Source organism: Balaenoptera acutorostrata, chromosome 1, assembly GCF_949987535.1.
Source record: "Balaenoptera acutorostrata chromosome 1, mBalAcu1.1, whole genome shotgun sequence".
Classification (NCBI taxonomy): Eukaryota; Metazoa; Chordata; class Mammalia; order Artiodactyla; family Balaenopteridae; genus Balaenoptera; species Balaenoptera acutorostrata.
The window spans coordinates 77,803,213-77,875,301 of record NC_080064.1 but is presented as its reverse complement, the minus strand read 5'-3'; positions in this window follow the sequence as shown (position 1 = coordinate 77,875,301).

Below are 72,089 nucleotides of genomic sequence, written 5' to 3'. Positions count from 1 at the left end.
AATTTCAAGAGAGCTCTAAATGCAGGCACCAGACTATAAAATTTGGACCAAACAGTATTCATCTAAGCATGGCTGTCTTTCACCTTCTAAGATGTTTCCAAAAATCGGTGACTGTGTGTTTTAAAACTCCAGTGGAAGATAAAGAAAACAGTAGGCACAAAGTAGTACAAAAGATTAAAAGCTCAAGTATTTAGTTAAATACTCTTCAATTTTAATATTGGCATTGCTAAACAACCCATCAAAGATCACTTTAGGTCTCTGAAGATAAGAGGAACTGACTAGAGAGGGAGAGACTCTTCCTTTAATTTTGAGGGCCCAGGTCAATCAGGAATGTTATTTGGCCAAAGCTGCAGAACCCACATTAGAACTGGCTCAGAGTTTCAATTAAAATGGAATCTAAATGGAAAATTTCAAGGGCCAATTTCAATAGAAAAAGAAATATTTCCAGGGCTGGTTTTATTTTTGGCTTAGGATATCTAAGGCTGTAGCCTTTAAGGACACTGTAAAAGAAAGAGAAAGAGAAAGGGGGGGGTGGTGGGGGAGGCAGGAGAAGGGAGAGAAGAGGAGAGAAGGAAGGAGGGAAGGAAAGAAGGGAGGAAGGGAGAGGAGGAAGGAGGGAGGGATCTTTGATATTGACAATTTGAAGAATGTTAGAAATTTGCAAAAAAACTGAATTGAAATGTCTGGAATTCTTACGTGGCTCCTTTATTATGCCAGTTAGAAAATTATCTTCATGTTAAGCTACCTCTGTATTTTGTTTCTTTTTTATGTACAGTGCAAAATGATGCAGTATTCTAAGCAGTGTGCCCCACATGTAGTAGTCCTTCAATAAATGCACCTGATGACATTGATTTTTACTAAATCTATTTCCCACTTCCTTTTTAATGACTCCTAATAATCCTCATAATTAAGTTAAATCAATAGTAACACAAGTGTGGAATGTGGCATTAAAAAAACTTCATTTAACCAATCATTCCCTCCATCAATAAATATTAATTGCACTTCAGTCAGTGTGCTGGGGTTTTAGCTATAAATAAGGCATATGTGGTCCTTGGTCTAGGGATTACAAAATCTAACCAGAATGATATTTAACAACAATCATTATTATTGCCTTGGTCATCATCGTCTTCTTCTTTTTCTTCATCATCATGTTGCTAACACATTTGAGAATTTCTTCAGTGGCAGGTAGTCTTTTAGCATTTTACATATATTACCTCATTTAACCTTCACAGAGACATTTTGAGTAGACAATATTAGCCTCATTTTTCTGATGAAGAAACTCAGGCTCTAAAATATTAAGAAATATGAAGAGTGAATTTCAATGCACTGCTAAAGTTGTTATGAACCATAATGTGATGGTTAAAATGGTACTAAAAGCAGCTATCAGCATTGAGAGAGAAAGAAGACCAAGATTCCTTTTCCTCCGTATATCCTCCCTCTGCTTAAAGAAAAACATATCTGAAAGTCTTTAAGTACTTTTATTTTAACGTTTATCTTTTCCCTTCCTAAATTTTCAAGGAGAGAAACACTGGTGATAATGGTTAAAGTGTTTTATATACTCGATGCTTTGGAAGTTATGTGTTAAGATAGGGAAGGTAATACAGATTATGTGATGTGATCGAGAGCCTTCCAAAATGAGGGAAAGGGCATGCCAATTGAGATGTAAGCCAAGGCGCTCTCCTTGGGAATTTAGAGCCCTGTGTTTCATTTTCTGACCTCACTACATAGACTTCCACACCAACCAGGCCTGCCATCGGACAACAACCGTGTCCAACAACCCCTGGGACCCAAATAATTTATCATTTACTCCACTAGAGAGATTCTTGGTTGCTTGCATCCTGTCTTGTGCTGTGAGGTCTAGCGAAGCCAAAGGGTTGCTAATTGCCATGTTAAATTCTCCTGGCCTCAGCTTTCTCTCCCTTGTGTCTCTCAATCTCCCAGTCCAATTGGGGACATTCATAGGAATTTATCTGCACGCCAGGAGCTGAAAAAGCATTTACTGCTAGTTTGTCTGTATCAGCAGAGGAGAAAGGTGGTTTTAGTCAGGGTGGCTATGCTCTGCATTTTATGATGCTATTTCATAATAGGAGTTTGCAATCTTCTGCCTACTATAAGATAAAAGGGAAAGGAATTTACAACAAGTTGTGTTTGGGGAAACATTTTCTTGAATTTAAGGTTATCTATCAAGATAACAGTTATTACTAATGCCCTTATCTGATGTTGTCTAAATAAAGTCCATTAACTGACTTTACATTCCCAGGTCCAGTTGCAATAACTTTATTATAGTTGTCAATGCCCTGTTGAAAATAATAATTCTAGCATTGATTTCTACTTCTGATTTGCTTAAAGACCCTTTGGCATCTCCACCGAATTTAAAAAATCTGTGACATTGGGTAAAGGATTTTAAAAGTTATTGTGTGAACAAAGTCCCTGGGTGATCTTCCTTATGCAATATTTTAGACAATTTAATTCTGTTCCGCAAAATATAGAATCTGTGACTCAGGGTGATTCTTTTTTCTCCCTCCACTTTTAAGTTTAAAAATATTTTAGACAGCATGAAATGCATTTGCATCATTTTCACAAACATCATATAAACGTGGACATGCCTACTGCATCACGGTTAACCAGGCCACCATCCCTGATCTGACCCATACATTTTTAAGTTGACCTAAGAACACAAAAAATTCTTCCTGCAGCTGACTCAGTGTGAAGTACTAACATTTCTTTTAGTGAGACATATATTTGAATGGAAATAGGCTTTTTTTCAAAAATTGGAAAGAAGAACAGTGTTATATACACCACCAACCAAAGGCAAATGAACCACTCTTTCCTCTCTGGGCAAAAGTAGGAGAGGTGGTATGCAGGTGTCAGATATATTTGAATATCATATTACTGACACGTGGCGGAAGACGTGATTGATGCAGGTACCACAGTACAAACCATAGTGAAGTTCTCTTCCAAAGGAACATGAATCTGAAGGACGGTTTTGCTCTTGGCAAGTCCTTTTTGCCTCATTTCTGCTTTGTATGCTTCATTTTCTTTCCAAACCAGATGGTGGAGACTAATGTCCACAGTCCCTGAGCAAGAAGATTGAAAGATTTGGACTTTATTCCTGGCCCAACCATCCTTGTTCTCCTCCCTAGATATGTTTTTTTTTTCCTCTCTCTCTCTTTCAGTTAGGACTTAAACCCAGAGTCTTTTTAGAGGTCACCTAACATGGTGGAAAGAACATCAGCTTTAGAGCGAGTGAAACCTGAGTTGTGGTCCTGACTCTGCCACAAATAAGGTGTGAGACCTTAGGCAAATTATTTATTCTTTTGGAGATTCAGAGTCCTTATCTGAAAAATGGAAATAAGATTGCCCACCTTGCGGAACTGTTTGTGAGAATTTAATTAAACATCATAAATATAGTGACCAGCACAGTCTAAGTTACATTGTAGGGACCCAATTATAATAATAATGGAACACAAACAGATAAGTGAAAACATAGTGTATTGTGATCTGGTATCTTTTTTTTCTTTTTTTCAGTGGATGCAATGTCACTTCTGGAGAAATATTATTTGTCTAGTAAAAGAGGAATTTGTTTTCAGATACTTTCCCCCTTTACTAAATTACAATGAAGTTTATATTATTTCTCTGCTTCTTTGATGCAAGCAATGAGTGGAATAGTGAGGAAATTAAACTGTTAGGTGAGTTCAATTGGAAAGCCTAAAAAATAATTGCTTTATAGCCTGTTTAGGAAATGTAGTGATTTGATTTTAATTTTCTTGTTTAAAGGATAGTTTGAACACCAATCCACTGTTTGGGCAGTTTGGTCACATTTTCAGCTTCTGTAATATGTGGGGTTAAGTCAGGGTGAGGTCCAAGGTCCCTTCCGTCCCTGAAGGCATTTTGATTCTGTGATACACATATTGGGGGGGATATGATCCTGAGCTCCCTGAACTCAGGAAAGGACCCTTCTTTTTATATGACTAAGTTATTTCCGGATCGCAGAAATCACCTGTGACATGGAGGCTCACATACGCTGCCCCCATCAGCCTCCAAGAAAAGGGCAACCCTCAATTTACCTCCAATAAATTTATTTTGAGGCTTGATGTGAGACAAGGCATGAATCCTAAATTTTCTGCTTAAAAAAAATTATAATATTATTTTACAATTTAACCACCAGTGTTCAATATTAAAACAGATGGCAATATGATGTGCTGAATTTACTCAGAAGTTTTAGTCTTCGGTTTTTTACTGGCTGTAACGTTTCTCAGTGTCTTAACTTCTCCATCCTCTGATCTTTCATCTATAAAAGAAAGGGTTTCAAGTAGGTGGATTTTTCTTCAATAGTAAGTTATCACAGTAAGTATAAAAAGGAAAGGAAGAGCAACTCCCTGGATTAATCAGTCTTATGATTACAGGTGAGACCTTGAAGTTTGCCTGAATTCAAAGAACTGGCTATGTGACCTTGGGCACTTTAATTTCCTCACCTGTGAAATGGGAACACGAATAACATGAACCTCGGAGAGCAGTTGTGAAAGTTAGCTGAATAATATACGTAAGGTGTTTGCCACAGCTCAACCGTAAATGTCAGCCACTGGCAGCAGTGACGATAGTGGTGGGGACCAGGAATTAGCTCCTTAATTTAATTTTCACATCCTGCAACTTTATAAGTATTAATATCCATACTTTATAGAAGAAGTAACTGAAGGTCAGGGAGGTTAAGTAATTTTTAAAATGTCATATGGCTAGGAAGGGACAGTCAGATTTTGAAACTAGGTCTGTTTAATTTTAACCAGTAGGAAGGATATTTTCTAGCTCTATAATTCTGTGAAAATTCTATTTTGATTAGAATTACAAAACGGCACTTTTGAGTTAGTTGTTCTATATTTTTGCTCCCAAAGCACTTATATATATATATATATATATATATATAACTAGCAAAGCATTCATCACGTCCTGTAACTTTGTTCCTTTACTTGTCTGACCAACAGCAGACAGTGAGATTTGAGGACAAAGATCTTGGTTTATGAAGCCAAGAGATGTGGATCCTGGCACACAGTAGGCATATAAGAATTGTCTTTTGAATGAAATATATTTTAAGAAAATAAAGCGTCTAGGGTGAAACAAAACAGAAACAATTTCACTGGGTTAATTTGGCTTCATGGAAAAAACAGAAAAATAGAGACTACGGAAATAGGATTTTATCAGGGCAGAAGGGTAACAGACGTTGAAGGTAAGATACTATTTAGCCTTGAGGCAGGAAACGGGATTCATTTTCAGGAACTTTTTCCTGAAACAATTGCTGAACTAAGATTTGACTGGTTCCTGCAATGAACACCATTAAAATTAATCAAAATTTTTATATCCAGAGTAGTTTTAAACTTAGAGACCTGACTATTAAATTTGGACCAAACAGAGGCACTTCAGTTTCAAAGACATTCTAGGAGAAATTCACTACGGTTGATGTTTCATATTAAAATTTATACCATCCATCATCCTAATAGATTATCCATATGATTTGTCCATCACATTATAAGAACAAAATGCTATCTTACTTCCTTGATACAGTGTCTTAAAAAAAGAAAAAAGAAAAAAAAGAAACATCACACTGTTCCTTTTCGAGTTTTTTTTTTTTTTTTTTTCCTTTGAAGTTGTTCATAGCACACAAGGTCTGGCATGAGGAGTAATTACAGTAAACCATGCAGAAATCCCAAAGGAAGCAGGCAGGTAGGATAATGTTTGCTGCATTAAAAACTTAAGAGACACTCGGTGTTTTAGAGGACGAGAAGGTGAACAAACCCTAGGACGATTAAATGAGTGAATCAGTCTTACCTGTCTAAATGAGTCTCCTCTTGCCATATTCTGAGATGTAATCATAATTATGGGAAAAGCTTAAGAGGAAATTTTTAATAATTAACAATGCTGTACTACACAATAGGCAGACAAAAGTTTTTGAAGATTATGACCAACAGTAGCTGTACACTAGGATCACCTGAGAAACCGGTTGCCACCCCAGGTCTAAGAAGGCTGAATCTACAATCCCTACAAGATGCATTCCAGCCTCTCCCCAAACAGGTCCCTCGGGAGACTGTAAGGGTCAATCGACAACATGAAGACCCCTGACAGATAGGATCCTTCTAGAGAAAGTCTTTATTTCCTCAAACAGTATTTTAATTTTTTCAGTTAATTTGGTTTGTGTCAAATGCATCCCATGCATAATGCTTCTATATCCCCTTTCCTTATGAAGGCAGAATGAGGCAAAGTATTTAAAAGCAAAAATAGTGTGAAAATAAGGTTTCTGGATTTAACAAGTAAAAATATTGTAAACATTACATGCAACATACTTATCCTAAACAATTCTTCATTATTTACCAGAAATTCCAATGTAAGTGAATGTCCTATATTTTATCTGGCTACTCTATGCAAAAAGGCATACGTCACAGCCTGGAGACAGCACACTATTTGCAAATGACCTCGCTTGTGAACTGATGCAGAGAAAATTACATTTGTCACCTAAAATAATATAATTAATCTAAATCTTAAAATGTTTCCTTTACTCAGAAAACAAGAATTCAAAACGTAGCCTTAATAATGTAACAGTCTCTGTTACAGACTGGCTTTACTAGGTTCCTTAATTTACCTTAATTCATGCTTTATTGTTGTGGTGATTGTTTTTAAAGAACAAGGTTTTTAGTCAGTGAAAATAGTCTGAAGGAAAGTTATCTGTCCTCCAGACTCAAGTTGTACTTAATTTTCCACCTAGACAAGTGAAGTGGCTCTTTAAAAAAATTACCAACACTAAAATGGACATAGCTACCAAGACCTTCAGGAAGTCTGCATAAAGTGGGTGATGATAAGCATCTCTCCTGCTTTGAGATCTGCTTCTGCGTCCTGAACAGGGCAACAGGTGTGGCCACAATTTGAACAGATGTTTCCACATGTGGGAGTTGGGGTTTGAGTCTCTATCTGCTGTCTCTGCCTTTTCCTTTGGGCCATTCATTGCGGCGATGTGTGTTTTCAAGCTGTCGAACTCCTTTGCCTCACTTTCTGCCTCTATTTGGTAGAGCTGTGGGCTGTGGTGTGCTATTTCTTTCTTGCATATTTTTATAGGATTGTTAAGAACTTTTTTTTTTTTTTTAATTTTAGTCTTGCTGTTTTGAGACTCCTGAATCAGACTTTCTGGTCACTGTTTTAGGGTATGATTTTAGAGCAGAGAGAGAGAAACAGTAGAGGCATTATTCTTAAGGGGGAAAAAAGCCTCAGCCAAAGGCAGAGATGACCTTGCCCTTGTTCTGCTTTGACACGGGGAAGTTGAACTGCCCCAGGAAGTCATTAACAGACCAATAGTGACTGTTTTGTCAGGTCTTATTGTTTAATTAGATCACAACTTAGATTCCAATTCTAAAATCCTTTTGGCACATGCCATAATTCTCAGTACTTACTATCAAATACTTCCTAGCAGCTGCTTATGTAAGGCAAAAAGCAAGTAAATTCAGCATTTGAACTAATTTAATTAAAAAAATAACAGACTCTTAGAGTAAGAAGTTTCTAGTGGTCAATCACTCAAGCTTTTTATGGGAGTGATTGCTCCCTGTGGCTCCAAAATGCTCAGTTTGGCTACAAGGCTTCCTTTGAATCACATTGTTTTGCACCATGTCTGGAGAATGACGAGTCTTCATCCACCCAAGCATATCCCGGTTTGAAGATGCTTCCTCTGTTTTCATGGACTGGGACCTGAATGTCTCCAGACACAAAGCTGAATCCAAGTTCTAGACCTGGAGAATGAGATTTGTGGCAGACTTTAAGTATTTGACTCTGATAGCTCTGTCCCATTAGAGCTGGGCTTTCTGGGGGTGCATCACTGAAATAAATTGCATCCAAAAATTAGAAAGAGGAAAGATCTGTAAAAATCCCAGAAATCTCAGTTTATAAAACATTTTTCCTGCTCACCCAGTTTAAGTTTCAAGTGCTAGATATTTTCAGTATAAAATGCTTAAATGTCGGGACTTATTACCCTTTTCCAAGGAGAACAAGCCAGAGGCTGATAAATCTGATTCTTGAGATATTTCCCCTAGAGAAGCAGCCTGCATTCCATTTGCTTTTCATTCTTCTGCCACTGGTGATGCTTCTATAAACATCTTCCCTTTTCTTTTTTTCTTTCTTTCTTTTTTAAAATGTGTTAAAGTCCATCAATTATTTCTGTTGCTTGTAACTTCCTCCATAATCTCCATTTTACCAGGCTCATCATGTTGGGTTATGTAAATATTTCCCTTTACACTTCTCTCTGCATTTACTATATCTGTAGAGCTGTGCCTTTGCTTTTCCAATTTTTATTATTTGTTTTCAATATTCTTCCAAAGTGTACTATGTTTTATACAAGTTGTATTAAGAGGATGGTATAGGAAAACTTAGGAGACGCATTCCCTCAAATTGCTGAGGTTCAACGAGGGGTCAGGAGGAAAGTTTCTTGGCTGAGAAAGCATCTCATGTGTAGGACTCAAGAGGAGTGTGAGCACGGGGGATAAACTAATGAAACTGCAAGTGTGATTTCATATGAAAAGAAAATAAATTGTGAAAGTTGAGCAATAGGTGATATGGCTAAAGAGAAAAGCAAGAATCAAATTGTAAAAGACATTGCACACCCCAATAAGGTTTGGTTTTTATCCTGATGGAAAAGGGAGTAGTAAAGGGTCTTAAGGAGAATGATCAAATTTCTGTTTTTGAAAGATCACTCTGGAAACACGTGGGGAATGGATTAGAGTAGGGAAAAAAATGGAGTTAAGAGAGAGTGGTAGGAGGCTATTTTAGTAAATTAAGCAACAAAATAGTGTCAAAAACTCAGGTAGTAATAATGCAAAAAGCTAAGCAGGTGGAATCCATGGTGACTAGCTAAATGATGAAAGTGTGAGTGAGTGACAAGGCAGTGAAGGATGACTCTCAGTTTCCAGGCTTGGAAAAATAAGGGAATTATGGAGATGATTCATTCATTTATTGAGAAAGTAAATACGAAGATGAAAGTTCTAGTCTGGACAGGAATCAATTCCATTTTGGACATGTTGAGTTTGTAGGGTCTACTGTACACTCAGGTGCAGATATCCAGTTGGCTGATTGAGTCATAAATAGAGGATACATCAGTCTGTCTGTAGAGGTAGTGAAGTTGTGAGAATAAATGAGATCACCCAGAGAGCACTTTTGGAGTAAAAGTAGAGTCCAGGACAAGAGGTCAGAATAAATCAAAGAGGGCATTATGTCACCAAAATGGGGAAGAAAGAATTTCAAGAAGTGCTCTATATTATCAAATAGAGAAGTGGGTCCTGAAAGGTTCATTGCATTCAGTAGCAGGACAGTCACTGGTGACTTTGTCAGAAATGGTTTCATAGGAGTGATTGTTGTAGATCCAATTGCAATGAGATTTATTGATTTATTTTGGTAATTTGTGACTTTCAAACAATTTGAAATTTTAAATTTGTCCATTTAATCTAAGTTGTCATATTTATTGGTACAAAATGTTTCATAATATTTTCTAATTACCATTTTAATCTCTATAGGATTCATAATGATGTCCTCTCTTTCAGGATGTTGGTAGTTTGTCTCTTCTCTCATTTTTTCTTGATTAGTCTAGCTAGAAGTTTATAAATTTTGTTGATTTTGTTTCAAATAAACAAGATGTGGTTTCACTGGTTCACCCAATTCTTTTTTCTACTTCATTAATTTCTTCTCTTCTTTATTATTGCTTCTCTTTTGCTTATTCTTGCTCTTCTTTTCTTAGTTTCTTAATGTGGGAGCTTAGATCATTGAATTTCAAATTTTATCTTTTCCAATATAAGCAATTAAAGCTATAAAATTTGCTCCAAGTTTTAGCTACATCCATGATTTTGATGTCATGTTTTTAATTTTCTTTCATTTCAAATCCTTTTATAATTTTTTGCATGATTTCTTCCATGGGTTATTTAGAAGCATGTTGTTTTATGTCCAAATATTTGAGGATTTTCCAGATTACTTTCCATTACTAGTTTCTAATTTAATTCCTTTAGGGTTAGATAATATATACTATATCATTTCAACTTTCATTTTAAAATTTATTAAAATTTCTTTTTGACAGTCTAGGTGAATGTTTGCATGCACTAGGAAGAACATGTATTCTGCTGATGTTGGCTGAAGTAGTCTATATATATATGAATTATGTCAAGTTGTTTAGCATAGTTCAACTCTTCTATATTCTTACTGATTTTCTGTCAATTTACTCTATCAATTTTTGTCCTTTGTTCATTCAGATTTTGCTTCATGTATTTTGAAGCCCTATTATCAAGTGCATGCATATTTAAGATTGTCTTGCTTCCTTGATGTATTGATCCCTTTAACATCATGAAATTCCAGGTAATACACCTTGTTCTAATATTAATTAAAGTCACTCCAGATGTTTTATGCTAAGAGTTTGCATGATGTAGATTTACCTCCTTTTTGTTTTTAACCATGATGCGTTATTACATTAAAATGGGTTTCTTATTAACAGCATAGAATTGGGTCTTTAATTATAAATTTGACAATTTCTTTTAATTAGAAGTTCAGGCCATTTACATTTAATATGATAATTGATATAGTAAATTTTAAATTATCAGCTTGTTATTTTTTTCTATTTGTGACATCTATTTTTTGTTCCTTCTTTACTCTTTTCCTACCTTCTCATGGATTGAGATTTTTAGTATTTTATTTTACCTCTGCATATTGGCTTATTAGCCATATATATATATATATATATATATATATATATATATATATATATTAGCAGTTGCTCTAGAGCTTATAAAATGCAGTTTACTTTTAAAAATTGCTTTTCCTTTTTGTATAACTAACCTTTTAACTTAAAGGAAGCACTTTGAGGTTTCTCTTTGGCACATTGGAATTGCCAACATCACTACTCTTGTTCTTTGGGGTTATTATTAAGTAAAATAAAGGTCACTTAAATACAAGCACTGCAATACCAGGAGAGTCGATCTGATAACTGAGAGGCTACTAAGTGACCAATAGGTGGGATACATTGGGCAAAGGGATGGTATACTTCCCCAGGATGGATGGACAGCATGAGATTTCACCATGCTACTCAGGACAGGGAGCGATTTAAAACTTATTGTTTATTTCTGGAATTTTCCATTCAATATTTTCAAATTGCAGTTGAGCACAGATAACTAAAACCAAACTGTGGAAAGTGAAACTGCAAATAAGGGGGGAAAATATTGTATCTTTTTTCCTCTATTTTTAAGATTTTGTCATCATTATTTCTCTCATTATGATTCCACCATGCTGTGTGTGTGTTTGTGTGTGTATCCTGCTTTGGGTTTACATTAAGCTTCTTAGAATCTAGCTTTATAATGTCCATCAAATTTGGAAAAGTTTTGGCCACTATTTCTTCAAACTTTTTTCTGCTCCCCCTCTAAGATACAATTACACATATTTTAAACCACCCTATAATGTTCCATAGATTACTGAGACTGTTTCTTTTTTTTTTTTTTTTTTATTTATTTATTTATTTATTTATTTATTTTTATTTTATGACTGTGTTGAGTCTTCATTTCTGTGCGAGGGCTTTCTCTAGTTGTGGCAAGTGGGGACCACTCTTCATCGCGGTGCGCGGGCCTCTCACCGTTGCGGCCTCTCTTCGTGCGGAGCACAGGCTCCAGACGCGCAGGCTCAGTAATTGTGGCTCACGGGCCCAGTTGCTCCGTGGCATGTGGGATCTTCCCAGACCAGGGCTCGAACCCGTGTCCCCTGCATTGGCAGGCAGATTCTCAACCACTGCGCCACCAGGGAAGCCCTGAGAGACTGTTTCTTTTATCAGTCTTTTTTTTCTCTTTTTGCTTTATTCGATTAGTATAACATGAATCATTGATCATTTCATTTCATCTGCAGTGTCTAATTTGTTATTAACCTCATCAGGTAAAATTTTCACTTTTGGTTTGTATTTTTTTTACTTCTAGAAGTTGTAATTGTTTCTCTCTTATATTTCCCACTTCTCTTTTTCTGTTTCCATAGCTAACATAGTATAATAGTTGCTTCAACATCTTTGTTTGCTAGAGGTATCATCTCTGTCATCTCTTAGTCTGTTTCCATTGACTGACTTTCTGGGCTTTGTTTAGCTTCCTTCTCTGTACCCAAGGTCCAGAAATTGACTCCAGGTTAAAATCCAGGGGAATTGCATGTTCATCTCTTTTGTGTCCCCCTTTTCATAATTCACAGTTCTACACTGCCTGTTGTTAAATGTCTGAAAACTAGTTACTTCATGTATGTTGTCAAACCTTCTAATTATTATGATGGGAAGTTAAGTCTGGCTCATCATAGCAAGAAGCAGATGTCCAGCCACTAAAATTGGGGTTGTTTGTAACCGGAATTATCATGGCAATAATTGAATAATACAAATAAAATTTCTATATGCCAGGTTTGTTACTAAGGATATAAAAATGGACAAGAGGTGGTACCTGCCCTCAGGGAGTCAGACATAGATGCTAAGACAATGTGTTCAATGCAAAGATAATAGCATATACAGGATTTTATAGGACCTCTTAACTTGACCTTCAGGAACCATTGTATACTTCTAGGTTGAAATTCAGAGCTGAGTCCTAAAGGTTTAATAAGGGTGATTTTGGATCAAGGGTGATATAGGGAAATGATATTCTATGCAGAAGAGACAACATGGGCAAAGGCAAAAAAATAAATAGCTGGACATAGTTAGGAAACTCTAAGAAGTTTGGCATTCCTAGAACATAAAGTGGAAAGTAGCAAGTGAGAATCTAATAGGCTAGAGAAGAAGGCAGAGATCGGATCATGAAGGGACTTGTCAGCCACAAGAGATAGGCATTATTCTAAGGTTATGGGAAGCCCCTGAAGCATTTTAGGAAAAGGACCAAGGTGTAGACAATAGATAGAGTGGATCAGGGAAGAAATTATAAGACTAAGGCCAGGACTATTTCAATGATCTAGGAAAGAGTCACTGAGTGGCTGAACTAGAATTCTGATGCCTAGAATGAGGAGGAAAAGACAGATTTGACAAACAATAATAAAATCTCCCACTTTTGGGGTGTTTACTATATTCCAGGCTCAAAGTACTTTGCATAACACTAACACATTTATAACCCTCACAACAACCTTGTAAAGTAAATACTGTTTTTAATCCCAACTTAATGATTAGGAACTGAGCACAGAGGTATTAACTAACCTATGTTACATAGCCAGTAAGTGGAGAAACTGATACTAATCCCAGGCAGCCTGGCTGCAGAGTCTATATTCTTAATTTTATTGTACTGCTTCAGTATGATTGCTTGGTATTATAATTATCAGCTTGTCTGATTTCTCGTTTTGACTGGAAATCCCAAAATGCAAAGACTATTTCTTGATCTTTGTAATATCCCCAGGAGATACAGCAACAAACTGGGCAAACAACCCACTGTCCTGGAGAGACCACAAATAGAGAAATAAATAAAATGACCATTTTAGAGAGTGCTATGAACAAATGAGATGAAGTAAAGTAGGGTAAGGAATTTCTTGAAACAGGATGTCAGAGAAGTCTTCTCTGAGGAGGCAACAATGAACTTAGGTAACCCGGGTATGAGAGGTTGTCTTGTTCTAGGAAGAGAAGGAAGGCTGTGCTGCAGAAACAAGTGTGGAAGGGAAAGATGGTGTGAGACAGGATCAAAGAGAGGTATGAAGTGAGATCCATTCCTAGAACACGTCTAGTAAGAAATTTGCATTGTATTTCAAGTGCAAAGAAAAGTCAATGAAGGGTTTTAGTAGGGGTAGGGGGAGGATGATAAGGTCTGATTTGCATTTGAAAGGAGACTTTGGAAAGCAGAAAGGAGGGAGGTGAAAATTAGAGAAGGGAAGCTTAGCATTTGAGGTATGGAAATGGGCAATTCAGTAAAAATGCAATCTTAGGAATGGCTGTGTTTCAAGATCATTGGACTTAAACAGCAGAAGAAATTTGAGCAGGGTACCATCTGTTTAGATGTTTAACTCTTTGAAAATGATAAATATTGATGATGAAGAGATGTACAATGTCATCCAGAAAAGGGAAAGTGTATCTAGACTGAAAAACATGTAATAATGACAAAAAGTTTGCATACACCTATGATGTATCTATATGCTAAAAAAAAAAAAAAAAAAGAGGAGGCTGATGAGTGATGATGATGGGAAAATAGTTGGGCAAATCAGTCAGGTGCTGGTGTGCAGTGAGTAGCATGATGGGCTCTAATGGGTATCCGTAGGATAAAGTTTGGTTTCAGTTAAAGTCAGGAAATGGATTGAGGAAAATGGTGAATCTAGGAGAGCTGTTAATAAGAGAACAGGCATTCCACAGCCCACAATACGAGTATCACAGAGAGGGTGGACAACCCACATAAGAAAGGCTCTCTACCTGCTCCCACTCCTAGGCTGGCCAGGTTCTCGTGTATAACTTCCAGAGTCACCTTGATTTGGAGTGAGCCCATCTGGCAGCTTTGGACAGAGTAAATATTCCCATCCCATTTATAAAAATATAATAGAGGCTGGGATAAGTGGCCCAAAATGGAGGGGAGGAGGAGAAGACAAAGCATATAAATTAGCTCAGAATAAATGACATTAATGTAGTGCACAGAGTGAGTGGTGGGGAGTGAGACACAGAGATAAATGCACAAGGAAACAAAAAAGAATGAAATTAGAGAAGGATGATAAAACTTACAAAAAAGGAATAGACCAGGCAGAGAAGCAAGCATAGGATGATGGTTTTTTGTGTGCTGAGATATCTAAATATAACTGGATTTAAATAAAATAACTGAATATATTTCCTTGTCTATTAATTTGGTAATCTGATCAAAAAGCATTTGGGTTTGTGAAAAGATAATAGATAACAGAGCCAAAAGAATTAGGGCAATATTCTTTTTTTTTTTTTTTTTTTTAATATCTTTTAACTTCTATACATATGAAAAGCAAATGTTTCCACTAGGGAATAAAACACTCAGCAAACCCTGTTTAGCATCTATGAGTGGGTTTGTCATACGGTTACTAAAAGGAGTTATATTCAATCTTCAGTTTGTATGTTCATTCTGTATATCCCTAGGCCTTGACCTTAGGGATGGCACACATCTGCTGGAAGTCACATATACTCTATGAGAATCAGGATTAAAAATTATAGCTGCTTCATCTAATAAGGCAATAGGGAATCTCAGCTATTACAGCCCTGCAGAAAAATTTTTCCCAATAATGTTTCAATCACATTCTGTGGGAAGATATCAGGTGCTATGGTTTAACAAGTGTGTTGGATCATTGCTTCATAAATGGTGGGCATACTACAGTACCTTGAGGGTGGCATGTTCCCTTAACCCCCTTGGAGGACTATTAACCCTGAACTCCCAGCCAGACATCCATCAACCAACCATCCTACAGCTGTCATTATTCCCTAACAAACCTCTTTGCTCCAACCAAGCCACCCTGCTTACTATTCTCCATCTATGACTTGCTAATTTTAGTACATATTGCTCTGAATCATAGCATGTCAGAGCTGAAAAGGCTCTTAGAGATTTAGATCAGCCCTCTTCAATTTACACCTGAGGAAACATATTTCAGTAGTCCTTCAAACCCTAGTTCAAAACTGAACTTCCCACAGATTGCTTTCCCTGTGAAATTGTAGCCAGCTCTGGGAAACACTCCTTTTCTTTGTACTTCTTTTACTATTATAATTTCTGTTTGTTCAAGAAGGAAGCCTTGGATAAGTCAGTGTACTTCCCCTGGACTTCATTTCTTTTGCTGTAATAGGAAAGGGCTGGATTTGATGACCTCTAAGGTCCTTTTTTTACTATAGCATAGTTTGATTCTACAAATCTATCTTTGGAGTCTTGGATTCTTTATAATTGTTCTTGGTCATCCATGCAGGCAGTTGTTGTTTGCATGATACCTTGTTAACCGAAATTTGTACCTACTAGTACCTCTTCCTCACTGCAACATTCCATGGTGTCAGAAGTCAAATGTCAGTTACCACAGAACTGTGCAAAGTGAAGAATCAGTGCCAGTGTGCATGGGTTTCAGCTAGTATTGCACAGTGCAAAGTAAGAACTGCCTGTGTTTTTCTATTCCTTAGTAGTGCTTTGCTTTTTGGAACTCAGATTTTCTTTGAAGAACTAACCTCTCCTTAGTAGGTAAACTGTAATTCAAGGACCTTGTCCTTCCCTTGCCAAGTGTGATAACATGACCAGAACTAGGCCAGTTAAATGGTCTCCCTAGAATTTATATCTTGAATCATAGCAATCCAAGGTTTGAAAAGGGCTAGAGTGGAGTCACCTGATGGCATTATTCTGAAGGGACTGTTCACCAGTTCTTCTTTACTACTTCTTGTTAGAACTGATCTGGTTCCTGTACTTTCCAAGGTCTAATTCTTTAGCTTTTCTTTTGATTCTGAGAATTACCCTATCTCATTGTACTAATCCTTATTTTGCTTAGGTTATGCAGAATCAATTTGTGTTGTAAACAACAGAAGCACCTCAGCTGATGCAGTGTTTCTGGTTTTACTTGACCCAGCATATTAACTTCTTCCTACAAACTTCACAAACCACCAGCATTCACTGATTGCCTCTCCAATTTCTGAGCACTTTGTTGTTTCTTACCTTTATTCACTGACTCTCACCTCATTTAAACTCCACCTTTGAAAGTTACTTCTTGCTAAATATAAAGCTTTTTTTATTTTTATTTTAATTTCTCAACCTTTTGGATATTTCCTTTGCAGCATCTGACAGTATGGAAATTCCCATCCACCTTTTTGGCTGCCAATTTGGCCCTCACTTCTCTAAATTTCCCATCACACTTTTAAGTCCTCCTTCTTCCTTTCATTTCATAAATATTGACATATATAGTACCCCCTAGCCCTCTGTGTTCTACTGGGGTCTATGTTGCTCAGCCTGGATCCTTCCTCCCCAATCCCAGAGCATATGGTAGTCTGCTGAGAGTAAAGGCAACGGTTACATAGGGCACATCTCCTTAGATTATAAATTTTACTTGACACTGGGGAGCAGAAAACATGATTTCTATATTAATTCAATATTAGGATGGATTTTTAAGATAAGACCGTTCTTCTTCCAGTGTGTTCCTTGACAGATACCTATCCACTCCCTAACATCCAACCCTTTTCACTCAGGCACAAAGAGATAGACTAGCATTCTTCTTGGCCACAAGGTACATTCTGGAAACAACCTTTGAGAAGCAATGCGCAGGATGATTATATTTTCTCTCACAACAGTTTAACAAAGTGATTAAGAGTATGGACTCTGAAATGCAAAGGGCATGGCTCCACACTCCACCACTTACTAGATATGGGACCTTGAGCAAGTTATTTAACCTTTCTGAGCCTAACTTCTCATCTATGAAATGGGAAAAGAATATCTACTTTATAGGGTTGGTGTAAGAATTAAATGAGTTAAGTCCTGTAAAATAAAACGTGTCCAGTGAAAGCTAATTGCTGCAGAGAATTGGTCTTCATCTGTATAAATAATAGTCAAATCTTTATCTCTAACCTTAGGCATCCTCTCAAGCTCTAGTCCATAAATTACAATGATCATTTAGTTGTCTTGCTTGTTCCTTAAATTCCATTTGTCTAAACTGAGGTTATCTCTCTCTTAAAACAAAGTATTACCTTTGGACTTCACTATTTTTACCAATGGCACCACCATTCTGTCTAGCATTAAGGCATAAAGCTCTGACTCTTTCATCTAAATCACCACCACATGTCCAATCTCTTGGACGAGAATAAAACTCAGCATCTTGTTTCTGCAATGTCACACTTAAATCCCTTTCTCCTCCTCCCCCCTTTTTTTTTTTTTTGGTTACAATTGATGAACCTACACTGATACATCGCTATCACCTGAAGTCTATAGTTTACATTAGGGTTCACTCTTGGGGTTGTATATTCTATGGATTTTGACAAATGTTTGATGACATGTATTCACCATAGTATCATACAACAGAGTTTTACCGCTCTACCTATTCAGACCTTCCTCCCTGCAAACACCTTGAGAGGTGTCTTTTGGGTCTCTTGTTCATTTTTTATTGGTTTGCTTGTTTTCATATTGTTGAATTTTAAGAGTTCTTTGTACATTTTGGCTAACAGTCTTTTATTGATTATGTCTTTGCAAATATTTTCTCCCTGTCTTTGGACTGTCTTCTCATTCTCTTGACTGTCTTTCACAAAGCAGAAATTTTAAATTTTAAGTCCAGCTTATCAATTATTTCTTTCATGGACCATGCCTTTGGTGTTCTATCTAAAAAGTCATTTCCATGCCCTCGGTCATCTAGAGTTTCCCCTATGTTATCTTACAGGAATTTTATAGTTTTGTGTTTTACATTTAGGTCTATGATGCATTTTGAATTAATTTTTGTGAAAGGTATAAGATTTGGGTCTAGATTCATTTTTTTTTTTTTTTTTTGCATGTAGATGTCCAGTTGTTATGGCTCCATTTGTTGAAAAGGCAATCTTTTCTCTATTGTATTGCCTGTGCTCCTTTGTCAAAGACCAGTTGACTAGAATTAGAATCCTTTCTTCTTTAGTCCCACAGCCACTGCTTTAAGTTCTGTATTAACTCTTACCTGGACTATTAAAATAATTTCTTACCTGGTTTCTCCCCAAACCACTCTCTCCTCTTTTGCTTCTGTGATGACCTAGACCTGGATTAATCTTCCTAAATCATAGCTATCATTGAACTACCACTGACTGACTTCACGTTAATATTAAGCTTTTGAAGTTGTAAAACCTTAAAGTCATCACTTATGAAGTTGGAACAAACTGAAATATTAGTCTAACTTGCTTCCAATTCATAGTCACCAAGTTCAATATCTCAGAGAGGCAATCATGAAATCTTTACTTTTGGCATTCCCAGTGATGGGAATTTCTGTGTCTCAAGAGGAAGTCCATGTCATTTTTGAAGAGTTCCAAGCGTTAATGGTTATTCTAATATTGAACTAAAAATTTGTCATCATCTGCAAAGGCAAGATGATTGAAGTTCTTCCTGCCAGAACTTGTGGGATGAGATCAGTCTGTCTAGAGGAGACTTAGGACTACAGGCTCTAAAGCCAGATATCAAGTGTTCAAACACCAACTCCATAACTTAGGTACTGTGTAATTTTTAACAATTAACTGAACCACAGACAATAATGAAAATTGCCTCATAGGGCTGTAAAGATTAAATGAGTTAATATTTGTAAAGGAACTTAAAACACCTCTTGGCATGTACAAGCTCTAAATATATGTTAGCTATCATGATTAGCTATTTTCTAAAGTGATGACTCTTTCAAGTATTTGGAGATAATTATAATCTCTCTCTTTACCTGTTTTCTATTTTTCTCCTTCAAGCTTACCATATCCAGTTTCTTCATTATACATGAACATGAATTCCTGCGTCAGAAAGATTTGGGTTTGAATATCAGGTTTGCTACTTCCTGGATATATAAATGTGGGCACATTACTTAACCCACTGAAGCTTTTTTGTCATATATGAAAAGAGAGAACTGTACTAGGCTGGATAGTTGTCCCCGCTGAAAACGGGATCCTAATTCCTGAAACCTGTGAACATTATTTTATATTGCAAAAGACACATTTACATTGTCTTGGATGGAGAGATTGTTCTGGATTATTCAGGCAGATCCTAAACTGTAATCACATGTGTCCTTATAAGAGAGAGGCAAAAGGAGAGATTTGACTACAAAAGAGGAGAAGGCAACGTGACAATGAAGCAGAGGATAGACACAGGCACCCACAAACCAAGAACCTCTGATAGCCAAGAGCAGTGTTTTCATAGCTGGAAGAGGTAAGGAATGGATTATTCCCTGTAGCCTCCAGAAGGAAACAGCCCCATCAACTGACACCTTGATTTTAGCCCCATAGACTCATTTCAGACTTTGGGCCTCTAGAGCTGAAAAAGAATAAATTTCTGTTTGTTGAGCAGGAAAATCCAGTCCCACGTGAGGATTTCCACCTCATGGAAGGTGGCAAAGAGTGTAATGCTACCAACCATCAGAAGTAGGAGTTCACAGATACCAGCTCAAGGAGAACTCCACTCATGAGGTGCTTATAAGAACACTTTAATTACAAAAAGAAGAAAGGGTCCAGCAAGATTAGTGTCTGTAGTTTGTTCCTGTCTCCCATGGCCAACAGGATAGCCTCCTCAGGGTGATGGACTGCACAGACACCTCTTGTCCTGTGGGTGAAAACACTGTTCCCTTCCCTCAGAGGAGAAATACTAATGGACTAGCCAGATGCTATGTGATACACCACTGAAGCAGTACAAGGAAGTTCACTATGTACTCAGAACAGGGAAAGATTTCCCCTAATAAGGAAGGAGAATCTGAGCTATTGCTCAGCACTGGCCGTAAGGTGACTGGCCGTAAGGTGACTTTCCAGGCTCAGGGTACCTATTGGGCAATCTCAGGGACTGGTGATAAGTTGCTATTGTGTTTTTGTTGTTGTTGTTGTTGTTTTTAATTTTTATTGGAGTATGGTTGATTTACAATGTTGTGTTACTTTCTGCTGTACAGCAAAGTGAATCAGTTATACATATGCATATATCCACTCTTTTTTAGATTCTTTTCTCATATAGATCATTACAGAGTATTGAGTACAGTTCCCTGTGCTATACAGTAAGTCCTTATTAGTTATCCATTTTATATATGGTTGTGAGTATATGTCAATCCCAATCTCCCAATGTATCCCTCCCCCCCTTTCTCCCCTGGTAACCATAGGATTTTTTTCTACATCTATAACTCTATTTCTGTTTTGTAAATAAGTTCATTTGTACCATTTTTTAAGATTCTACATATAAGCTATATCATACAATGTTTGTCCTTCTTTGTCTGACTTACTTCACTCAGTATGACAATCTCTAGATCTACCCATGTTGCTGCAGATGGCATTATTTCATTCTTTTCTATAGGTTGCTATTGTTTTAAGTCACTAAATTCATCATGTTTTTACAGAAACGAGAAAATGAATACAATTATATTTATGAAATTGGGTTTTTAAGATGATCAAATGAAAAAAATGTATATATATATATATATATATAGAGAGAGAGAGAGAGAGAGAGAGAGAGAGAACCTACCACAGTGCCTGGCATAGCGCCTTATACAAATTAAGTATACCATGTCCAGAACCTTTAAAAAATGACCCAGACCACAGAGAGGCAAATGGATTGTAAATAAGATGTGTAGGCAGCAATTACATGTTTATTGCACATTCCATATAAGAAATGAAGGTGACAGCAGGCTAGAAAGAAATAGAAAGATTTCAAGTATTTTTAGAGGGTAGAGAAAACTTGGCCATAGATTACATGGAGAGGAGGAGAGGTGAAGAAAACTTAAGAGTCAAGATTGACTTCCAGCTTCCTGGCCTGAACAATCTAACCATCTACTCTTTCCTTTTCTCTTTGGGGACCTAAGGTTCACATTTGCTAAAGGTGAAGTTGTTAGGTTGTGGCAATGGAACAAAATACTGGCCCACTTTTCCACTGGCCTAATATTAACTTGTCCCAGGCAATATCACAACCTGCAAATAATCAGAGCCATGGTTCACATATGATTTTTTTTTAATTCAGCCTTTATTTCCTTAACATAAACACTATGGCACTTGCAACCTTGTTCTCTAACCTCAGAATGGCCTAAAGTCTGGCACAATGACAGTAATCTCAGGACCTTCCAAAATACTGTGCTCCATAGAACTATTCCCTGGAAGAAAACAGTCAGAAATCAAGGACCTGATTCAGGAAACAAGGTACACCTTCCAGAAACATTTGGCAACAGTTTAGCTGTTCTACCTTGCTCCTGGATAATTTAATCAAGTGACAGATGTGTCCAATGGGTCTCCATTTAGTATGTGGGGTGGCCAGGAAAAAAAGAGATGAGAAGAAAAAAGCCATACAGCAATTTTGTTTGTCTTGGTCCACAGTTTATACGATGGTATTAGATACAGAATTCTTTCTCTTCTGATACAATCAATTACACTGACAAATTTTTTTCTAATCTCAGACCTGTACATACCTGCACATTGCAATGTTTCCAGAAGACTCATTATAATCATCACTGAATATTTATTGAGAACCTACTGGGCAGAGAGAACTGTACTAGGCATGTGATCAAGAGAAAGCCTATTTCCAGCCAAGTTCTTTTGTTTCCATCCTGTTCTGGGAGTAATAACATACCTAAGGAAAGTGGAATTCTACACATAATCAAACTTATTTTCTGATTTGATCATTATTTTGATTGCTACTTATGATTTATGATAGAGGTTGTTATTTTATTGCATACTTTCTGTATATAATTAAGTTACTTTAAATGAAGACTTTCATTCAGCTCTAGTTAGTAAGAATAATGTATTTCTGATTTTCTCATCATCAACTGAAGAAAAATTGAGCCACAAAAAGAAGGTATTATACTATTGAACAGTTATATTTTTCAAAAATTTAGAATTCATTGTATATATAAATAGGAAGATTGATGGCATTTAGTATGAGATAAATGTCATTGTTTAAAAAAATTATCAGAAGTATGTCAAGGAAACTAAGTTTCTAGTGTTCCATGTGGGGCTTGAATTCTCTGATCAAATTACAAGTTTCAAGTTTTAACAGCAAAAAAGATCACATTGTTACAGTTGCACATATATTTTGTAAAAGACAAAGGGCCAAACTGATAAAGGAAAAAAGAAAAATGAGTGCATTTCAAAACAGAATTTCATGGTTTTCATTGTTAGTGAGTTGGTTTATGTGTCAGGTAAACTTCGATCTTAAAATATCTTTCACAGGCATGATTTCCTCCAGAGACCATTTTCTGTCTTGATATCCTCATAAGAGAAACAAGAATAAATATTTTGTTCCATAAAATATTCCTCCCATGACTATTCATATGTCTCAAACTTGTCTTTATGTGAAGGAAGTTGTAGCCAATTTTGGGGAGATATATTTAGCTTTTCAGAAAGCTTCTCTCTTTCTTAAATAGGAATCATTTTCTAATATCCTAAAAATTGGGATGGAGGTGGGGAAAATATTCCCATATCACATCACCTTAATTTATTATCCAATGCCCAGAGCAAATTTCGTCTTGGTTTCTATCCCTTTATTTCTCTACTATCTGCTCTAATCTTTCCCTTCCTCTCTCCCTGTGCCCTCCCTCTCCTTCTCTTAACAGGATGCCTGTGTCAGTGCAGAAAGTGAGAGAATGTTAGCAGTTGCACGTTGTTCCTTTCAGCTCTAATCTGGCAAATGAAGGCGCCTCACCCTTCTGTCCGAGCCATTCAGTACCAAAGCCGTTTAGGTACATTCTGTGCACCCCGTCAGACAACAAGTTTTCCTTACTGTGCCAAAATCTTCTTGGAAACCCAAGCCAGATGAATTAGTCAAAAGTACATTCTCTATGATCACAAAAAATAATCTGGACTGCGTTTGGGCTATATTTAAACTGAATTTAAAATGATAAGGTCTGCCTGTGTTTCCCTCTCCAGCAGAAGAGAGGTAATTGACTTTCCCAATGGCTCCTATTTTTGTTATCAGAATTTTTGAGTTAGTCATGTCCTAATTAATTCATTCATCAATGTAAATTTGGATATTTTTGCATTCAGAGCTCTTCCTTAACTCATTTGCAGTGTTTATGAAGATGTCATGACTAACAGAGGGAGACAATCAGCTTTGCTAGGAACCCCTTAACGTATCTCCCCCCAGGGAGTCCAGCTCATCTTCCCATTACTGAGAATTCCACTGCACAAGTGGAGTCCTGGCTTCCGTCTAGGACCATACTCTCTCATTTCATCAAAGAATTCATTTCTTGTAGTCCGCCCAAAAGAAAGTCAATAAACTTTTGTTTACTAGTTTTGTAAAGGGTTTATTATCAAGAACAGGGCCACCACACAGGAAAAGCTTATGATTCCTTCTTAAAGGTTATGTATGCCAACCCTGATGGTGATGTCTACCCCTTTTATTGTAGTATTTAAAGGTAGTGTGACTTTTCTCATAGAAAGTTCCAAACCTGTGAACTTGGGACTTGGTAATAACCTGAGACTATGAATAAGCAGTGGCAGTGATAATAGCCAAAACTTTGCTCTCCCTGCACCTTCCTCCCACTACCACCCACCATCCACTCCATCTCTGCTGAGATAATGAACTGGGCTTTGCTTCAAATGTCTGAGTGCCAGACCCAAAGTATTACCTCTTTTATGCCAACATAGGCAGATAAGTTATCACTGGTCTGGATTTATCTCACCCAACTTCAGAGTTCTCTCTCCACTTCCAAGAGATCCTCTGATCAGGGATTTCTACTCCTCTGATTGGAATAGAGATGTAGATTATTGCCCATTTTTCAAATTAAAAGTTAATTTATTAGAGAAATGCATATTTTATTTTTACCATGGTGACTGTCCAAAAGAAATAGTCTACAGGCAGTATCTGATTGGTCAGTAGTACTAATATGTGCTTACACCCTATTTCTAAGTCAAATGTTTAGACTTTACCATAGAAACAGCATGATTACTCGTGGCTTGTTTCCCCCCACACACACATACACACGCAAAAAGCTATTTTACTCTGGAATATATTTAGTCCAGAATACAGTACTAGTGGCATCAGTTCGAGTACCATATATCACATAGAGTCCATGAGAAAACACAGCTATGTTTACCTGGAACACATACCCCTCTTATTTTGTGTTAGAACATGACAAGAAAAGGTAGATACTCTGGGGGTACCAGCTAGACGTTTATTGGTTCCTCAAATGACTCTTGCAATCAATCAGCTCTTCACCTATTCAAAATGAAGAGTTGAGGGCAGAAAGCTTATGAGGACAGAGGCACCAGACTCAATCAACCTTTGGATTGACCACATCAAGACAAAGGACAGAGAACAGGCTGTGCAGCCAGAAAAAGTAGACTTTAGCTCTTGGCTCCACTGCTTATCGGCTGTTACCCTTTTTAAATTTTGATTTTTATAGGCAAAATGAGAATAATAATAATATCTACCACATTAGACTTCTTTGGGATTTTTTGAGATGGTATGTGAAAAGCACTTAGCACAATGCTTAACCAAGAGAATGCTAGTTGTGGTTACACAAGGCACTTTTTGCTAATTACCTCACAAGATTTCCCCTTCTCAAGGAATTGCCTCCCCACCTCCAAGTTTCCACTAGTGAGCCTCAGAAGCAGTGCCAGTAACACGTGACTCTGTCCGCTTAACCATCGCTAGTTGGGAATGCACAATGACTCAAGCTGGGCTAATTCTGGGTTGTGAATCAAGCACCTTAGACTGGGAGCTGGAAGCTATTTCACTTTAGTGGCAGCAATCATTTGACAAGGTTCCAAAACTCTTGCAGTTGAGGTTCCAAAACTTCAAGTCTCCTACTTCTTATAGTTCTCAAGGCTGATTGTCAATCTCTTCCTTAGATTCCATGAGATATTCTAGATTCTTCCAGTAGATCCTCATCCCCCACTCCCCCATTTTCTAAGTTAAACTAGCTGCAATTGGTTTTTGAAGCTTACAAAATAAAAATTTTAAACTGTAATTAGTAGTAGTCATTGTAATAGTAAAAGTGGCACCATTACTAGGAGTAGTAGGGGTAGTGTAATCTAAACTCTTTGTTTTTTTTTTGTTTTTTTTTGTTTTTTTTAATCCAAACTCTTTGGCTTCTCATTCAATGTGTTACACCATTTGGCTCCAACCTTTATGTTTATTTCACCTTTATGTTTTATTTACATCCATGAAGATAGGGACTAGAGATTACTCTTGAATCTGTGGCCCCATGGAACCTACATGATATTGCGCAGAGAAGTCACTCATTAAATATTTGTTGAATAAATGGAAGAACTTGTGAAGGAAGTAAAGTTAGATTAGTTATGTAAGAATCTAGAGTATGTAGTGGAAAAAAATGAATTTTTTGGAAAGTGCTTTAAAGCAAGGCATTTTAATGGGCAGGAGTAAAAATGTGTACATCTCATGGTGACACTGAGTTACAGAATAAACCTGGACTAATTAATAAATCATTTTCTTTCTGTAAGCTAAATACTAGTTAGTAGAAGTTGAAAGGGTAAAAGTTTTGTAAAAGTTTTAAAAAGACCTTAAAAGCAGATTGGTCGTTAACAAACAGATCTCTCTCTACTTGCCAAAACACAACCACTCTCTTGAACCTCCATAACACCTTTTCTGTTATAAGGGTCATATATCACAGTGACTTTTGAAGGTAGTTTTTTGTTTGAGAACCTGAGGTAAATAGCTGTTGAGTGCAGCCTTTGAGTTGAGCTGGCTTTTGGAACTTGGACATTTACCTAGGAGGGATTGGTTACTTTGATGAAGAATCTGATTTTGGATATTAGTTACTTGAAAAGTCAAAATATTATAATGATGAGACATTGGAAAAACACCTGTGGAAACAACCTTTTTAAAAAATCTTTCTTGCCAAAAAATTGGAAGCTCCGTGAGGAGGTATGGATATAAATACCCAACAGACTACTGTCCTCGTGGACTTTCTACATGAACTATCTGGCAGAAACTTAACCTGGTCCTGCTCCTGTTCCATTGTTTTAAAAGGGCAGAAGTTCTTTTATAGGAAAATGGGAGGAGAATGAAAATGTATTTTAATTTATTTTTATGATAAATATCATTAAATCAAAATTTAAAGCTATATATTTTTATTTTCAGTTTGATGCCCATAATGCAAGAAGGAGTCATTTAATAAGAGATTGAAATGAGCATTTGCTAACAATGAAGTCATTATTTTAATGAAACCTGATCAACTTTCCTGAATAATTTGGGATTTTTTTTAAACAACATATTTCAAGGCAGAAAAAAAAGGAAAAGACCATACGTTTGGCAGAAACGAAAAATGGTTTCTATGGCAGCTTGATTTGGACATGGAAAACCTGTTTCAAGCTATTCATAAACCCAACTCTTGCAAACTATTTATTATGTACAATAAATTATATGAAACATGTAATGAAAAAATGAGAGTGACTTGTTTTAGAACTCGGAGAGTTAACGAAAACTATTTGAGAAGGAAGGACTGGGTAAGATGTGGATCCTGGTTTTCCCCGCTGAACTAGCTTAATGAATTTGTATCCATACCAAAAGGACCCCCCCTACTCTTCACCAGTTGACACAAATATCACATTCTTTAAGGAAGAAAAAAATGCGGAATGTCCTCCAACCACATGAAGCACACCATTTTCACAATTCCAGCACAATTAATTTAGCCTCTATTCTTCATGCCTGAGTGGACATCCCTCGTTACACACCCAAGTCAAAACTTGGAGACAGTGATGGGGAGAGATGCATTGCCAGCCCTCAAAGGCTGAGCTGCTTGTTCTACATGAGGGCTTAAAAAATATATATATGATTATATTTTCTAAGTGGAGCATGTATGTTCTCGTGAGGCCTGAAAAGTTGGCAAATCTGTATCAAAAATATGTATTTCTGCATATGCATGACATAAGATGAAGACTTGATTTCTGATCTCAGAGTCATTATCAACACAAAATTTACATTCTCAAAATAAGTATCTTTAGAAGCAATACTCAATCAAGTGTTTCATAGTCGTATCTGGATAATAAATGCTTTGCAATAGGACAAACCAGTTTGGGTAGGAATAAGAACAGGTGTCATACTGCTGTATCTATTTCAAAATCTGAAGATTTGTGTTTTGTAGAATGGAATCAGCTCAGAAAAGAAGTGAAGAATAGAGAGGCAAAGAGGTTTTAAAACCGGAGTCTGGTGGGCAGGACAGTTTGTGCTAATGAAAGCAGTGCTTAGTATGTGTTAAAGTATTATCTTATAAAAAGGCAATAAAGATTCCAACCTGCATGCAAAAATCTATTCAAGAAATGTGGGCGGTAAGAAAATGAAAGTAAAATCCTGTAGTACAGTCACTGAATCTGTGAAGTAGTCAAAATAAACTCTCTTTTTAAGCAAGATTAAACAGAGCTGTATCCCTGAAGCCAGACCACCTGGGTTGAAATCCAAGCTTTGCATTTATAAAACTGCATCACTCTCTGTGCCTCAATTTCTTCATATGTAAGATGGGTATGAATAATGCCATACCCAGGGAATAGAATTATCACAGGGACTAAATAAGTCAATATTTGTAAATATTTGTAGAATAGTACCTAGCACAGAGTAAGCAATTTATCAGTAGTAATTAAGCTAAAATTTTGAATTTGAAAAATTATTTGCCTAGTTTCTTAATGCTCTAAAATATCTCTCATCGAGTAAATTTTATTTTATTTTATTTTATTTTAAATTTGTGTCATTGTTAGACTTTTATTTATTTATTTATTTACATTTATTTTTGGCTGTGTTGGGTCTTCGTTTCTGTGCGAGGGCTTTCTCCAGCTGCGGCGAGCGGGGGCCACTCCTCATCGCGGTGCGCGGGCCTCTCACTGTCGTGGCCTCTCCCGTTGCGGAGCACAGGCTCCAGACGCGCAGGCTCAGTAGTTGTGGCTCACGGGCTTAGTTGCTCCGTGGCGTGTGGGATCCTCCCAGACCAGGGCTCGAGCCCGTGTCCCCTGCATTGGCAGGCAGATTCTTAACCACTGCACCACCAGGGAAGCCCCAAGTAAATTTTAGAATTAACATCCTTTTACATTTTTAATTTAATGTAATCTGTAATAGCTGTATCTAGCTATAACTGACATACAATAAACTGCACATATTTAAAGTATGAAATGTGACCAATTTTGACATATATATCACAGATATATGTATATATCTGTGAAACCACCTCCACAGTCAAGATAGTAAACATATCTAACACCCTCAAAGATTTCCTCCTGCCTCAATGCAATCTCTCACAATCCACTTTGTTCCTCACCATTGTGTCCCCAGGCAACCATTTAAATGCTTTCCCCACTGTACTTTAGTTTGTATTTTCTACAGTTTTATATAAATGGAAATATACAATATCTATTCATTTGTTGGTGGGGGGGGTGGCCTGGTTTCTTTAGTACAGCATAATTGTGTTGATATTAATCCATTTTTTTCATGCACAGTTCATTTTTGTTATTCTTTTTTTTTTTTTAATGTATTTATTTTATTTTAGGCTGCATTGGGTCTTCATTGCCGCACACAGGCTTTCTCTAGCTATGGTGAGAGGGGGTTACTCTTCGTTGTGGTGCACGGGCTTCTCATCATGGTGGCCTCTCCTGTTGTGGAGCACGGACTCTAGGTGTGTGGGCTTCAGTCGTTGTGGCGTGCAGTCTCAGTAGTTGTGGAGCACGGGCTTAGTTGCTCCGCGGCATGTGGGATCTTCCCGGAACAGGGCTCGAACCCATGTCCCCTGCATTGGCAGGCGGATTCTTAACCACTGCACCACTAGGGAAGCCCCTGTTATTCATTTTTATTGCTAAGTATTCTTTAGCAATACAACTTGTTTGGAAATACCACAATTTGTATATTCATTCACCTGCTGATGGACATTTGGATTGTTTCCAGTTTTTAGCTATTACAAATAAAACTGCTATGAACATTTATATATGAATTTTACAGGGCCACATGCTTTTATCTATCTTGGGTAAATATATAGAAGTAGAATGGCTGGGGCATGTATTAGTGTGTCCAATTTTTTAAGAAACAACTAAACTGCTCTTTAAAGTTGTAGTATTTTATCTTCCCACTAGTAGTGTTCTATTCTTTCACATGCTCACCAACACTAGGTAGATCAATATTTTAATTTTAGACATTCTAAAAGGTATTTAGAGGTATATCATTTTGATTCTAATCTTTATTACTCTAATGATTAATAATGTTAAGCATACTTCATATGCTTCTTTGCTATCCACATATTTTCTTGGGTGAAATAGCTATCTAAATCTTTTGCTTATATTTTACTGTATTGTTTCCTCATTATTGAGTTTCATTTCCTCCCAGTCTGTCTTATTTTTCATTCTCTTTCAAATAAAGTTTTAAATTTTGATTAAGTCCAACTTATCAATTTTTATTTTATGGATTTTGCATTTAATGTAGCTAAGAAATCTTTGTATAACCCAAAAGCATGAAGATTTTTCTCCTATGTTTTTTCCTAGAACTTTTATAGTTTGGGATTGTATAGTAAATCTAAGGCTCATTTTCAGTTAATGTTTCCATAATGTGAGGTATAAATTGAAGTTTAGTTTTTTGACATAGAGATATCCAATTTCAGTTCTATTTGTTGAAAAGATTATCTTTTCTACACTGAATTACCTTGCACCTTTGTCAAAAATTGATTGACCATGTATATGTAGGTTTATTTCTGAATTCTATTTTGTTCCATTGATGTATTTGTCTATGTCTTGATCATTATGTCTTTATAAAAACCTTGAAACTGGGTAGTATAAATTGTCCAACTTTATTTTGCTTCAAAGTTGTTCTGGCTTTTCTAGGTTTACTGTGTTTCCATATGAATTTTAGAATCAGCTTGTTAATGTTAACATTAAAAATTTTTCCTGGAATTCTGATTAGGATTGTTTTAGATCTCTGGGTCAATTTGAGGGATAATGGATATCTTAACAAATTGACTATTCTGATCTATGAATCCATATTTCTTCATTTATTTATATAATCTTCAACAATGTTTTCTAGTTTTCAATATGAATGTCCTTTACATATTTCTGTATATGTATGTATTCCTAAATATTTTGTATTTTTATGCTTTGTGAATTATATTGATTTTCAATTCAATTGCTTAATGCTAGCATATAAAAGTACACTGATTTTGTATGTTGATCTTGTATCCTGCAACTTTGATAAATTAACTCATTGTTCCATAAGATTTTATATATAAACAGTTGTGTCATATGTGAATAAGGAGTGTTTTACTATTTCCTATCTGATCTAGAAACCTTTTTTTTCTTGTCTGATTTTGCTATCTAGAGTGTCCAGTACAATTTTGAATCAAAGTTATAATAGTATACATTCTTTCCTTGTTCCTGATCTTATAGGGGAATGCATTCAATCTTTCATGATTATGAATGATTTTGATGTTAAATGTATGTTATTCATAGGTGTCATTTAACAATTTGAGTAAGTTCCCATATATTCCTAGTGCGTAGATGTTTTTTATGAGAAATGAATGTTGGATATTTGTCCAATGTTTTCTTCTGTATACTGAGATGATTATAAGATTTTCATTTTTAGTCTGCTAATATGATGAATTGCATTGATTGATTTCAAATGTTAAACCAATCTTGTATCCCTGGCATAAATCTCACTTGGTCATGATGTATTTGCTTTTTATATATTGTTGGATTAAATTTTGGCGTATATGTTTATGTGGGCTATTGGTCTGTAGTTGTTTTTTTGTTTGTTTGCTTGTTTTGTTTTATTTCCAGAGTTTGTATTGAATTGGTGTTATTCCTTCTTTAAATGCTCCAATGAAGCCATTTGGGCTTGTAGTTTTCTTTGTGGGAAGGTTTTTTTTTTAACTACATAACAATTTCTTTACTATATATAGGATCATTTATGTTATCTGTTTCTTTTTGAGTAAGCTTTCATAGTTTGTGACTTGGAAGAAACTTATCTATTATATTTTCCTAAGTTGTCAGATTTATTGATACTAAGATGCCATAATATTCCCTTATGATCCTTTTAGTATCTGTGGAATCTGTAGTGATGTCTCCTCTCTCATTCATGATATTACCAGTTTGAATCTTCTCTCTTTTTTTTTTTCTGATCATCTTGTTAGGGTTCTTTCAATTTTAGTGATCTGCTCAAACCACCAGCTTTTGTATTCATTAATTTTATCTATATATATTTTTAAACTTTTTATTGATTTCTGCTCTGATCTTCATTATTTCCTTTATTCTGCTTTCTTTGGTTTAATATTTTTTTTCGAATTCCTTAAGCTGAGGTTGCTGATTTAGACCTTTATTTCTAATGTAGGTTTTTAGTGATATAAATTTAGTTCTACATTTCTACAAGCAATGCATCCCACAGATTTCGATATGTTGTGTTTTCATGTTCATTGATTTCAAAACACTTTCTAATTTCCATTTTGATTACTTACTTGACCCACTGGTTATTTAGACATATGTTAATTAGTTCCAAATATTTGGGGATTTCCCAGAGAGCTTCCTCTTATTGACTTCTACTTACATTGCACTGCAACTACATTGTAGTCAGAAAGTATGTATTTTTCAAGTTTATTGAGACTTGTTTTATTGCCTAAAACATGACATTTTTGTAAATGCCCTGTGTGTATTCTGCTGTTTTGGGATAGGGTGTTTTTAAAATATCAGCTAGGTCTAGATGGTCGATGTGTTGTCCAAATATATATCTTCACTGGTTTCTCCTTATCTGTTCTTCAATTATTGAGAGAGGAGTGTTAAAAATCTCTATTTTAAAATTAAATATGTGTTTATTTCTCCTTGCAGCTCTATGGATTTTGTGTTTTATATTTTGAAGTTCTGTTATTAAATGTATAAACATTTAGGGTCATTATGTCCTCTTGATGATTTCACACATATCTCATTATAAGATATACTTGTTTATCCACGGTAATATTCTTTGCTCTAAAATCTACTTTATATGATATTAATTTGGCTACTCCAAATTTCTGTTAATTGGTACTAGCATAGTATATATACCTTTTCTATCCTTTGCTTTTATTTGTCTGTGTCTTTATATTTAAAGTGTGTTTCTTGCAAGCAAGATCTTGCTCTTTTATCCAATTTGAAAATCCTTTTAAAATACCTTTTAGTTGGGGCATTTAAAATATTTACCTTTGAATGTAATTGTTGATGTTGTTGGGTTAAAATCTACCATGTTTCTACTAGTTTCTAATTACCCCATGTTCTTTATTTCCCATTTTTAAATTTCTCTACTTTTATAGTAATTGATTCTTTTGGCTTATTATCCATAACTCTGTTTTGTGTTTTATTAGTTTATAGTATGCATCATTTACTTATTACAGTCTATTTTCAAGTGATTTTATGCTATTTCATGTATAAGAAACTTACAATGGTATATTTTAATTTAACCCAACCCAGCCTATGTGCTATTATTTTCATACATTTTACTTTTGCATATGTTATAGATCTCACAGTACACAGTACACTGTTTTTATTTTTAATTTTTCTTTAAATAGTCAACTATCTTTTAAAGGGATTTAAATAACAAGAAAATATACATATTTTAGATTTACCTATATAATTACTATTTTAGGAGTTCTTCATTCCTGAATGCAGTGTTTATTCTGGTATAATTTTCCTTTTGCTTGAAGAACTTCCTTTAACCATTCTTATAGTGCAGGTGAGCCAGTAATGACTTCTTTCTTCTTTTGTGTGACTTAAAAGCCTTACTTTTCCTTCATTTTTGAAAGATATCTTACCTGGGTATAAAATTCTAGGTAGATTTTCTTTTTTCTTGCAATACTTTAAAGATGTTGTTTCTTTGTCTTCTGGCCTGCTTTCTTTTTACCCCAGAAAGAAGTCTGAATAAATCTTATCTTTGTTCCTATGCATATATTTGCTGTTTTTTTCCCTCTGACTGTATTTAAGATTTTCTGTATATCACTGGTTCTAAGCAATTTATTACGAGTGTTGGTGGAGTTTTCTTCAAGTTTCTTAGGCTTGGGGTTCACTGAGTTTCTTGGATTTGTAGTTCTGGAGATTTAAGTACATTTGAAAATATTTTAGCCATTTCTTCAAATATTTTTTTTCTTATCCCCCCTGCCTTTTCTCCTCCCCTTCCTTCTGAGACTCCTATTACATATGTCAGACTGTTTAAAGTAGTTCTGTAAGTCACTAATGCTTGATTATGTTTTTGTGCTTATTTTTATCCTCTTTTATTTCTGAGTTTTATGTAATTTCTGTTTCTATATTTTCAAGTTCATTATCTTTTCTTCTGAAATGTCTAATATGCAATTAATCCAATCCAGTGTTGTTATTGTTGCTTTTCATCTCAGCATTGTACTTTCCACCAGAGAAGTTCTATTTGGGCCTTTCTCATATCTTCTTTTTCTCTACTTAACATGCTCAGCTTCCCCCTAAGCCTCTTGAACATATAGAGTACAGTTACAATAACTTTTTGTTAAATTAATTAATTATTTATTTATTTTTGGCTGCATTGGGTCTTTGTTGCTGTGCGTGGGCTTTTCTCTAGTTGCAGCGAGCGGGGGTTACTCTTCGTTGCGGTGCACGGGCTTCTCATTGCGGTGGCTTCTGTTGTTGCAGAGCACAGGCTCTAGGCGCACGGGCTTCAGTTGTTGCAGCAAGCAGGCTCAGTAGTTGTAGCTCGCGGGCTTAGTTGCTCCGCAGCATGTGGGATCTTCCTGGGCCAGGGCTTGAACCCATGTCTCCTGCATTGGCAGGTGGATTCTTAATCACTGTGCCACCAGGGAAGCCCTACAATAACTTTTAATGTCCTTGTTCTATCAGATGCATCATCTGTAATTTCTTGATTAATTTATTTTTCTCCTCATTAGGAATTGTGTTTTCCTGTTTCTTAGCATGCTTTGGTAATGTTTGATTGTGTGCCAGGCATTGCAAATTTTGCCTTGTTGAGTGCTGGATTTCCTTGTATCCCTATAAATATTCTTCAGCTATGATCTAGGGTGCAGTTAAGTTATTTGGAAAAAGTTGGTTCCTTTTGAGTCTTACTTTTAAGCTTTCTCAGATGGGACCAGAACGGTGTTAAGTCTAGATTTAATTTTGCCCTATTACTGAGGCAAAATCCCTGTGAGTGCTGTATCTGATGTCCCATTAGCTATGAGGTTTTTCTACTCTGCCTGGTGGGAACAGAAACTATTTTTTTCTGTGTGAGCTTTGGGCATTGTTCCTTCAAACTTTTTCTGGTGGTTCCAGCTGCAGATAGTTTCCTCATACATTTGTACCTGTCAGTATTCAGCTGAACATTGAGGGGGGCCCTCTAGAGATCTCTGGAACTTCCTCTCTATGCAGATCTCTCCCCTCTGTTACTCTCTTCTGGAAACTCCTACTTCCTTGGCTTCTCAAAACTCCAGTTTTGTTTTCTCAACTTATGGAGACCATTGGGCTTTATCTAGGTTTCCCCTCCCTGTGCTACAACCTGGCAACTCTCTCCAGAGAGTAAGCCAGGGCAAATGTATGATTCATCTTGTTTATTTCTTCTCTGTCAAGAATCCTCGGGCTTCCCTGGTGGCGCAGTGGTTGAGAATCTGCCTGCCAATGCAGGGGACACGGGTTCGAGCCCTGGTCTGGGAAGATCCCACATGCCGCGGAGCAACTGGGCCCGTGAGCCACAACTACTGAGCCTGCGCGTCTGGAGCCTGTGCTCCACAACAAGAGAGGCAGCGATAGGGAGAGGCCCGCGTATCGGGATGAAGAGTGGCCCCCGATTGCCGCAACTAGAGAAAGCCCTCGCACAGAAACGAAAACCCAACACAGCCAAAAATAAATAATAAATAAATAATAAATAAATTAAAAAAAAATGCTGGGAGTTATCACCATCATTAAAAAAAAAAAAGAATCTTCATCTTTCATTATTAATGTTAAATATCTTGCAAGATTTTATTTCATGAATTCTATCCAGTTTTTCAGTTGTTTCACATAGAAATATAACTCTTGGCTGAAGTAACCACCTCTTTGAAAGTATATCTTTCTTTTTATTTTCTCAATTTACTTCTTTACTTACTTCATTTTTATCTCTTTTCTTCCTCCGATATTCCATGGGCAGTGGGCTATGGGCTCTTCTTTTAATATATCCAGAATACAACCACATCTTCCCATCTCTTTCACAAATAAACTCATGAAAGCCATCATCATGTCTTTCCTGGATTATTGCAGGACTTTTTCCAGGACTTTCCTGGATTATTTTTAACTGTTCTCCTTAATTTGTCCTTTAATCACCTACAGGCTATCCAAAATCCAGTAATCAGAATAATCTAATTGCTATGAAAAATCAAAAAAACAAACAAAAAGACAGACTCTTCTGCTAAAAACCCTGCAGTGACCTCACATTGTAACCAAAATAAAAGTTAATATCTTATAATGGCCTTAGGCACTGTATAATCTTGCTTCTGGCTATCACTTTAACATCATCACCAAGTACACTCCAAGCTGGTTACTCCTTTTTAGTTATCAGGTCTCCTTCCTGTTCTTTGAACTACGGAGACACATATGTCTTGGAGCCTTTCCACTTGCTATTCTTTTTGCCTGGAAGACTGTTACCTCCAGAACCTGTAAGGCTTGCTCCTTTGCCAACTTTCTCAAGTGTGTCATCTTACCTATTTAAAGTTGCACCTCAATACCACCCACCACCTCATCCCAGACACTGCTAATACCTTTTTTGCACTTGACCTTTGTCCTTAGCTCTCATTACCATCTGATGGAATTATTCTGTTCCAGTCTCTGGGACTCCTTTCTATTTCATGAACACAACAGGTTCTTTCTGGCCTCCTTTTGTATTTACTATTCCCTCTTCTTGAAAGAGCCTTCCAACAAAATATATCAGTGGTTCTCTCCTTTAAGCTTTTCTTCATATGTCATCTTTTCCATGGTCTTTATTAACCATTGCATTTTAAATTGAATCTCTCTGCTGACTCCCTGGCTTTATATATCCCCTCTCCTAGTTTATTTTTCTCAAGGACATATAAAATGATGCACTACATATTTTATTATCTATGTGTTTTATTTTCTATCTCTCCCACTAAACTGGAAGGTATATGTGGACAGAGATTTTATCTTTTTTTTTTCTCTCTCTCTGAGATAAATCCAAAACTTAGAAATATACCTAGTATGTGGTAGGGCTTTGGTAAGTATAGTTGATCACATCTTAAAAATAATATTTTTCTAAAAATTACCAAGTTCATAACCTAGAAGAGAATAATTATACAGATTTAAAACATTTTCCATATTATGTATGGATTTCAAAATACCCAAGTTGCATTTTTTTCCTCCAGAGCTCTATTTTATGGAGGCAGCATTCTTCTTACATAGTTAAGAGTTAAGAAGTAACTAGTATATCTAAGCATCCAATATCAATGTCACAAAGTCTCTATGGAATAAAACTGAGAGTACTGGTATCTTACCCCCCAAAAAACTCATTAATCTGAATTTGCATGTAAGTCTTTCAACTCTACCACCCAACTTCCAGTTCCACAGCAGAATAAAAATTGAAAAATGCATTTTTATTAGTAAGCACCCTGATAGGGAACAGGAATTAACATTGGTTTATTTTTCACTACACTTAAGACCCATTATTTAATGCTTATTACATCTCTATTAGGTGAGTTGCTGTGATCATTTTGCAGATAAAGAAACTGGATTAAAAGTGTAATTGGCACCCAAATCAAGAGCTTGGATCTAAACACAGCTTTCTCTTCCTTCTAAGCCTACTTCTTTGTACCTACCTGTGCTGCTTTACTGTCAGCAGTGAGAATGGCAACTAGGGGTCTACCAGTAAAGGAAGAATATAACCTAGATGCAAATATTCATAAAGACTGATAGGACCACAGACCATCCTGCATACCACAATCAGTGTCTAGGACGTCATCTCTGGATAGCACAGCACAGTCATTAATGTTCATAATGATAAAACCAAGTCATCAAAAAAAGATTAATTACATTCCATCCACTCTGTTTAAGAAGGCAGGGAAGTGTGAAATCCATTTTAGAAAGATTTCCATCAAAAATGATTAAAATTTTCAGCTATCCAGAATGATTCATTCCCTGGGGTTTCTACATAGCCAAATATGTAAATGAAAAAGCACAAATATTGCCCATTCCCCACAAAACAAAACAGACAAGCAAACCACAAAAAGGTGCAGAAAAGACTCATTCGAATTGAGTATTGGATATCCTTACAGTGTATATACCAAGGCGTGTACCTAAGCTGGTAGGCATCCATTTTTTTATATATACTATATCTGTTCTCATTGGTTAGGTGTCCATTTGAATGGTTGGTACCTTTGCTTGGAAGGTTTTAATTATTTTGATTATTTCTTCTGCTGTACGATATTGTAGGTGGGGTAAAGGTATTTCCCATACTCCTGGGCACATAGCTGGAATGATTGAGTCTGCCTTACCCACACCTTCTTCAAAAACCTAACTTTGCTTCAAATACAAAAGAGGTTAACTTGATACTAAAAGTAAAGCTGAACACTACTTAATTCATATTTTGGTTATAAAAACAAAAACAAATGTACTCCTCATCTCAGTGTAGTGCCTTTGGTATCCGATAGCTATTTAACAAACGTTGGTTAAAAGAATTTTAGCTGTCCATTAGTAGAAGAATGATTAGATGAGTTGTGTGAAATTATGGAACATCTATATGATGGAATTATGTATACTTATTTCAAATAATGACCTGACAGATGTTGTATCCCCATCTCCTAAAAGAATTCTTGGCATCTAATAAGCAACCAATGAATACTGGTTTCAAGAATGAATGAATAGATAAAACATAGAATAAATGAACAAGTGGTAAAACTCTGATTAATGATATAATGATATGACTAATCTGATATAATTTCAAGGAGGGGTATATACATTTAGCTGAATCAAGAAATAATCTGGAATGCCACACCGTAGTTACTCTGGTAAATGTAGGGGTACTTAAGAAAGACTCTCACTTTTTACTTTATTTATACATTATTTAAATGTTCACAACACATATATACTACTTTCACAGTTAAAATGGTTTATGCTATAGCTATCACAAAAAAATGATTTATTACATCAGACAGTCTGGAACTTAAGTGTTCATTATAGAAATACAAAAATGAGATGATATTAGCTGCCTATAATATAGAACACTAAACAGAATAAATGCTGATAGACCCAGAAACAATCTTTTAGCATTAAAAAGCCTTAACTGGGCAGGGAGTAAGAGATGTGAAAAGTTAAACAGAAAAGAAACTATTAAAAATATTCTCAAAGTAGAGGGCTGATGGGAGAAACTGCCTAATGGATATGAGGTTTCTTTTTGGGTTTATAAAAATGTTTTGGAACTAGATAGAGGTGCTGGTTGCACATTATGAATGTACTAAATGTCACTGAATTGTTCACCTTAAAATGGTTAATTTTATGTTATGTGAATTTCACCTCAGTTTAAAAAGAATATAACTGGGACTAATTTCCAAAATAAAGGGGCAAGGATTGGTTCTAATCACTAGAGCCCAATTCTTAGAAAAGTAAATCCTAGTATCTATTCTTGTGACAGGAACTTCCCAATTGAATTATCTTCCAGAAGAATGTAATAGAGGAAAAATAATCAAATCCTGACACCAGGAAAGGTCAACCATTGTCAGCTAGGTAGACCACAGGATGCTGTGCCTGGCAATGAGCTCATTACCAGGAGAGACCACATGTACTTATTCTTTGTGTACTCAGCACATGGAGTAGTGCCTGACCCCGTAAATGATGGATGTTGAACGAGTCATAGTTTACAAGGGGAGTAACACTGGAGGGAAATGTCCCTCAAGTCCCGTTTGATGTTGACCAATGGAGGACTGAATTCAGGAGCTCACATGGCCATCTCCAAGCCAAAGCAAGCAAATAAAAGGACTATTCTTTCCCAGTAGGGCCTTCTACCCATTCAGGCATCCAAGAATCAGTTAAGAAGTTAGTGAAAAATGTATATTCAGGGCTCCACCTCCAGATATCCTGGTTCAAAAGGTGTCAGGTGGGGCTTGGAAATCTACATTTCAAAAGAAGTTCTCAGGTGGTTTCATGCAGGTAGTCTGTGGACCACACTTTTAGAAAAATAGAAACCCAGGATTGGGAGTGGCCAATGCATTTTTTACATAAGAAAGTTCAGAATTAGTAGCCACTGCTTTCTTTTGACTTGTTTTCATTTAATATAAGGACTTTAAAACAACCAAAACTGTCCAGAAAATGAAAAGGCCTTGTGGAGTCATGAGCTCTAGAAACATTCATATGGTTGAAAAAAGCCTCTCTCAGGGGTGTTATGATAAATTCCTTTGCACTAAGCAGGATTTCAATTGGTTGGCTCCTAGGGTTCCTTCCAGCTTAGATTCTCTGATTCTATAATCAAATCAGGTTGAGGGAGAAGAGACAGATGATTTATATAAATGTAACTGCTTGAAAAAATGTGGATTACTATAAAAATGTGAAATACTATTTTTATTATTCATGAATTGGGGGCAGAAGTCTAACATTATTTTTTGAAAGTTTCTGAACTTCATTTCATTTTTATGAAAATATTTAATAGAATATTGTTTACAAACAGGTGAATTTGGGGAAACTTGAATTTTATTTGTAAACTATAACAGATATGATGTTTTCAGGACTTATTTTGTCTTCAGTGTTAATCATTTTACTTTTTTTCTGATTTTAAAACTAATGAACTTTCATGGTAGAAAATTTGTAAAATTCAGAAAAGTTAAAGAAGAAAATTTTACCACTGAGAGATAACCTCTATTAGCATTTTGGACTATTTCTCTCCCCCTCCCAAATACACACACACTAACAAAAACTTTCATGGTGAGCATTTTCTGTTGTCTTATATATCCTTTGAAAATGTTCTTAATCAACAACATACTACATCATTAACAAATGGATTAATCCTGGAATGAAATGGCCCCTTGGGTCAAGTTTGATGTAGGCAAGTGGAGAATTGAATTCAGGAGCTCATATTGCCATCTTTAAACTGGGCAAGCAAAAAGAGTTCTATATTGATTTAATCAGTTTCTTATCTTTGGACATTTAGAGTATTTCCATTTTTCCCTTATAATAAATATTCAGTGAAAGTGCTTGCACATGATTCCCTGACATACCTCTATATCTTTAGGTTAAATTCTCAGGTATGGAGATTGTGGTTCAAACTCTATGAACATTTGCAGACATTCCATACATGTTTTCAAAGTGATTTACAGAAAGATTGCACCAAATTGCGCTTCCACCAACTGTGGATGGGAGTTTGTCTCTTACTGTCCAGTGGCAAGTATGACTATTAATAATAAAACAAAACAGACAACTTTCTGCCAAATTTAGTGGGCAACAATTTGAAATCTTGTTTTTACTTCTTCTCCTTTGATTACATTAATTATGTTTGTATATCCATATTACACATTTGTATCTTCTTTTAATGTTTCCATTTTCACTTTTATAACATTTCTTCACCTAAGGCACAACTGTGGGAAATTTAATCTTCAAAATTCTTCTTAGTGTTTTTTTTTGAAAAAAAAAACCCCAAAAAACATGGATTGGGAGGGAGAATATAAGAAGATACAACTATCAAGTTATTTTAAAATTTTTATTATAAAATTTGTGGTATTTGCTGAGCTATGCAATGGTAACTCTTCAGAAAAATAATATAACAATAAATATGAATTACTTTTTCAAGAGCATTGGAAAGCACCATGCAATAGTAAATATATGTCTTCCAAGTAACTATACCAAAATTTTGTTTTTAATAAACTAACAGTTTTCAGCCAGAAAGAAAAAGTTCCATGCAGCTTTATTTTTATATTTAAAAAACCCCAAATTTCAACTGACAAGGTTTCTTCAACTTCTATGATAATCTCAATATCGTATACAGATTACTTGTAAAATTGTGTCTTTATTAATGTGGTATCTGTTGCCACCTAACAGCTTTGGGACTCCTCCCTGAAACTGCATCTCCTGTCTGGGTATCTGCCAACAGGTTATTGATGATGTCTGGCTTATGAATATGAGCCCATTCTATAAGGCACTGTACAGTCATAAATTTCTGAATTTCATATAGTATATGTTTTCCCTCAATTAAGCTTTTTCTTATAAAATAAAACATCTGTTAAAATAAGTAATAGATACATTGCTACATTTTAACATTTCCATAGTCTAGCAAAAGAAGGACACAATTTTAGAGCAAGATTTAAATAAACACAACTTTCTAGATACTATATATACCTTTATTAATAAACTTTAATTTATTTTATTTAATCATAGTTTGTTTGTTTTAGAAAAGAAGGTTTTTCCCTTCATTTGTAATGCTTCAGATGTTGAAAATGTGGATTGTGCTCAGTTTCCTAGCAGTAACACTAGTCTTAATAGCTTAATCCTGTGATGTGAGATTGTGCCTTGCTTTACCATTACTATTCAGATCTCACTACGTAGACTACTTTCTTGTACAAAGAAAAAATTGTCTTCAGTTATTTTCTTTATCTACTTTTGACTGTAAATGAAAAAATGGCAGCAAAATATTGTGGCAACTTAAAAAATGGTTTGAAGAAAACCATGTTTTTCAACATTTTTGTTACTCTCCTATTAGTTTATGTATTAAAATGTGTAGTCTGTGATTCAAAATGTGCAAAAAGAAATGTTGCCATTCATTTGCCATGACTAATCTAAATGTTCAAGCTCTCCATCCTGTTGGGTATCAGTGAATACGAACTTAAACTTGGTAATTAAAAGAATCCCAGACTCGTGCATTTAAACAAATTCTTGGGGTAAATATTCACTTAATTTAAAGGCAAGCTTTTTCTTAGTGGTATTTCTCTTCTTTCTGTCCTTTTTCTCAAGATGGTGTCTAGGTTCATGGAGAAGCTTCTGTATCCACCTTGCAGAAAGGAAGAAGGTCTTCATGTTGTCCTTCATATCTTTGCTGGTCTATGATGTGACAAAGCCAGTCTGGTCTCTTTAGTCACTAGCCATCTGACACTAGTGTCCACTGAATTGTTGTTAATACTGATTTTTTGTTTTTTGGGTTTTTTGGGAGGGTGGTGGTGGAGGGGGGATGAGCATAATGCCACTGCTGAAATTCATGGTTTGTAAATTTCAAAGATATATCCATCTCAGCTTTCACTGGCCTTTCAGCCTTACCTCAGCTCTCATTGATTCTACAGTACCTCTGGTCAGCTTCCTTTTATCTGTTCCTAGTCCCACCATGGTGGTCTCATTGAACATCTGTTGCTTCTCAATTTAACTACCTTCTTGTACCTCCTATTGTACTTTCTTAAGGGAACATCTAGATCTCTTCCCTACTATCCCTTCCTCTCTGCCTCAGCATGCCATGCAGCCCTTTCTCCTCTATAGAGGTTACCCCGATGTTGATGTGAGCCACCCTGTGAAGGTCCTTCTCAAGACTTTCCTCTGATTAAATACTTCTAGGACAGCAATTTTTAAAGGACATCCTAGAAACATCTTAGATGGCATCTTGTGGCCATCATCATTCTGACCTGAGGTATTTTCTTCAGAGGTCTGTAATTTTCCTGAGCTATATCTGAAATATTATGTACAGACAATTTTTTCAATCCTTCCCTCTCACCTCTTGCAACTTCCTCAGGGGAAAGCCAGGACACATAATTAGGATTCTTGCCTCCTCTCCTTAAATTCTCTCAGAATCACTATCAGGACTATATCTTTTGCTTTCTTTTGTTGAAGTTGAGCTTTCCCTACATTAAGTTTTCTTTTTCTCTATATACTAAAACATATTTTCATACCTCCAAGATTTAACTTGTATAGGTGAATAGCTCTTGGAATTTAGAAAACCCCTTTCTTTTGCCACAAATTCTTATTTATACATTTTGTCTCACAACACAATGATAAAAAATAAAAACAACAACCTTCCTAGAATACTGACTTTTTCTTTCCTCTTTGTATTCCTGCTTTAATAATCCAAATCTTGCCTCAAATAATGTATGCCTCTGGCTGAATAGGGGGAGGGTCAATTAATTTATTTCAAAAAGTCTTTTCCCTGTTCCAGTTGAATTGATGATATTGATAAATTACTTTTATCTTCCAGTTGTTCCCAAATTCATTTCTTAGAAGAACCATTCCTTTTCTCCAGAACCTACTGTTAAAAACAGAGTGTTTTAAATAAATATACACTATAGTTTATCTTCAGCTATACAAGAGTTTCTATCTTGTACTACACATAAAGATTTCAATGAAAATTTTTTTGTTGTTTTAAAAATTTCAATCCAATTCAACAAGCATCAGTTAATAGTTTTTTAACCAGCCTATAACTGTGCCTTATACAAAAAAAAGTTTACAAAAGGAAAATATAAGATCCTAACTTTTCAAATGTAAGTAACCAGATGCATACATAAAATAATCAGAATCCTGTACAAGACTTGGAATAACTGTGTCAACACATGCGCACTGCTTGTAATAAGTACTTAATAGATATTTATTGTTCTTTATTATGCATTGCATAGACAACACAGTGTAGTTTATCTGAGCATCTTGAAAATATTGAGTTAGAGAAGACATTAAGGAGGAAGTAGGATGGGCTAGACTTACTCTTTTGGGTAGAATCTGGAAATGGGGTAATGAGGAAATCATCTATTCCAGGCAAGAAGAAAACAATGTGGGGAACAACTTGGAAAATAATAAGAATTGTGGGCTCAGAAGACAGTTTTGTTATGTTAAGCTTTAAACTGGCTGAACAACACAAGTCATTCTAGAAAAATGTATTTTTTCAGATATTTGTTCTTGGCATTGTCTCCCTCATTCTCCCCACCCCCATATTTTCCCTAAACCAAATGCTTTGCCATATTCATCCTCTTCATGCGATTCATGTTGGTTCATTCCACTGCTTCTGTTTGCTTGGTCACAGCTGCCCATGAGAGTCTCTTTTCTCCCAAATGGTCTGACTAAGCGAGGCTCATAGAAAATAATGGGCAGCCCTAGGGTCAGCCCCATTGGGGCTCACAAGCTTTTAACTTTGGACTAAAGCCATTTTTGCTACTCATGAGGCTTATGAGAGTTTGTTTTTCTTCTAATGTTGCAGCTAAATTTCCATTAAAATAATAATAACTCGAAAAAATAAAAAATGCTACCATTTCATCTTTTCTCTTTCCTTTCACTGTCAAACATATTAAGAGAATGAGAAGATATACACTGCAGAAACTCTCTCTCAACCCACAGCTCTGCTGAAACTGCATCCTCCAGGGTCCCAGTGGCCTAAAGAGACTCGTCTCGAAGACTTTTATTTCAGTTTAATTATCCTTGACCTCCCTCCCACCCTTGGCACTTTAGCCAAGCCCTCTTAAGATGTGTTTCTTGGTTTCTAGCACTCCTGGTTTCTAGCACTCTTCTGATTTGCCTCCTACCTCTCCAGACTATTCTTTTCCTGCCTCCCCTTGCTCCCCCAATACAGATATTTTCTAAGATTCTGTCATTATTTCTATTTTTTCTCTCCCTGAATTCTCTACCTAGGTAATCTTATTTACCTTTAATATCATTTATATATATGGCTGATTTCACCACGGGACTACAATCCAGCATTTCCAACTGTTTGCTGAATATTGCCATTTAGATACTCCCAGTAATTCCTGCCAATTCAATGTGTCCAAAGTTGAAGTTCCCAGCTCCCCTTTTGGATCTCCTCATCTTCATTCCTCTGTGTCCATAACTGGCAGCCATGTGCTAGAGCTGGCTCTTACCAGCATATGAGGGTTCACTGTGTACATCTCTTCCAAACTCTGAGGTTGGCCATAGTGGAAGCATTTACACCACAGATAATGGCAAATGCTACAAATCAGGGCTTTGTTTTCTTCTTCTTCTCCTTCCTCTTCCCTTTCCTTTTCTTCTCCTTCTTCCTCTCCTCCTTCTCCTCCTCATCCTTCTTCTTCCTCCCTTCCTCCCTTCCTTCCTTCCTCCTTCCCTCTCTCTTCTCTCCTTCTTTCTTTCTTTCTTTCTTTCTTTCTTTCTTTCTTTCTTCCTTCTTTTCTTTCTTTCTCCCTTCCTTTCTTTCTTTCTCTTGTTCAAGCAGATTGTTGAACATTTTCTAGCACACCACTGATTGTCATACTCCCTCAGTAAACTGAGCTTGAAACATGGGGGTGGTTTTAGATTATTTTCTTTTCCTCACCACCTAAGTAATTCAACTACTCAGTCTTCTAATATTTAGATCACTCCAAACCTTCCCATTTCCATTTCTCCTAGCCTATTTCTTGCTAGGCCTTGCCTTATCTCTTACCAACTTGGCAAAATGCTGCGAAATTAATCTTCCCAAGGAAGAGCTGTGATTGCAGTAAAAAGTTCAGTGATTATCTTTGCTTACCAAAGTGAAGAGTCATTAATTTTCAGTCAAGATCAGCCATAATCTGGCTGCCAGTCCCACTGCAGCCTGTCTCTCAGTGTTCCTATCACATAGCTCAGGATCCTGAGCTTCTAGCTTATGTCTAGATCATAAGTACCTGGGAAAACCTGGAGGATAGATTGTCTAACTGACCAAATGTGAGGGCCTTTTTGATTCTGTGCCTAGTTTTTTCCTCCTGAACTCTCTCTTTGCCATTTTCACAAACCTACATCTTACCTATATGTCAAGGTTCAGCCTACTGATGACTTCTCCAGTCAAAATGGTCTTTTTCCATCATCTGAGAGCCCAATTTCATTTTCCTTCTATAGTCACATGATCATTATCATTCTCTGCCTTTTATTAAGATTCCTAGTGAATATACTTTATTCTACTGTTTTAAGTGAGCAGGACCATGATGAGTTTCTTCTTGACTCTCATGAGCATACAACCAAACTGTGTTGAATAAATTGATATAAATGAGAACATCTAGGATTTATATAACATGTTTTCTCTCAAAGATTATCTAGTATTTTTTTTCATTTTTCATAACATGTGATAATGCAGGAAGAAATCAGAAATTTAATCTCATCTGTAATATTACTCATTAGGAAACTGAGGGCTACAACTGAGATGAAGTTTACATGCGAGACTTCAGATTTCCTACTTTTGCAGCATTATTTTCTACCATGCACACCTTTGGTCTTTACATTCTAGGCAAAGTTTATATGGTTGGATGATTGTTTGGTTAATATCTATCCTCCCTGAATGTATAAAGAAGGATAAGAAGGATATTAGGGGGCTTCCCTGGTGGCGCAGTGGTTGAGAATCTGCCTGCCAATGCAGGGGACACGGGTTCGAGCCCTGGTCTGGGAAGATCCCACATGCCGTGGAGCAACTGGGCCCGTGAGCCACAACTACTGAGCCTGCGCATCTGGAGCCTGTGCTCCGCAACAAGAGAGGCCGTGACAGTGAGAGGCCTGCGCACCGCGATGAAGAGTGGCCCCCGCTCGCCGCAGCTGGAGAAAGCCCTTGCACAGAAACGAAGACCCAGCACAGCCAAAAAATAAATAAATAAATAAATAAATAAATAAATAAATAAATAAATAAATAAAAGAAGGATATTAGGGATATTAAGGGATAATATAGTAGGCCATAAGCTCTATGAGGACACAGACCAAGTCCATTTTATTCTCCAAAATAAAACCAGCACCCAGTTTGGTTCAACATTATTCCGTTAAATTAACGAACCTTATTGCCTACGTTTTTTTAACACCTTAGGTAGAAGGATAAATATATAGTTTCTAGTATTATTCTGCAAAAGTTTATTTTCCAAAGTTTTTCTTTTCAAGCTACAAAATCACTGTGTTGTAGATTAAGGACTTTTCTTCAAGGGCTTTATTGGTTTATTTATTTACAGAGTTTGACTATAGCTTGGCAGATAGTATCAGTAACTGAGCACAGAGAAAGAGTAATTGGGCATTGTTTTAAAATTTACTGATAGCCTCTTATGGCTGTAATACTTTAACATGGGCAGTGTGAGTAACATCTCTAAATATTTTTTACCCTTTTAATCTGTTAGATGGTGGCCGACATCCTTAAGTGCATAAGGTTATAGCTAATGATCATTGAGCATATTCATCTTGTTCTAATATACTTACCTTGTTCTAATTCTGGAGAGTTTTTTGTTTATTTGTTTTTGTTTTTTTATTTCTTAACATGTAACTGAGAGATTTCCCCTTTGTTTTACTTTCTGATCTGTAAATGGCTCCACTAGCAAAAGCTAAATATCCCTTCAAAATGTATGTACACGGACTGGTTGACAATACAAATTGGTAAACCATATGAGCAGATATTGCAATCTAAAGAATATCACTATAGCCCAAGATCCAAAATGAGAAAAAGACTATGCTGAATCCTATGAAGGTAATAGATAACATGTCAGGCTTAAACAAAATTGGTAACTCAGCTATTAATATTCTATGTATACTAGTGCATCTTATTTTGCTTCCCCATATCTTTCTCTCAATACAGCACATGTTTTTGTAACATTAATATTTTATCTGCAGTTGATTGTTTTAATTTTTTTATACCATACTCTTCACAGCAATATTTATGATGGAATTCTTGGTCTAGTACACATACTTCTCTCATGGAAAGTTTTAATGTTCTTCGTGCCTCTTGTGTAACTAACAACTATTAGATTTGGGCTTATGGAAGCCTATTTCAACATGCAGATTCCATAAACTTTTTTTTTTTTTTTTTGGTATTTAGTGTTAAAATGAAATAGTAAGACCATTAACCCATCTGACAACCTATTTTTAGATATCATGATTCTGAAATATGAATGTGAAAAGAAAAAGCATTATCTTAGCCTGGTCCCTTCCATTTCTGTCTCCATGTAATATTTTCTCAGTTTAGTGTAGCTGGTAGACTGTTGTTTAAACTAGTCAATGCAAATTAACCTTGTAATTTCCCTTGCAATAAAAGTCTGTTCTCACTCACCTAATCTGTAGTTGAGTATTATTCAGGCTGTTGCGTTGAACTCCTATTAAGGACAGAGGAATCAGGAGAGTGATAGATATAATCCACTATCATCTACTTCAAATATGGGTTTTAAATTATTCTTTCTTCTTCACATTAGCTTTTTTTAAATTTTATAAAACACTGGCTGTCATTTTGAAAGAGCTATACTCTGCATTTTTTAAATAAAGTTCTTAGAAAATAGTAAATAATCAAAACTTCCAACACATATCATGGCCAATGACCAAACACTAGCTAATGTCCACACCAAAACAGGAGAAATGTGTAAATTTATAAGTGATATGAATTATATTTTCATTGCAGGGAAAGTGGTTTTAAATTAAATCCTTTGGCCTTCTTAAAGATGATAATAATAACGGCCATAACAACAGACATCATTTATTGAGTGCTACCTATCTGCCAAATTCTTAATATAAATTAACATTAATCCTCACAACAACTCTGAATATATTATTCTTACTTTGCAGGTGAGGAAATCAAAGCTAAGAAAGGTTATATAACTGGCTCAATGTTTCATGTTGGAAAACTACAGAGTTGGAATGTAGAACCATGTCTTTCTTGTTTCAGTGTCCATCCTCTTTGAATATCTTACTCTCCACCCCCAAACCCCATATAACTAGCTCCAACTATCTGGAAAATTTAAACTTCCTAATAGGGTTTATACACTCCTTAATGGACTTAATTAATTCATAGCATTTTTCTATGAGCAAGTTTCTTTCTTATCAATATTTGTAAATAGAACTCTAAATACTGATTTTTATTAATTTTATTTCGATCTTCCACATTACATAAAAGTATACTTTGACTTCTGATCCATCCCTCAACTCCCATAGTCAACTCTGATGACCTTCTCAGTTGGCCAGTTGTTACCTCTATCTTTGCTTGGAAGGACAAATGCAGCCCTGAACACCTCCTGCTGAGCCGAAAGCTTGTCTTCCTTATTTCTTATCTTCAGCATCTCTCACAATGCCATTTATCTGGCACTAAATAAATGGAAGTTTTTTAGTTAGTTGTTTCTTTACATAAACCGAGAGCTCCTTGACTGTTAGGACCACATCTAAGCCTTCTAAGGTGACTGCCTCAGTGTCTGGAGTGGTAGAGGCAGGGCCCACACCCACATGGTAAAATGTGCTGAAGGGATGAATTCATCATTCAATCAATTGATCAACTTCTTGAGCAAAAAGAGAGAGGCAAAACAGAATAGCACCCTCCTGAAAAAGAATTAGAACAGTAAACAGCCTTGCCACTGGCTGTTTTTTTAATGGAATTATTTGCATAATAATACATTTAATACCAATAATAAAAATAGCTATCACTCACGGTCCCATTATATTCCAGAATCAGTGTCAGATTCTTTTTTTTTTTTTTTTAAAGACTTCTACAGACAAGTTTATTGACCTAGATGGAACATTTTAGAAAAAGTTTCTAAATGTTTACTGTAACGTATATTTAAATTTCCAAATGATAGTTAACCCAGGATTTTACAACTAAGCCTAGAATTTTGTTACCAAATGTAATAAAAAGCTTTTAAAACCCTTTAACAATCAATGGTATAAGTTTCACATTCTCCTGAATATATAAATTTGGTATACTTCACTTCTACTGATAACGTTTGTATTGTTTCTAAGAGACCTTAACTTTTAATTTTCTGGAACATATTATCGTTAAGTCACAAATAGTCTTTTTTTTTTGGTGATAAGAATGAATAGCAGGAGCATTTGTTAAACCAAATCTAATATGAAACTGACTCTTTCTTGTGAGTAAATTTGAATTTTGAAACAGTAAAACAATAAGGTTTAATATAAAGCAAAATAATTTTTTATGTTTATGATCTGCCAATTTCCCAGAAAAAGTTTTGTGGTGACTTCAGTTATATACCAGATATATTAAAATCACCAATGGACAACACATATTTTATTCAGGTGCCATCTGAAAGTTTTAAAAATTTGTTGACATAATATCACTGAACTGTCCACTTTAAAATGGTTGAAATGATAAATTTTCTGTTTTGTGTATTTTACCACAATTTTTAAAAAATGTGTTGTTTCAAGATTTTTAGGTTTTATAAAGGTATTGTATTAGCATAACAATGAAAAATTTAAAAGACCATCTCTAATCTCATTATCCTATCAACCATTGTTTACATTTTTTTCACACACACACACTGTATTTTATTTTTACAAGAGATGAATAGACTGACACCAAGCATAGTAAATGGATGACCACAACAAAAGCAACAACGATTGCAGTTACCAAACACGAAACACACTCATACTATGTCATAATATTGAGTGTCAGATTCTTTATACATAAGTATTATCTCATTTAATTCTTAGAAAATATGGGTAATCTCTTTCTGTTTTAGAGGCAAAGAGCTTGAAATTCAAAGAAGTCACTGCTATAAAGTCCAAAGCTACAATTTGAACAGAGGTTTGTTTTCCTTTAGTTCACATGCTTTTTAAAAAAAATACCAAATCTGGAATTTGTCCAGCAAAATAAGAGGTTCCTGCATCTTTAAAAAGACCACTGATTCTTTGTGTAAGTACATATTTACAGCAGTTCAATGAGCTTTCATAAACTATTTATATAGTTTAAAACATACTCTGCATCAAAGTTGTTTTCATGAAATTATCGTGTCCATCCAAGAATTGGAAGCCAAATAAGGTGACCATTGGCCACATTGTTACTGTTAGTTTTGTTTTATGGAGGAGTGTTTGTGTGTGTGTATGTGTGTGTGTGTGCGTGTGTGTGTGTGTGTGTATTACCCACAATATTAAAAGAACTCAATTCCTGAGATTGATGATTATTTTCCATTTATCTCCAGGGTTAAATAAAGAAGAAAGTCCTCAAAATAACATCATTTATATTGTAAGCTACCTTATGCCCTGTCTGATGAAAGACAAATTGAGAAACATTTGCAATGTTATATGCAGACATCAATTTTGGGTGCTGTATATTAGAACTGCGTGTATTATGCTATTATCCAAATAAAAAATGGGTATAGAGAGGAAGAATAAAGTACTAAGCATAGCTTGCTCTTTACCTAAGTTCACCCTGGAAGATGTTTCTTTCTACTTCTTATTACGAACACTTAGTTTATGTTTATGTAATTATTTGTCTATTTCAGAAAGAAATTTACCAGTACAATGACTAATTTTTAAGAAGAAACCAAATATATTTCAGAGACTCTGCCAGTGTGTAATGTCTTCTAACACTGGCCAAAAATAGCAGTAGACGAATTTTGAAATGACTGTTTTCTCTGCAGAATTCTCAATGCTGTTCTCATTTGCCCTCCTTTCTTGAATCCCTCACCTTCAAACTCCCACCCCGGAAAAAAAGAAAAACAGATTACAGTAAATTTTGGCAAGGAATTCAATTTGCATCATTTTCTTAGAAGTCACGTGCTTTGGATTTCCTCTTGTTTATGATATATTAAAATGCCTTCCAGATGTTTTTAATTACAAAAAAAAGTTTTCAAGAAAGCAGAGTAATCCATAATAAAATTTCCTCTTTTTTTAATGGCCAATAAATTAGTATATTCCAGCTTATCAAACTGCCCCATAATTCTGAGGATGACCTTTTTAAAGAAGGTCAGGCATTGAGTTAGACAGCTACATTTGGGCAGATACAGAATTTTACCAAGAACACTTTCAGTTCCTGTTTCCAATTGAGGCTGCTCCCTGCCTGGGGCCTAGCCCGATGTAAAAGCCCATTGGCTGGAATTGCTTAAATGTCCCACACAAATATAAACACCTCCACAGTGTTGAGAAGATGAAAGGAACAGCTTATTGATATTGTATATGCTAACGTTTGGATGTGGGACAGGAAAGACAGCATTCAACTGCTGGTATGCAATGCTGAAGCTGGGCTGCATGAAGAGGTTTTCATTTACTGATGTTGGATGTGTGCCCAGATTGCCATAGTAGAATTTAGGAAGAAACACAGTAAGGAGAAGAACCACAGAATGGTTTTGGGGAACATCTACGTGGGTAGAAGAACAAATACATCTGAAGACTGTGTTTCCAGAAAGGGAAGGACTAACCACTGGGGAACAGTTATGAGCCCCCCAGATCCCAACTGGTCGTCTACTTGAAGGTAACTGTTCATCGTAATCTTCATTCAGAGTAATAGTAAGACTATAATTCAGCTGAAAGAGAAAGAGAGGCACTGCAGAGCAGGAAGAAACCTTAGCTTGCTTTGCCTGTTGTTTTAAGCTTAGCAAGGAAAATAAATGTGTTTTTCTTTTACTAATGTTACCAAAAGAGAAAGAGCTTTGTGGATTAGAGACATGGTGGCTTTTTTAAATGTATCTGCTAAATATCTATCATGTGGGACAGACCAGGAAACTTTTAGGAAGTAGAGATTTTGTGACTCACAATGTGAATTTAAATTTGAATGGGACATTTATTGACCTCACTTCATAGAACATTTTCTGATAACTCATCAGTCTACTCCACCTCATCTCTTTGTTTGTAGCTTTAGTATATTTGCCAAATATGAGTAAGTGTATAAATGATGATCACTTTGGAAAGGTAATTCTTCAAAATAGGTGTCTGCAAGAAAGTGGTGCTTGAAGAAATGTTAAATAAAGAAAATCAGAGAGTGTGACACATACAAACTAGTCACTAGTCACACAATCCATATTTATTGAGCTCCCACGTTGTACAGAGAAAAAAGAGGATCCTATAGAAGGGAAAAATTGAAAGAATTTTCACTGGATAAGAGTGAATGCGCCAACAGAGGGAAGTTATGGGATTACTGTGGAGACCTTCAGGCTCAAAGATTAGGAGATTGGAATTTGCAGGAAAGAACATGAGGACTGAATGTGTGTCTTGAAGGCAGAAAAAAAGATCACCAATGGGTCAAAGACAGTTACCTTGCTACAGGCATTCAAGACTTGGATTTTGCAGTCACAAACAAAATAAATGGGGTCAGATGGGGTCAAAATGTTATTATTTGTTTCTGCGGTCAAAATGTGCCTATTGGTGATGAGCAGAAGATGCCAGGACAGATGAATACAGTGTGGGGTTCTCTATTAACAGCAGCAGCGTCTGTAGAGATAACACTGTATAAGGAAGGAACTGGATGAAAGAAAGTATCACTAGGGACCATTCATGATAACCACTTGATGCAATTTGAGTTAAAAATTTGGGAGAATCTCTGGAGCAATGTCACGTCTGGGAGAAGAACAGGTCAACAAACGGTATCATGTGAAATAGGGCAATTTCCATCCTTATTGAATTGATGAGGCTTTTGTAGTTACCAAATAACATCAACCCAATGAATGGAAGTCAAGATTGAGGGGCTCAAGAACTCAGTTTAGCAAACATTTACTTCTAATTTGTTATGATTTAGGCAGAATTATGGGTACTGTTAAAGAAATAAGGACTACCGGTGACTGTGGAGCAAGAATCCTCTTAGCTATTCTAGACAGATAATGCACTGGCTGATGTGGCTTCAGCAAAAGGTCATCTCTCTCAGATGTAGGAAACGCGCTCTAATCATTCAAACTTTCATCTTTAGGAGGAAACCAACTGGAGCAGTGAAAGAACAATTCCCAGCCCTTCCTCCTGCTAAATCAGAGCTGTAATCTACAGAGAGATAGATGCCCCAGCCAGATCAATCTCACATTCAAACACTGTTGCCCGTATTCCCCAGTTCATGGTCCTTGCCAGAGAGGAGTTTACTGTTTTGCATTCCAAGTATGATCTACTCAGAAATAACCTGAATGTGGCCCCAAGCTATCTCTTTCTTCTCTTCTCCCTTCCTCTCCACTTTGCTCTCTCACTTCTGGGCACACTGGCTTTCTTACCACTCATGGAACACAACAATCATACTCTGTTGTTTTTAGGGTCCCTTTGCCTGTATATTCTTACCCTAGATATCTGCGTGGCTCGCACTCTTCTTCGGGTGTCCGTTAAATTGGGACTTTATCAAAGTGGCCTTCCCTGACCACCTACTGAAGGATACCTCCACTCCCTACCCCCACCCTCCATCTTCTTTATTCTGCTTTATTTGTCTTCAGAAAATTTATCACCACCAGACAAACTATATACTTTTTAGGTCATTTCTTTGTTTCTGCCACTTGAATGTAAACTCCATGAAAGCAGGATCTTTGTCCATTTTGTTCATTACTAGTCTCCCAAGCCTAGAACAGTGGCTGGCTCTTAGTAGGTGCTCAATAAATAGTTGTTGAATATGAATTCAACTATGAATTAGTGCCCAAGGAAAAGCACAAATTGTATTTGGAAAAAAGATGAAAGAGTGATTCTAGTTGGAAGAATCATGAAGGGCTTTGGGAAGATGATGTGTATCAACTAAGTGCCCAGGAAGTGGTGGTGAAAGGCTGTATCAGATGACTCATAATTAAGTATCTTTCAAACTGGGTTATTGTGCACGCACACACACACACACATGCACAAAATAGTGTTTTAATTATTATAAATCATTCAGCTAGTTTCTAAAATAGAGGACACCCCGTTAAATTTGAAGTTTAGATAAGCAATGAATATTTTTATTATAAGTAGATCTCATGCAATATTTAGGGAAAACTTATACCAACTATTTCTTTATTGTTTATCCAAAATTTAAACTTAACTGGGCATCCTATGTTTTATCTGGCAAGCTTATGATATAGGGAACAACATAATGAAGGAAAGGTGTGTGTGATTCTCCAGAATTCAGAATTTACATAATTAATGTAAGAAATACAAAGCAGGGGCATGGCATGCCAGAATTCATTCATATATCTCTGGCCTTCATAGCTTTGGGGAAGATTAAGGGTATCTTACAGCCACACCACATGGTGAGGCTTTTTTTTTTTTTTTCCATTTAAAAATCATTCTTGACTGGATTATTTTACAGTTTTTGAGAATACTAAAATGTATTTAATGTTAACGTTGCTTTTTTTGTTCACCATACTCTCTCCAAAATTTCACAGAGGACTTTGTCCTAAATGATTCAAGGTACATCATAGTGGCTATTTGGGGTTCTTGATATCTTCTTATCAAATCTAACTTCCAATTCAAAGTTATTTATTTGGTGCCTATTTCTTTAATACTAATTATCAGTATTAATGTTGACAAATGATTGGATTCACTTTTAATAGATTGTAATTTTAAAATGATAATTATATTGAAATTAAAATAACCACAAAATAGTTACCAAAATGACTTATGAAAAGTTTATTTCAGATAAATAGAAGCATGGCTCACATGATACTGACAGAAGAAGAATATTTCTGTTTAGCAGCTAAAGAGATGCTTTTATGAGGCTAAAACCTAAAACTTTGAAGTTGTAAGATTCTTGATGACTTTTTAAAATTACAAATTAATTTTTAAATAATTATTTCAAACTTTGTGCATAGGTGTTATTAATATTTTAAGTTGCACTATTTCAAATTGCCTATTTTAAATATTCACACGAGGTGCAGTGGCTTTGTATAGGACAGTCTCTGACCTCAAAGTCTTAGAAGTACTTTGGAAAGTAAAACGAGCAGAAGTCAAACAATTACAAGAAAAGGTATTCAGTGTGCTGTCAAGTTCTAAAACCAAAAATTCAAATAACGGAGAAATCATCACAGGATGGAACAGTTGGGAAAGCTTCACTGAGAAATGGGGGCTTAATATGTGCCTTGTAGGATGGACTGGGAATGCATTCCCAGAGGAGGAAAGGAGGGTGAATGTAAGGCCAAGGAAGACGCAGTATGCACAAAACTTTGGAGAGGAAAATAGGAATAAGAGTTGGAAGAGCCAGAGATGGTGTAGAAAGGCAGGAAAAAGTAGAACTATTTCCGTTTGGATTTGCTGAGACTTGATCATGAATGAGAAGCCCAGTCGTATTAATCAGGATCTTAAAGGCCCCACCACAGAATTCAGACTTCATGTTGCAGACTACAGCGCCATCATATATGCCTACCTGACAAACGAGCAGCACGAGACGGGTGTTCATTGTGAAGTCAGCTCAGCAAATCTGGCTCAGGACATGTGTATACCCTCCCACCCAAACTCGGGGGACAGCAGCTGGCATTTTTATTTTTTTACGAGCATTTCTTTACGGAAAGTCATTTTCCTTTAAGGAAAGTCATCTTCCTTATAAGCTTGAAAATCTGCAGATTTTCGAGCTTATAAGGTTACTTCTACTCAGAATGAAGCCCCACAAACTTCTGTCTGGGGATACAAATCAATACTTAGGTCTCTGAGAATTTCAAGTGGGTTGGTGGCTTTGTGACCAGAAGGTGAGAGTCTAGCTTGATTCCCGTGTCTTCGCCACAGGCAGGTCCCCCACTGACAGCCACAGGGGTTTGGCCGATGTCAAGGCTCTCAGATCAGGCACTAAGATTACTTTCCAAACATTAATCTCTTTGAGATCAGCTACACTGTCCAAAGAGATGTCACTTCCGTGCCATTCTCCCCAACAAAAACCGAAGGCATTTTTGTGAGATATACTTTTGCCAAGTCATCCATCAGAGAATATTTACTTGTTCATTAATTTGTTTTATGAACATTGTACAAGTTACACAGTACAGTACCTTCTGATCATTTATTGCCCAGATTTACACTCCGTGACTTGATGGAAAGTGCAGCTCCAGAATGGAGTGCTCTCACCCTGTGTAAACAGTTGGGCTGCGATTTACAGGATAAAGACATTCTTTTTAGACACTGTAATTAACACTTGTCTTATTTATACATCTCCTTTAACATTGTGTCCCCTTTAAAAATATTTTTATTTAAAATGGCTTGCAAGGAAATAGCTCAGCATGCGTAAGGAAAAAAGAAGAAACAACAAACCGCTGATAAATTCTTCTGTTAAAAACCACAGCACCCAAATTAAAAGAATAAGTGAACATTATATGTCTTAATCTCCTAGCACCATTGTTCATGCTTACTGTTTCTTGCAGAATAGTCAAATGGTATTTTTTCCAGTAGACCAGCTCCTTTTAGTTCACACCCTGGAAACGCTTTGCTTGTTTCAAATAGGTGCATCCTGCTCTCAGCCAGCTACATATTTCGTAGGTCCAGCCTTAGTAAAGTGACTGGTCCATACGGTTTTCCTCGTCTATTATTTGTTTAGTCTCCTCCAATTTCCCTTTCAAACAATTCATAGTTACCAAAAGATTTATTAAATTCCTCACCGAAGTTTCCCTACTAAATGCAAACTGTGATTCTGCCTCTAGCAGAGCAAGATGCAGTAACTCAACAGTCCAAAGATTTCTTTTCTTAATTCTTAAATGTTTCCCTTCCTCCATCCCTTGTGAGATAGGTGAGAAAAGCAATTGCCCCCACTGCTTAATGCATCACAACTCAGAAACTCACTCCAGCCTTGTAATTTTGAATCCCAGCCCAGCTGGTGGTTCCTGGATTTCAGACTCTGAATATGAGTTCAGCACTTTTAAATCAATCACTCTGAACAGTATTTCTGTCAAATGGAAACCTTTTCTTCTTTGGCAGAAAGGCTTTCCTGATTTCAGCGGCAGCCCTGGAGAACCGAACAGTTTCATAAATGAAACCAGGATGTAGGAGAAAAATTAAACTAGATATAATTTTCTAACGTTGTCATTGGAAGAGTCTTGTTCCATTTACTATTCAGGAAGATGAAGGCACCTCTGTACCCTATAAGATTTTTCAAACAGTTCTCCATTCCCGGCAAATGGGTGACTGCAGTTTGACTAGCAAGGGGTTACATGGGTTAGGTGGAAATAGAAGGAGGAATGAAATACTCCTTGGTTTCTATTCCCCTAACTTAAAATTCTCCCTCCAATTATTAAAATGCTTTTAGAATTAGGTTACTTCATAAATTGTACTTGGTATTGCTCTTAGCAGGTTACGTCCTCCTCTGAAAGCCCCCCTGTTGGTGGTGGGATTGATGGGACAGTACTGAGGTCTCTTGGCTTAACCACATGTGACACAGTAGCTGCAAAAATAACACCTCTTCCTCCATTTTCCTAGGACAAGTTTAAATCTCAAGTCTTAAAAATAAAGAAATAATGTCAAAGCCCTGAAAATTATATAAAAGCCCAAATCTCTTTGGGGCCTTAAATAATAATAACAAAAGAAAGTTTATAAATTTTATTATTCATAGAGCACTGTTCTTGACTCTTCACATGCACCTTCTGTGACCACCATACATGATCCATTGTGCCCAAACATCACGGTAACACAGAAATTAATGCTTCCTATATTCTCAACCTTCTACTTACAGTCTTTATATCATATATACGTCAGTCTCCTATTTCATAAAATGATATAAAATATATACAGAAATAGAGACTGTAAGATTTATTAAGAAAAGCCCATGGAGAGGTGCTAATTTTCTCCACCAGATTGCACTGAAGGAAATTTATAAGTGTCATTTCCTGCCAGTTTTTATACAATGACTGTGTTTCCTGTATGTTGATTTCTTCACAATGCCCTAAATATTCCACATAATCCCTTAGATACCTTGAAATTATTTTATCTATAGACAACCATTGATTTATGGACATTAAACATGAGATTTTTGAGCTCTAAGTTACATTGGAATTGGTAATTACAGGGAAATGTGAATAGTGAGGAGGAAAGATTTAAACATATATGGAGTTGAACCTAGCTGACAAATTTATGGAAATAATTTTGAAATAAGTACATTCATTCATTCAATATTTATTCAACACCTATTTATTGAGTGTTTACTATTATTGAGTATTGAATGCCAGGCACTACGTTAGCTATTGAAATTCAGCAGTAAGAGAAACAGACATGGTCCCTGACTTTATGAGTTCAGGACATTGGCCTCTGAAGCAGGAAGACCAAGTTCTTGAATTCTTTAAAGAAACATTGCTGGACTCAATTACTGTAGAATTCTGAAAGTCTAATCTAAATGTGCAGCAATAAGCAAGGAGCACTAAGGAAGGGCCATATAAGAGGTGTGTTTCAAATGAATGGCTAAGAAAATTATACAAAGTTTGAGCTAAAAAGCACCTTGAAGATCAAACATCTCAGCCTCCTCATTAACCCAAATGAAATTCCTGTTTATATTCACACCAGTGGTTAATGGCTGAATGGAGTGCAGAACCCATATCTCTTGACATCCAGGAAAGTACCTATTAAATGAGTGCTCTTTGAATATTTTTATAATAAAATTCCACTCCTGAACGTACAAGAAAAAAGGCGTTATGCATCGAATTGTGCCCCCCACTCCAATTCATATGTTGACATCTTAACCTCCTCCAGTACCTTAGAATGTGACCTATTTTTGGAAATAGACATTGCAGATATAATTAGTTAAATTAAGATGAAGTCATGCTGGTATAGGGTGGGCCCCTAATCCAATATGGCGGGTGTCCTTGGATAAGGAAAAAAATTTGGAATCTGACATGTATACACACACAGGAAGAATGTCATGTAAAAACAGGAGTTACACTGTCAAAAGCCAAGGAACTACCAGAAGCAAAGAAAGAGGCCTGAGCCAGATACTTCCCTAGTGCCTTCAGAGGAAGCACGAATTTGCTGACACTTTGATCTCAGATTTATAGCCTCCAAAACTGAGACAACAAATTTTTGTTGGTTAAGTCATAGATTGTAATGCTTCCTTACATAAATTCGAGGAAACTAATATACAGGGCAATTCCATTCGAGGTTTACTCAGTTTGCTTTTTCATTCATTTACTTATTCATCAAATAAATATTTATTGAGCATCTGCTTTGTGCCAAGCACTGCACAAAACATTGGGCATACAAAGATGAATAAGACCTAATCGTTATCCTCAAAAAGACAGATGAATATTCCAAAGTGTTAAATAATTATATTGTTGGGTTCCTCCCATCCCAATCTGGGATCCACTTCCATCTGTGTTGTTCTTTCCCAATAAGAATGATTGATTTCTCCAGTTAACACTGAAAGACTAGATTCCACTTCTATCTTGGGCCCAGCCTCTTCCCTGGAAATATATGAAACTGTTGCTTCCCAGGAGTAGTAACTCTCTCCAATCAGTGAGTCATGGCCTGGGGGTGGAATCCAGGCCAGTGACAGTCCCTTAGCGTGCTGTTAAACCAAGCATCTCAAATCCACCCACCAGAGAAGCGCAGGGAGGCCAGTGCTGAGTCCCTGTCATGCTTTATCAGGGCTATAAAGTAAGTATTTAAAATTTTAATGTTTTCAAATGAAATATACAAAAGTGGATTATTTAGCAGTTTATCAGCTTTACCCTTCTGTGGCAAAGGGAACAGACAATAAAATTGTTCAAAGGAGGCTTCAAAACTGCGTTCTGCCATTTGATTGCAACTTTAAAGAGGACTACAAACAAGGCCCCCAGTAGGCGCCTGGCTGGCTCTGTGCTGCCACTCCTGACAGCATGTGTGGATTCCTGTGGCTGATGTTTGTTGCTGGACTCGAGCCCTCCTCACCCTCGCTGGGACCACACGGCTGTGTCTGTGACAACCATAGCCAGAGGAATTTCTGGAGCTCTGGCCGCAGAACCAACAGTGGTGCAAGTCATCGTGCAGTTGTCCCTGTTTCAGTTACCTGTCGCCTGTCTCCATTTTCCAGTAACCATCTGCCTGAAGTCTTCCTGTCCCCACTGACACAGCGGCCACTTTCAGGCAGAGGACAGTAAGAATGAATTTAAGAGGAATACAAGATTAGGCAAAGGTTAGAGTCACCCTTCAGTCCTTTCTCTTTCTGAGGTCGTTAGGAGTCCCACATATGCGCTACAGGAAAGGAGGGAAACAAATCCTACTTCTCCTAAATTGTGAGGAGCATCCACACTCTATATATTTCTAGAAATCCCACTAGAAAAAAGCCTGAAAGATGAACTTTTAAGTGAATTTATGAGGATCTAATTGTCCATGGTTTTTAGTACAGTTGCTATTTTTTACTCGAGGCCAACTCCCTTTAAATCTCACCTTTTTCTCTAGAAAAATAAAATATAGGCTCATCAGGTCCAGAGTAAACCTTTTAGATGGCAGCGAATGAGCCAAGAGGTCTAATGCACCCAAGATCTCTTTAGGGCCTCTTGGCCCTTTTGCATTTTTGTTTTATTGTCTCTTCTCAGATGGAAGAGAACACAATGGGAAGCTGAAATACTTCCCCCCGTGGGTTTATATAGGACTTCCTGGAATTAAGCCTCTGCCACAGTGGGTACCATCCTCTCACCTGCTAGTCTACGTATGGCACTGGGAGCATCTACAACTGCACCTAGAGAGTAGGTGACCCTAAGCGAAATACAGAGAAAAATCCAATTTCCAGCAAATGGCAGAGATCACAGAGAGAGAAGAAAATTAAGGAAAAGATTATTATTAGAGTTATGTATTCATTCACTTATTTATTTATTCAAAAGTATTTATTGAGCACCTACTACGTGTTGGGTTTACATTACTCTGGGGATGATGTAATGTTGCAAAAAAACAGACATATTTATCATCCCCACAGAGCTCACAGTTTGATGAGAAGGAGGCATCCATCAAATAATGATATAAATTAATTAATTAAAAGTACAAGTGTAACTGCTGTAAAGAATAATTATTAGTGCTATGTGGGCATAACATGAGCCAGTTTCACCTAGTCTGGGGTGGAAGTAGTGGAGAGAGGGTCTCAAAGAAGGCTTGCCTGAAAAAGTAATTATTGAACTAAGATTTAAAGAAACGGTAGGAATCAATTAAACAGCTAGATTGGAGGTGGGGATGGGAATGGGGTAGGGAATATTCCAAGCAGAGGGTAGAAAGAGGTCAAACATCCTTTGTCAAAGGAAGAAGGGCACATTTAAGGAACTTACCTGAACCCCTGGAGAGAAAGGTGTGAAATGGAGCTGGGGTGGTTGGTAGGAGGCAGCCAGCCCATGCAGGGCTTGGCAGATCCTATTAAAGCTTTGGAAGTGACCCAAAGAGCAAGGCAGAGCCACTGAAAGGTTTAAAGCAGGGAGAGTAACATGAGGAGAGAACCATTGTCCCTGATAAAATCAGGTGGAATTAGCTGCAACCTACGAAAACTTCGTGCTACCCCCTTATTCCACTCCCAGCCCAGAGCCACATGTCCTAGAAACCCCAAATAATCCCAGTTTCCCATGGGATTTCTAAAGCGCAAACCAATTTTATCTTCTTGCACATTGAATAGACAACTTCATATTCTCCAACAAAAGGTATGGCAAATCGCTATTTAAAAATGCAGCAGTTTGGATTGCACACCTAGCAAAGATTAGCAACTCATAATAGATTTAGAAAACAAAATGCTCCGTTTGGAATGTCTCAGCAGAGCCACCTGCTAAGAGAACACGTAAAACTTTTTCAATATATTTCTGTATTACCTTTAATTTGCTTCAATATCTATCCCCAGCTTCTAACACAGTATATACTCTAGGCTATCAAAAATTATCAAAAGTGATCGTAATATAATTTAAGTTGTTTACTTTCAGAAATAATGAGCTGATTCATAACAACAGAGCAATAACCACACTTCCATGTTACTGGCCAAGAAAACCTGGCTATTACCCAAATTTGGGTAAATCACACCACAAAACACATGTTAATTTTGGCTGCCCCTCCTTACTTAACGAAATGTTTATTTCAAATTATCTGAGCTCCCTGCATCATTTTCTCTGCTCTTCAATACATTGTGGATGGAGGGTTCTTTTCAAAACTTGAATTTGCTCGTGCCATTTTGCCTGCTTCAAAGCCTTCACTGGCTTTCCATTGTTCTAGGGCTGAAGGCCAGACTCTGAAACACAGCCACGTACAAGGCCCTGTGTAGCTCAGAGCGCCGTAGTCTGCAGCCTCGCCTAATGCCATGCCCCTGATCACCTTCTGTGCCTGGCACTCCATTTGAGGAGAAACAGTGCCGTGAACAAGATTCAGCCCCTGTCCTCAAGATGAGTATGGTGCGGTGAGAGAAGTTAAATTACAATACATGGATTCCATTAATGCTATGTAAATGGGCAACTTTTTACAGAGTAAATGCAGGATGCTAGCAGAACACACATGACCAACACTTAAGCCAGGCTCATAGAATCTGGGAAGTTTTTCTGGATTCGGCCTCATCTAACATGTAGTTTCAGAAGTGAAGACCAACACTAAGTAAAACTTCATTATATGCACTCTTTTTTTCTCTCTCTCTCTCTTCTATGGTGTAATCTTGTTTCCCAAATTATATTGCGAACTCCTTAAAGGCAAAGACCATGACACTTACATATCCTGAACGTTGTCCGTATAGGGCTGACCACATGGTATGTGCTTGTAAATGCATGTTGACCAATTAATAGGACAGTAAATCCTTACCGCGTGTGGGGCAAGGGAAGGAGTGGTAAAAGTGCTGGATCCACCAAGTCAGCTAGGAGTGAAAAGCATGGCTATGTGGAACAGGCTGGCACAAAGACAAAGCTTTATTGGTACTTAAATTTTTTTTTCCATTAAACAGCGATAATGATACAATGACTATATGATTTACTTGGCAGGTAGGAGCCAGAAAAAGACCTCGCTAACTCACACTAATGAGAGGGAGGCCCATTGCAGTCTGACTGAGGTTGCTCTTAGTAATTGATTTTCTATTTTAAAAATATGTGCTTAGCTCGCTTTCGCCAACATACACACAAGTTGACTGCAACACAGAATACGCTTTGTTCTTTCATTTTGTCATGTAGTTGCATTTTAATTATTTATGATAATACTTAATAGTATATTCGTTAAGTGTCCTGTAGTGTGGCATGTAAAAATAATGAAGTCTTAGTAATATGAGAACATGATAGAGCTCTCAGCTATTAAATCTTTGCTGAGAAGTGAAGTGAAACTGCAGGGTTCTTTGTGAGAACTGGGGGTTTGCAGATTAGGGAAGTGAAAATTAACAAAGCTTTTCTAAATTACATTTATGAAGTATATGTATGGTGATATTTTAAAATGCATTGACTATGACTAATATGTTTGAATAGGACAAATATGTTAAGATACACGTTTCATGTGGGCTACTTAGTAGATATTAAAACTTAAAAAAAAAAATAGGCCTCAGCTGGTTTTCTACTTGGTGGCATACTTTTATATACTTTATTTTTATTTCTGACTCCCACAAAACACATTTTATCTTGATTATTAAGAATAATTTGAGCATGTGAAGGTTTTTTAAATTTCAAATTAATCTTTCTTATGGTTATGGATGGAATTATAATCATTTCCTGAGGAAAAAATAAGATTAATGTTTTAAAAGTTTATAAGACTTGAGTTCATATTTTTGCTATTGGTATATTTTACATAGTTTTTTACTTAAATATTCTGTTACATCCAATTTTCCAATTCTAAATTCCAGAAATAAATTTTACAAGATTCAGTTGAATAAACGTCTGCCAGAAGACTCCACTAAATTCTAACTCCAAATACTCCCCCTACCCCCGCCAAAAAAGGCCCTCATTCTCTGCAGCAGGGTCTTTGTTCTTTTTTTTTTTTAAATAAATTTATTTATTTATTTAATTTATTTGGCTGCGTAGGGTCTTCATTGCTGCCTGCGGGCTTTCTCTGATTGTGGCGAGCAGGGGTTACTCTTTGTTGCGGTGCACGGGCTTCTCATTGAGGTGGCTTCTCTTTTTGCAGAGCACGGGCTCTAGGTGCACAGGCTTCAGTAGTTGTGGCGCACGGGCTTAGTTGCTCCGGGGCATGTGGGACCTTCCTGGACCGGGGATTGAACCCGTGTCCCCTACATTGGCAGGTGGATTCTTAACCACTGCGCCACCAGGGAAGTCCCAGGGTCTTCCTTCTTTTCTACCATTTTAGAAGTGTTTGCCCAGTTCCTTTGTCCTGGTAATTGAAAATGTTTCCCAATCCTTTTAGGCCTTTCTTTTCAGACCATCTCTTCCCTTTCTTTGAATAGCTCCTCTTCATTTCTTTCCAGTTTTGTCCTCATTCCCCTGATCTCTCACAACTCATCCCTCATTCTCTTTAAAACCCTTGTTGGCACCAAGTTCTTATTCTAGTTGGCCCTATTCCCTCACCCACCAATTTTATGAGTTCTTTTTTTCTCACCTGGTACCACACTCACAGAAGACTGAAATAAGGGTTTTGTCCTATTACTAAAATATTGAGAATATCTGTATCGGGGTTGTACATCCCAAGTGGCCAATTTTTATTGTAGAGTTGCATAGTTACTTTAAGTTTATTGGTGAGAGAATAAGAATTGAATGCTCATAATAAGAACAATCATGGAAAGTATGTTCTATTATATTATAAAAATGAAAGTTCAGAGATAAAGGAGTTCATCTCTATTTTAAGGACTAATAGCTAAGGCAAGCTTGCGAATAGATATCCAAATTATTAGCCTGAAAGAATATTTTGGCAGCTCATCTTCTATTTACATATTTTGTTTATAAAATGAAGAGAATATATATAAATATATTTATATATACAAATAGTTGATAATGACATATCAAATAGTTGAAATGACTTGTCTGAAAAGTTGGTTGTAAGCATTTATGATACCTCTCATGAACAGGGAAAAGATATTCAAGGCATGATGTCTAAAGAACATGCCTAGACATAGACAACTTAGAAAATATGACATATCAGGTTTCCCAAGGAGAGTCTCAGGGCCCCAGGTCAATAGGTAACTCTTATAGGTAGAGAATCCAAGGTGATCCATACTTGGGAGAATTTTCAAGAAGTTTGGTGATGGTTGTAGTACCTCTATCATCATACCTGCAATCGGGACAGGTGTTCTGTGCCCAGGGAGAGACACTGGCCACAATAAAGTAGAGCAGATGCAGATTCAGAGCTAAGCTATCTCAGAATAGGAATTTTCAAGACAGTGGGCAGAAACTAAAAAAGAAGTCAGTTGAAGAACTTAGGCACATGAGGAAAAGCATTAAAGCATTAGCTCAGGAGTGGTCATTATAGGAGCACTGGATCCTTAGTCTAATTCGTAGCACACAAAACATAGTGGCACATTTGTTAGGGCTGGAATGATCAGATTCTACTGCACTGGGGCTGTGAGAGAAAAAAATATTGCCAACTCTGAATCCAGACTGCTTTGAGAAGCATGGTGAGTGCCACCCCTCAGGAAAAGTAATTAAGAAACACAGCTGGATAAGAGAATCAGAAGCTGAACAGCGGTGATTTCCAAAGCGAAATATCTATGTCTATGTATGTATCCATTTATGTACACAAATAAATATGCATTTTTTTAACATCTTTATTGGAGTATAATTGCTTTACAATGGTGTGTTAGTTTCTGCTTTATAACAAAGTGAATCAGCTATACATATACATATATCCCCATATCTCCTCCCTCTTGTGTCTCCCTCCCACCCTCCCTATCCCACCCCTCTAGGTGGTCACAAAGGACTTAGCTGATCTCCAAAGAATGCTCAACATCACTAATCATTAGAGAAATGCAAATCAAAACTACAATGAGGTATCACCTCACACCAGTCAGAATGGCCAACATTTTTGGATAAGTATGCACATATACCAGTACAACACAGCTACTCTCCATCTTGCATCAGAGAAATTTGTGACATAAAAAGTCTAGGCTAATGTGTAGAAATATGACTCCTTTATTTACTCCAAATGCACCCAGACACCTGTGAAAATTGACATATTCCACAGTCTAGTGCTGTCCAATTTCAAAGCACACTAAGTACATACTACAGCACAAAGGGAGGAAATGCTTTTTTGAAGACTTCCATTTTTAGCAATGACAGACTAGCTAGCTTGAAAACTCCCCCAGCAATGAAACATCCAGAAATTTTAGAAAAAAATATATCACACATTTTTTAATGCATAGGCCAGATCACAAGGAAGTAAGGGAAAACCACATGGTTCAAAAATAGATAGGAAACTGACCATCAGTGCAGTGAGCTGGAGCTGATACTTCAATGCTAGTAGGAAGGGGTACTAGTCTCAGCAACCAAGGAATAAAGAGAAATACCTAGAAGCCCTAATAAGGGCCAGAGTCATAACTCAGACCCCATTTATAAATCTGTAACCAGACAGCATAAATTTTAAAATCCTGCCCACTGATATGGGAAAATGACAAATATGCTTTTCTGTATAAATGTAAACTCTTATGTGGTAAAAGTACATATTATACTTTAGACTTTTAACCTAATGCTTTTCTTCAGGCAGGGGTGCTTTCAAATTTATACTATCAATGTGAGCAAGGACCCCTTCACAATAAGAAATTTACATGTCATAGACCAGATCTGGGATTCTATGTACAAACAAACACAAAAACATTTATGGAGGGATAGACCCGCAACATGCTGAATATAATTCTCATAGATAAATTTCTATTCAAAATGAGCTCACAATTTAGAATTTACAAAGAATTTCACATTGGAAAACAATTCATCATAAATAATAGTGATCACACATAGGAAACAGGATTATACAGTCTACCTTCACATAAGAGATGTAGATACTGTAAAATAATTGTGTTTAAAATAACTAAATATTTTAAAAGGCAATGAAAACATGATAAAAGAATACAATACTATAATAAAGACTAGTCAGCTATTGAAAGGAAAGAAATAGAACATATAAAAAATTTAAATATAATCACTTAAAAATATAAAACTAATGATCTAGTTAAACGAAAGATTAGATCTAGCTAAAGAGAGAATTAGGAAACAGGAAGATAGATCTTTGGAAATTATAATGTAGCATAGAAAGATAAAGAGAAGGATAATATGGAGGAGAGTTTAAGAGACACAGAGGATCAAATTTAAAAAGTCAAACATGTATTCCAGAGGGAATGGAGAAGAGACAATATGATGAAATAAAATATGAAATAATTGAGAAATTCTTCCAAAATTGATATGAATGTGAATTGTCAGATTCAAGAAGTACTAGTAGTCTCAAAAATGAGAAATATAATTCAGGCCACACTTAGACCCATCATAGTGAAATTTCAGAACACCAAATTTTTTTAAAAACATCTGAAATCAGCCAAAGAGAAGGAAAACACTGAAAGAATAAAATTATAATAACAGCGGAATTATCAATAGCAACACTAAAAATCAAAAGATGATGGAGTAATGCTTTCAGTATGTTAAAACCAAACAGCCATCAACTAGAACTGTATGCTTTTGTAATCACCCCGCAGAGATGGATGGGCTCTCCCCTCAAAATTTAGCTCAGATATCATGACTGGTGGTGCCATACATACACCAAAAGGGTATGAAAAGTTGTATTAATCATAGAATGAGGCTTTATGGAGAAAGCAGACTCCCAAGCCACTCTGAAAATGTCTTGAGAGAGGAGGGTAAGGTGACTGTCTTATGATGGTTATGTAGTTAGAGGGTGAGGTGTGGATTTCCTTGCATGATCCCAGCCTTGCATGGTTTGAACTTTCTGCCACCACCAAAGAAGAGTGCCTAGGTAGCCAAGTAAATGTGTATTGTGTCCCTTTGAAAGTGAAGGCAAACTGTGACTGAGAGCCTGTTGAAACAGGTACAGAATAGACTTAGCTGAATCCATGACTGAAAAGGGCTTATCAGTCGCTGATTGTGTAGAGTCAGTAATTTCAATAATATTGAATATGAGGACCACAGCATTAAATTGCAGTAATCCAAAATAAGGTGCTATTCATTCTTTCCAGGTTAAAAACAGACTAAATTGGCTTTTTAAATAGAAAAACTGTGGCAATAATCGCCCTTTCTCTAAATAGGGCTTGTGTAATAGGTTTCAATCCTTGAAAGCCCTATTTTAATTTATATTGAGTGTGTTAACTGTTTTAATCAGGGGCAGGAAGGTGAGGATGTCCCTTAGGTCTTTTTGTAAAGCCAACTGAAAGTACCAAAGACTTAATTATAATTTATTATCATTGAGTCAGATTATTTGTGCCCATTATGGGATATTTTAGGGCAATAAGTGATATGACTATGGGAGATTTAGGCAAAGCAATAGTTCCAGTGGTTAAGATGTGACATACAAGTTAGTTCTCTCTTTTATGTTCAATAAATCCTCTAAGATTAAAGGTGGTATTGTGTTTAAATTTAGTGGAATATCCAAGTATAACTAATTTGAGCCCCAGTAGTGATTTAGGCCATGAAAATTTGCCAATTGATATATCTCGGTAGATGTTAAAGTTAATTCAGAACCTATACTACAGAGGTACAAAAACCAATCTTTTGTCTTTTGGTTGCATAATTTCTTTTAGTAAATTTGGATTTCTAAATGGGTCAACGTATGGGACTTTGTGTCAGTTTTTTGTTTCTGTACCATATATTCAGGATTTTTAAATGTATTTATTTGTTTTGTGGCTACTATATATACTCTGTGGAGGCCCTCTCCATCCTGCTCATATTGATGAGTTTCTTCCTCCAGAGAGTTTTATGTTAGTACCAGCAGGGTTCAGGTTTTCCCTCATGGTAACAGTTGAATTAACCATTTGGCTGTACCATAGTGTGGTCATAGGTGTTATCCTTATAACCCTGAGCATCAGGATATTTTTTTGATGACTGAGGCGTAGTTAGCAGCAGTGGCAAAGGCATTTTTTAGAGTCTTAGTGAAACATCTGTTCTTAGGAGCGTGGACCTCAACATGGCACATGGTGAATATTCTTCCTCCCTACAAGTGGTTACCCAATGGGCCTGTGTACTGCACAGGGCATCAGTCTTTCCCTTGAGAGCTCTCTAGAATGTAAGCCAATACCTGGTTGAGACACAAACCCCAAAGTCACAAGGTAAGAGTTGTTCCCTTTATCCTAGCATCAGTCATGGCTTATACTGGAATCAAGACAGACAATTCAACCTGAGACATTCAGATAGGCCCCTGCTAAGCACACAACCCAGTGCCACTTTAGGGAAGACCCCAACCCCATATGCCTGTCCTTAAATGCCAGTTATCAAAACTTTCAACTTAGGTATAGGAGAACTCAGCAACTGCAGTACAAAGAAGCACAGTTCAAAGTGCAAGCTTGCCAGCAAGCAGCTACACAGCTAAAGGGATGTTCTAGTCAGAAGGCAGCAGTGACATTTAGCAAGAAAAGAAAAACCCCTGGTGGTGGAAGTCATTGCCTAGATACCCTGCTTACTGCACTGATTGTTGTGTCACCCCTCAAAGACAGAATGGATCCACTCCCACCTTAAATTTAGTTCAGATGTTCAAACTAATAATGTCACACATACACCAAGAGGATAAGGAATGCTTTATTACTCACATAATGAGGCTTTCTGGAGAAAGCAGGGCAGGTTCCCAAGCTGGTCCAAACGTGGCTTGAGAGCAGGGAGTGGTAAACGGCTTGGGGTTTATGGTGGTTATGGGCTTGATTTGGCATCAGAGTTCTCTTGCATGGAGCTCGTTTGCATGGTTTGAGCTTCTTATTGGCTCCAAAAGAGGGAGCACCCAGGTTTTCTTATTAGCTCTCCCAGATGTGTAGCAGAAAGAAAGGGGCAAGTGGTGGGGCTTGAAAGGGGTCAGTAGTCAAGCGTCAAATATGGACCCAAACTCTTTATTACATATGCTTACTTAACTATTATTTAAGAGTGGAGGTAAAGTAAAATATTCTTATGAAACAAAAGCTGAGTTTATCTTAAGTAGACTCTCACTGTAGGAATGACTGAAGGATATACTTCAAATCAAACATAAGGAAGGTCAGAAGTAAGGTCTGAGATATATGATGGAATGGTGAGTCAAAAAAAAAAAAAAAAAAGGGGTAATGGCAGAATCTATGATGACAGCCAGCTCTTTCCCAGTCCACTGAAGTTGTTTAAACTCATTAAGTTATAACATTTACAGAGCACTATTTTAATTGCTGACATTGTAACAGTGTACAAGGTAAAGAGTGTCCCAGACCTCATGGACTTTACCTTCTCCTGGAGAAAAGAAGGCTAAGTTCACACAGCTGGCCGCTCCTGCCGCTTCTGAAAGTTCTTGTGGTCCCAGCACCACATTCTGTTGGTTCCTGTTCTTTGATCTCACAGGCTGTTCACCTCGGGTGCTGGTACACATCTACTACTCTGCTACTTCTCACAAAACAAAGTGTGCTGGGGATTAAGTTCACAGAGCCTGAGGCTTTTTACCCTGAACCAGAAAGGTGAGAGAGCACCTCAGGTCCTGAAACAACCACCTTAAGCTGACATTCAAGACTCTTGGTAATATCTTGAAGGTATTGAAACATCTATGGATCAACAAGCAACTTCCTAATGAAACAATTTAAAATTAACTATTTCTCATTTTGTTCTCCCAAAGAACTTTTTCCTACCTCTCTTTTAGCCTTTTTTCCAATCTATTGGAATTATTATTCATTGTATCCTTGGCCAGCCACTAAATCATAATCCTAAAGAACATGATTCCTGAGTTTAGAAGATCTAAACTTGATTCCTGGACTGCTTCTTTATTGTCTATAAAGACAACAGTAACTTTGCTCTTAGGCAAAGTTACTTAATTTTTCTGAGCCTCAGATTCCTTATCTACAAAATGGGAACACTAATAGTACTTAATCACTTAGTGTAGGGAGGATTAAAAGTGACACAGCCTGTTTGAGTTTCACTCAAAGCTTGGCACAAATGACAAAAGTAATGGCAGCAAATATTATTGATCTGTTTCCTCCACTAAAATGTCAGCCTTTTAAGGTGAGAGAATGTCTCATGATCTGCCTGTTAAGTCAACATCACCTAGCATTGTGCTGTGTATGTGCCCATATATATGGCTCAATCAAATTAACATT